A 72089-nucleotide genomic window follows, 5' to 3' on the forward strand; every position below is an offset into this window, starting at 1 on the left:
ATCGCGTTGTTTGGCGACCCCCGTAAAATGGTCGTTCGACCCCAAATGGGGTCACGACCCATAGGTTGAGAACCGCTGTATTAGACCATGGGATGCTGTGTATAAACTCATTGTATATGAAAATATCTTCTTAGTTTATCAAACAGTTTTCTTTTTTTTTTTTGAAAATTTTTATTTTTTTAAAACATACAATCATTTATAAAAATACAATAAAATTTTAAAATAGAGAACCCCCCCTTACCCTCCCTCCCACCCCCACCCCCCCTCCCTTCACTTCCCAGAGCAGAATACAGGGTTAAGAAAAAAAAAGAAAAAGAAAATTATAATAATTAAGAAAAAAGAAAAAAAAAAGAGAAAGAAAAAAAATATCATAATTAACCTTTAACTCCATAACTTATAAAACAATTCTCTATAATATTTGATATTCATTCATAAAATAAATAAAACTTTTTAATTCCATATTTTTTCTGAATATAATCTATCCACCTTCCCCATACAGTAATATATCTTTCTTGTGTATGATCCTTTAAATAAGCAGAAATTTTTGCCATTTCTGCAAAACTAGATACTTTAAATATCCATTCTTCTAAAGTAGGCAAAGAATCTTTCTTCCAATATAGACCTACTAGTAACCTTGCTGCAGTTAATAAATTCAACATCAAAGTAGTTTCTTTTTCATTTAAGTCAACAAAAATACCAAGTAAAAATAGTTGAGGAGTAAACTTTATCTTCTTTCTAAAAATCTTTTGAATGTTCCACCAAATCATAATCCAAAAAGCCTTTACTTTTTTACAATTCCACCAAATATGAAAGTATGTCGCATCATTATTGCCACATCTCCAACATTTGGGCTGTATGTTGGAATACATACAAGATAATTTTTTAGGATCTAAATGCCATCTATAAAACATTTTATAAAAATTTTCTCTCAAATTTTGAGCTTGTGTAAATTTAACATTTCTTATCCAAATTATCTCCCATAAATCCAATGAGATCGGCTCCTGTATATTCTGAGCCCATTTAATCATACAATCTTTAACCAATTCTGTTTCCGAATCTAACTCTAATAAAACATTATATATTCTTTTTATATGAGCCGGACCTTGGTTTTTAATCTGAATAACCAATTGTCTATCTTCTAGTGTTATTCCCTCTTTCTTGTCTACAGTCCATCTATCCATTATTTGTAAATATTGAAACCATGACTGTAGAATATTTTGCTGCCTTAATACATCTAGGGATTTCAAATGCCAATTCGAACCAGAACAAATTAACAATTCTTTATATGAAATTTTATCAAAATTTGTCCCCTTAGAGGTTCCCTCAATTGCATGTCTGGGAATCCCCCAGATAGGTATTTTATAATTTAATCTATAATAATACTTCTTCCAAACACGAAGTAAGGCATTCCTCAAAATATGTGATTTAAAAGTCCGATCAACTTTCTTATTAAAAATTAAATATGCATGCCAACCATATATTAAATCCCAACCTTCCAAAAAAAGAATATCCATATTTGTTAAATTAAGCCAATCACTCAACCAAGTTAGGGCGGCTGCGTCATAATATAATTTCAAATTGGGTGCCTTAAGTCCCCCTCTTTCTCGAGCATCCTGTAATATCTTAAATTTAACCCTTGGTTTCTTCCCGGCCCATATAAAATTATTGATACCCTTTTGCCATTCCTCCAAATTTGCCTCTTTTTTAAGAATAGGTATCATCTGAAACAAAAAAAGAAACTTTGGTAGAACATTCATTTTTACAGCTGAAATTCTCCCCAACAATGACAATTGCAATTTTTTCCAATCTATTAAATCCTTTTGGACTTTTGCCCATAGTGGTTCATAATTGTTCTTGTACAATTTTCCATTTGAAGCAGTTAGATATACTCCCAAGTATTTAACCTTTTTTACCATCTGAAAACCTGTGGCTTTAATCAAACTTTCCCTTTCTTTAACTGACATATTCTTAGATAATATCTTAGTCTTATAATTATTAACTTTAAAACCAGAAACATTCCCATACTGTGTTATAAGTTCTAATAAACCATCAATCGCCTGATTCGGCTGTTCCAAAATTAAAACCAAATCATCCGCAAATGCCCGCAATTTATACTCATTCTTCCTTATCTTTACACCCTTAATTAACTTCGATTCCCGAATCTGAATCAATAAAATTTCCAATGTTAAAACAAATAACAATGGGGATAATGGACATCCTTGTCTTGTCCCTTTTTGAATATTAAAATTCTCAGTCAATCCCCCATTTACAACAATTTGTGCAGATTGCTGCTGATATATAGCTTTAAGTGCATGTAAAAAATTATCCCCAAAATTCATTTTCTCTACCAAAGAAAATAAAAATTGCCAGTCCAATTGATCAAAAGCTTTTTCAGCGTCCAAAAAGATAAAAGCCACAGGAATCTGATTATTCTTATCCAAGTACTCAATTAAGTTAATAATTTGTCTAACATTATGTTTCATATATCTCCCTGTTATAAATCCTGCTTGATCACTATGAATCAAGTCTTTCATAACCTGCATTAATCTATTTGCCAAAATTTTTGTAAAGATCTTATAATCAACATTCAATAATGAAATTGGCCTATAATTCTTAGGCTCTGTAAGATCCTGATCTTCCTTCGGAATCAGTGATATAAAAGCTCTTTTCCAAGAAGGAGGAACTTGCATACCCAACAAAATACTATTAAAGAGTTCCTTTAGTGGCTCTATCATTTCTTCAGATAAAATCTTATAATACCTAGAAGTCAGTCCATCTGTTCCAGGAGACTTTCCAACCTTTAACTGCTTAATAGCTAAGCCAATTTCCTCCACAGTAATTAAACTATTCATCCCATTTTGTTGTTCCTCTGAAAGTCTAGGAAAATGTACTGATTGTAAATATTTATCTATATCCAAACCCCTTATATTATCACTTGAATATAATTTTGTGTAAAAGTCCAAAAAGCTTTTTTTAATCAAATCTTGTTGAAAAACCTCAGTACCTTTATATTTTACTTTCTCTATAATTCTAGCTTTCTGTTTCTTTCGTAACTGATAAGCCAACCACCTCCCAGACTTATTCGCATTGCAAAAAGTATTATGTCTCATATACGACAGATTGGTAGCCACCTGATCTGCCATCAACATGTTGAATTGTTCCTTAAGCATCTTTATAGATACCTTTAAATTATTATCAGTAGGGTTAAGAACCAACTCTTGTTCTTTTGATTTGATCTCTTCTTCTATTTCTCTACGTCTTTGTGACCCTTTTTCCCTAAAAACTTTATTCAATTGAATCAAAATTCCCCTCATATATGCTTTACTAGCGTCCCACACCATAGACATCGATGTTCCCTTATTCATATTTATAGTAAAAAAGTCCTTTAAATGTTCTTTACACTTTTGTACGAACTCCTCCCGATTAAATAAGTTCTCATTCAATCTCCAGGATCTTCTATTCCCGTCTTCCGAATATAACTCCATCCACACCGGACTATGATCTGACAATGTTCTAGGAAAAATTTTCACCTTCCTCACTCTAGGGAGGAAGTCACTAGTAATCAAAAAAAAATCAATCCTTGAAAATGACTGGTGTCTATCAGAATAAAAGGTAAAGTCTCTATCACTTGTATTCCTTTCTCGCCAAATATCAATAAGCTCCAATTCTTCCTTCAAATCAAAGAAAGTCATAGGTAATTTAGTTTGAATAAAAGTTTTAGAGGAACTTCTTTTGTCTATAGTTGGGTCTAAAACCCCATTCCAGTCACCCATCAAAATTACCGATTTATAATCCAACTGAGATATCTTGCCATGCAGCAACTTATAAAATTGTTTCTGTTGTTGATTGGGAGCATATAGTCCAACAATAAGAACCTTTCGGCCTTGTAATAATAATTCCACAAAAAGATATCTTCCTTCAGAATCAGCCTCAATTAGTTTAGCTGAAAAAGTTTTCTTCACATAAATTACCACTCCCCCTTTTTTCCCAGGGGCTGGAGCAGTAAAATGTGTGCCCAGACGGGAATTCATCAAGAATTTAGAATCCTTTAAAGTTATATGAGTCTCCTGCAAACATATCAAATCATTATTATGTTGTTTCAAATAATGGAAAATCTTTCTTCGTTTCTGGGGCACGTTTAAGCCATTAACATTCCAGGTCAGGAACCTGACCATCTCCACCGGCCTGGAGCCTCTGGAGCATGGCCTGCAGATCTGCTGTCGAAGATCTTTTTGGTCTTGCCCCTCCCACAGGCTCTGTAACAACCAAACTTTCACCACTCTTCTGCAACTGCTCTTTTTCTTTACGTTTATGGGCAGCTCGTGTCATCCTTTGCTCTTTTATGTCAGAATTCGGTGCAGCTTGTTCCATAACCATCATTGATGAGGCTCCTGCCATAAGAGACTCTTCCGTCATCCTTATTTGTGGAGGTGGTGACAATCTTGCTTTTAAGATAGACTGATAAAAATCTCTTGCTTTGGAAACAGTAGTTAATCTGTGACGTATCCCTTCATAATTTACTATTATTCCTCTTGGAATCTCCCATCTGAACTGAATTTGACGATGTTTCAACTCATCAGACAAGAAAGTAAAATCTTTTCTGGCTCTTAAAATTTTTGGAGGTATCTCTTTTAAAATTATCACGTCTTGATCAGCAATTTGAAACTTTTGTTTGTAAAAAGCCTGTATAATTTCATTACGGATAGATCTTCTAGAAAAATAAATAACCACATCTCTTGGTAGATTTCTCTGTCTAGCAACCCGTGAATTAACTCTAAAAATTTTTTCTATCTCATTCTCAATTATTTCAGGCCGCCAACCAATATTAGGAGCAATATCTTTCACAATAAGCATCTTTAAGTCTTCCTGAGGGTTCTCCCTCAGGCCTCTGATACGCAATGCGTGTTCCATCTCCCTATATTGTGAAATGATTTGTTCATCCTGTGTAATTTCTATCTTGTTCTCTACCTCCTGCATTCTAAATTCCATCCTTGATGCATTTTCAGTAATCTTTTCCATCTGGTCATCAATCCTTTCTATGTGCAGGGCTAGGCCCTGAAAGGCCAGAAGGATATGGTCTCTTACTTGTTTGTTCTTTTTCTCCAATAATTCTTCTGTATTAGCCCTCTCTGCAATTATAAGATCTTTTACCTCCTCCTTAATATCCAAGGCATGCTGTTTTAAAGCATCTTGTAAATCATTAAGAGAAATTGCAGGAGGAGGAGGAGAAGGTGGAGGTGATTTTGGTTTCTGAGATGCAGGCTGAGGCATTGGAGAAGAAATAGGAACCTTAGGGGCGGGAGGCAGACGTTTTGAAGCCATTTTCTTAAGTTCCAAGAAGAAAGATTCTTATTGAAAAAAAAAAAGGAGCACAGTTCTTTTAAGTGTTCTTAAAAAAAAGAGAAAAAAAAATAGAGAAAAAAAGAGGAAAGAATAAAAGCCAAATTCTTACTTCTGTATTTAAAGAGTTAATCTGTATCCAAGTTTTACTCTGTAATGCAAATCAGGCAAGAAAGACGATCATCGCCATTTTAGTTTTCACTTTCCCTTTCTTCTAAAGGGAAAGTGAACAAAAGAAAAGGAAGAGGAAACTTGCTGAAGTTAAAGGCACCATCAAACTTAAGCACAGTCTCTCCTGGTCTGCTCCGTCTGCTTTCAAATACTCACAAGCAGCTGGAAAAAAAAGCAGATGTGGAAGCGGCAACTTGCTTCATCCCAAAAACTTCGGAATGAAGTCTCCCTGGAACGCGGAGTTGCTCAGGCTCCGAGGGAGCTCTACCCTCCGATCCCCAAAATAACAGGAATCCAGGGGAGCTCTTACCTCTACCTGAGAGCTCTCCTCCTCCCTTTTTCCCAGGGAGGAGATTCAAGCTGCGGGACAGCTGATTGTCAAAGTCCCGCGGCTTTTACACGCACCAGGAACGGGCGGCTTTGTAAAACGCCGCCATTCGTCATCGCTGGAACCACCGGAAGTCTATCAAACAGTTTTCAAAGCTCCTTTACTTAGTTTCATACCGACATATTAACACAAGAGCTGAACATTATAATAAATATTTTTTACATGGCTACATTTATAAAAAGGTCAATATCCAAACTGTGCAAACATTTATTTGCTTATTTATTTTAAATATTGCCTTAAAAAAGAAAAAGAAACGTGGACCAAGTATACAACAACATTACACCTTTGATGGGTCGGCTTTCAGCCCTTCCTTCTTGCTGGCTCTTCATATGTTCTTGCATCCATACAGATGCCCAAAGAAAACAATTTGCAGTTGCTTTACTGATAAATAGATGAGAGCTGAAGAATATAAGCAGTGCCCTGCTGAACTGAACTTCTGGCTTATCTAGTCTAGTAGTCTGTTCTCATAGTGACCAATCAACTATAGCTAGTATTTGGTTGGCACCCAAATGATTAGTCAACCCACTAGTCTCCCGGCAGAATCTGAGAGGAAATAGTTCTTATAGGAGAAAAAAGGGTGGCAGATATAGAGAAGCAACATCCAGGTCAGGTTTCTGAGAAAAAACTTGAAGTGATGGCTGGCAGCTAAACTGGCTAACATTAGTTTAGACCAGGGCTAAGCAACCTTGGCTCTTTTATGACTCATGGACTTCAACTCCCAGAATTCCTGAGCCAGCATGGCTGGCTCAGGAATTCTGGAAGTTGAAGTCCATGAGTCATAAAAGAGCCAAGGTTGCCTATCCCTGGTTTAGACAGTTCTAGTGACTTGTAAAGAAGGATTGTTGGTTTCAATCCAGAGAAAGGTCAACTAATGACTTTAAAATGGATTTGACAGTGTTTATACTGTTCATGAGAGGTCTGAGGTCCATAAAACATTTGAGATGATCTGGGAAAATACTGCTAAAGATTATGAATATCTCCATGGGCAAATTATTAAAGCAGAGACCCTAGTGGGGTTTCAGAAGATAGCTAGAAGAATGAAAGTCGTCGTATTTTTCTAGCTATCTCAAAGGCAGTTGTCTTTTCCACTTACGCCTTTAAGACTTTTCTTAAAATAGGAAGGCATAGGTAGGGACAAAAGTACAGTAGATTATGGATATTTGAATCATAATATGCACATAGACATATTTAATTTTTACTAGAGCTTAATGTTTCACGGGTAAAATGCTCTCATTTATATGCTTTTTAAACACTACCATATTAGCGAGAGGGGAGAAGACCTATTGTTTTGATATATAGAGAAGTTAGAAATTGTAAATTGTAATTGCTAAGCTTAGCTGGAATAAAACAACTTACATTATGTGTTTCAGGGGTAGTTTAAATACAAAGGGAAGGGGAAAAAAATAGAATGCTTTTTGTACTGTCTCTTTCAATCAAATCTTTAAACCTTTAAATATATCCCATGACAAGATTAATAATTCTGGAGCTATTAAGTCAGGCAGAGTATAAGGGATGTGTAATAAATAAATAATCTAATTGCATGTTTAAAAGCAGTTCTACAAGCCTATAAAATTTTTATCTCTAAAGGACTTTGATAGGTTTTCTATTAAATTATACTAAAAATGAATTACATTTTGCTAAGTGACTGCCCTTCTTGAATTGCTTGGAACTATGAAATCATTCCCCTCTGTAGTCTATTTTTATCATTGGAGGAAGGGTAGCAAAAGGTTACTTACAAGACCCTTTTTGTTAATGATTCAATGAGAAATGACAGCTTTTATCATCGTCCATTTAGTTATTTGTGCTGAAATGCACAAGCAGTTGTTGAATGGCTGCCCTATTGCTTTAAAATATTGATGAATAAGTCAGTAGTTGCAAGCATAAGAATTTTAGAGTCTTCAACAAGTTAAACACAACATGGTCTCATGTATGAATCAACCACCTTTAGAAAAATCAATATTTTCTCATTTTTTCTTGAATTTTATGCTTTATCAGATCAAATCTAGGCTTCTTCAGCTTTGTTGGTCACCTTACCTCCTTCTAGCTCTTATGTTCTATACCATAGGTAGTCACTGCAAATTTCAAAAGGCCTCCGCAAACAATCTGACAATGGGAAAAGCAGGCAAGCAGTAGTAGGTAACTCTGTCTACTTTAAGGTCTAAACCCAGACATTTGCTTTAGCACTATCCACACTGTCCTTTGTCTCCCAAAACATGACCTTTGCGGAAGTTGTCCTTGTTTAATAACTCCAAAGGTTGTTTGCCCTACCCTTATTGAGTATTTTAATATTCCTCTTAATTTGCTTGTATGCTCAACTGTACTTTTATATATAGTGATCAGACAATACAGTATAATCTTGGGTTGTCCTTGATAGGAACAATATCTAAGGTAAGAGGCAACTTTAAAGGTATTGGGGAGTGCCAACCATGATAAAACAGGGGACTGTAGAGTGGCATCATCATTTCCCTCGCTATGTCAAACTATTAGTATACCTTTGTAATTACAGTGGGAGGAACTGAAAACATTCACGAGAAACCATCTTACCTTTTATTTGTCTTTTCTCTTTCTTTTCCTGGATTTTAAAACATGAAAGTGACTGAGTGCATAGGCTTTTCTCCATCTTTAATTCTTTTCCAGGAGACAATGCTTTGTTGATCAAAACTTCTTAGGGGGATGAATTGATTTCTTGGCAAAATAAACTGAGCAGGAGGAAATTCCCTGTACCACTGCAGTTGAGTATATGCAAGGAACTGTTTGCATTCAAGTAAGGAAAGAGAAGAAAATCAAAGGTCCAGGGTGAAGTGAATCTATTTTTATTCTTCCCCTAATGAAATTCTTTTCCGTGTGAGTCAGACAGAACTAAGATCTCTCTTTCTCTTTCCTGTAAAAGAATTCCTGAACACAGGTACCATAATTCAACCCAGTGTTATCTTCTGATGAATAGCTTGGAGGGAGCTCCTTTGGACTAGAGGGCATACAAATTACAGAAAAAAATAAATAAAACATGAATACTTAATACAACTCTAAGCAGATGCTGCTACTTCAACAGTCTATGAATAAACCCTTCAATGCCAGTATGCAACAGGATTTATCCTATTGATAAGCATAATCTGTTGGAAGTGGGATGATCATTTGTATAGAACTATGAAGTAGAATTTTTTTTAAAGGGCAACTTAGGCAGTTCTCACTATATAGATTGCAATTAATATTGTCATCCGTAACATATTTTTGTATGAATTACAATTATAGGTCTGAAGTGATTCAAATGCTAAGGAAATATCCCTTCAAAACATTATAATAGCCTTTATTAACCTTGTACTATTGTACAGTTGCAACAAGTTCACTCCGATGTATGATATACTTAGGTGTTGCTCTTTAGCAGAGGGCCCAGATATAATGGCATTGCTTTACAGTATGCATGGGAAATGAAGTGAAAATTATTGAGACAATCACATTAAGAGTAGGATAACACTGAAAGCATAAAAAAGACAACATGAATAATAAAACCAAGGCCATTTGATGGGAACAGAGAAATCTTAATAATGATATGATAGAATAACAAGATACACTGTAAGGCCTACACCAGGCAGTTAGTTCTTGAACCAGCTCAGGGCAAGAAAAAGACATCTCTGGTCCTACACAAATATCAGTACATGGAATGAGCAAAATATGAGAGATTAAAGAAGGAAAATAAAATACTTTGACAGTAAAAAAACACATAACACATAACAGTATTGATAATAAAAACTTGGAGAAGCAGAAGACAGGGCACGAGAAACTTCAATATTATATTTAGGTTAAGGAATATTTCATATTGAGACTCTATCCCTAAAAAAAACCCCTGTAATGACATGTGGGAAAGACAGAGTGGGGAAATGGTGGAGCGAAACCTTCAGTCAGGTTGCTTGTGACGTCCTCCACGCCTGAAGCACTGAAGAGGGGCCTTGTCTGGATGCCCCCTCGGCCTTCTTTCTGCTGGCTGGTGAGATCTGTCTACCTCTTCTTCAGGATCCACTTCGGATTCTTCTCGAACGTCCTTTTGATGGATGGTAGTGGTGGCTGGAGGGTTCCTGGTGAGCCGCAAAGCCTTCACAGCGCCGCCTGCTGTTTCTTCAGCTGCCACCTCTCTTAACGTGTCTTGGAAGGAGACATCTTCTTTTGCAAAGATCTTTTGTTGTAGGTATCTGCTTCTTAAGCCACACATGAAGCGATCGTGCAGCCTCTCTTCCAGATCCTTGAACTTACAAGGCCTGGCTGCTTGTCTTAAAGCAGCAATAAAGTCTGCAGCAGATTCACCCGGCCTCTGGTCTCTCTGCTCGAACGTGCACCTCCAAGCAATAACAGATAATTTTGGGTGGAAATGTTCCTTCAACATCTTCTTCAAGTCAGCATATGATACTGACTCCAGAAGTGCAGGGGCCACCAGATTTTCCATGATGTCAAAAGCTTCCTGTCCACAGGCACACAAAAGAGTTGCTGCCTTCAGGTCATCTTCTCTTATTTGATTTACTCTAAAGTAGTTCTCCACCTGTGCTACATATGAATTCCATCTCTATGGGTGGGAGACATCAAAATCAGTCAAACGGCCAATCTTCGACATTGTAAGCTTGACGGTCTTCACTAATTGCCTCCTCTGCAAGCTAAGATTTGGGAAAGGGTCCTTTTGCCGAACTCACCTCCAGCAACGCTGTACTGGCAGGCTGAGTCATGAATGCAGGATGCTGTCTGAAACCTTTTATAGTGCCTGAAACCCAGACAGTGTGAACCAATAGGAATTGATCATTTTCACACCTTGCGCATGCACACAAGGCTGGCACCACTATGTCTGGTCCCAGACAGCTTTTGGATTACCCGGGACCATTTGCAACAATTCTGAGCCTGCTTTCAGCTCTTGCAGACTCAGGACACAACAAGTTCCAATATGACATGGTCACTCTATCCCAAAGTTCCCACAACTTTATCCACATCTATCATTTTATCCCTATTAGTGAGACTTCAGTCCGTATAGCTGACTCTCTAATTCAGGGATGTCAAGCCCGATCACATCACGGGTCGTATTATGATGTATCAGGATGTTTTTTGCTCTTGTGGGGCCAGAGTGGATGTGGCCTGTGCGACCTGTATCTGGCCCATGGGCTGTGTGTTTGACATGCCTACTCGTTCCTTCCTCTACATTTGAATGACAAATTCATCAGCTAGCATGTCAGGAATCTGTTTGATCTCCCACTTGCTGCAGAGTTCATTTTCCAGTTAATGTCTGGATAGTTAAATTATTTAAATTAATCAATTAATGTAGCTTTACAATAAAAAAAATAGCTTATTTGGTTTTGTTTCTTGTCTGGTAAGGCTTATCAGCTGGTAAGGCTGATAAGTTCTCACAGATGACTTATTTTATGTTGAGAATTAAGATCAGTTAAATGAAGTAATAAATCTTTTCCCTGGACCACATCAATACCCTTAAGATAGACTAGTTTCTATAATTTCCAGCCATCATGGCCATTTCTTTACTCTTACATTTATCTCTTTCCCTTCTTCTAGAAGTTCAAGCTAGACATCTATGGCTGGAGTGCATGTGAACCCGATAAAGCTCATCATCAACTTATATACTCTGAATGTCCCAAACACATCTGGAAGCTTGGGTGCATTATTTTATAGCACCATCCCAGAAACATAAGAGAAAAAAATTATTAATTAATTGGAAATAATTATATTGTGTGCAAAATATTGCATTTGTATCTTGGTTTGTTTCACAACAATATGATTTTGGAGTCTTTGAAAGTTCTTTTGAATGTTGAATGTATGTTACACAATTTTTGTAGTGCTGATGAAGGCATCTGCACACCACACTTTCACGGTGCTGGTGACATTTATTGATTCTGACAAATAACTTGATGTTGTCCAGTAGCAGGTCATTCGGAATGTATGAAGCATATTGAAAACAAGATAAATGTCAGCATCATTAATGTCATCAGAGTCTTTCAAAATGAGAACTATACAGAGTATGTAATCTATACCAAAATGATATTTTATGAAGTCTGGCATCCAAAGGGATTTGTTCGTTTCTGCAGAAATGAACTTTGGCATCTTATTTAAAGATTCCTTCACCAATTGGTGATGGGTAACCTTTTTAAAAAATAGGAAGGATAAATTGCTAGCTGTTTTAGATTTGAGTTCATGATATCTATGTTCTTAAATATTAAAACAGACTATGTTGTCAGTATCAGATTGTGTGTGTGGGGGGGGATATCTGAAGACCTGTCATAAGACATGGAACTATACTAAATATTTGGGTTTAGGAGGAACTTGAAGTTTCAACATTACATTAAGGGAAATAAATAAAATAAGGTCATCTGCCTATATCATCAAATTTGGCTGCATGGTGTAGGCTGTTTGAAGACGGAAGGAAGCACTGGTAATTTTTATGAATAAGAAAATATTTCTGAAGTCTTCAAAATAAACTAGGAACAGCTTTTACACACTAACAAGATTTTTGTATACATTTAATTTAGGCTAAAATTAATGAAATTAATACATAAAGAGAGACAGACAAGTTCTGATAACTTAAAGGGAAGAACAGACAGGGAAAACTGGAAATTTGATAATGCTATCCACTACATATTCTTAGATCATTTTATTTATGTATGGATTTATTTAAAAACATAACCTACTTTTCAGAAGTAGAGTATAATAAGGTAATAAAGCTGAAAAAAATGAAGATATTAAGATATTAAAAACACTATTTAGCATGACAGAAACCTGCTAAATAGTGCAACATCAGAAGATTAGACAAAATCTGATAAACGGTGAACTCTTTCAAATAATTTGTGTCAATGATAATTGGTAGGGAGGGAACTCCATAACCCAGTTCTTGGTTTGTAATTTGTCTAATCTTTGCCAGTAATGCTTTCCTCTATCAGTGAGTCTACCTTCCCCACATCCTCAAATATGAGGAAAAGGGAGTTGTTAGCCTTTACTATCTTGATCCCCTACAAAGAGTACAGAGAAGAGCAACAAAGATGATTAGGGGACTGGAGGCTAAAACATATAAGGAACGGTTGCGAGAATTGGGTATGTCTAGTTTAACGAAGAGAAGGACAAGGGGGGACATGATAGCAGTATTCCAATATCTCAGGGGCTGCCATAAAGAAGAGGGAATTAAGCTATTTTGAAGGCAGGACAAGAAGCAACGGGTGGAAACTAATCAAGGAGAGAAGCAACCTAGAACTAAGGAGAAACTTCCTGACAGTGAGAACAATTAATCAGTGGAACAGCTTGCCTCCAGAAGCAGTAAATGCTCCAACACTGGAGGTTTTTAAGAAGAGACTGGACAGCCATTTGTCCGAAATGGTGTAGGGTTTCCTGCCCGAGCAGGGGGTTGGACTAGATGACCTCCAAGGTCCCTTCCAACTTTACTATTATTATTATTATATATACTTGCTGTCGATGCAGTTGGGGAATTCTAGGCCTATTCACAAATATGAGAGGTGTCTAGGACCAGGTAAACATTATTTTGATAGCTGTCTAAATACAGAAACTGTAGAATGATAATTCTAAATGAACCTGACTCTCTATGTATTAAAACATAGGATAATAGGGAGTTTTACTCCTGTGTTAGGGATCTTGGGCTTCATATTAAATAAACTTATTCCTTGATGATGTAGAACAATATGTTTCTATGATATCTAGTTTAGTTTCAGCTCACCAGTTCAGTTTCTGCTTTAACAGTAATTCAAACCTTGAGTGCTTTTAGACATAAGCTACCAAGGTTTTTGTAGAATCAAGCATTAATTTATCTCTGAATTATGTTGAAATGACTTTTTGGAAACTTTATTTCTCAAGGATGTAAAACTGAAAGGCAATCATCCTAACTACATTAGAATCACCAAATTACTTTTAGGTTGACATTTCCATTTCCATTACTTGTCTATCCAAAAGGAGTATACTTGGTGCATATCTGAATGAACGTATGATTGAAGTTAATTATTCTATTCACCTTTAAATGAATTATAGATTGTGCTGTTTTGCCCAAGAGAAAAGTCATTTTCACCCATTGAACACATCCAGGAATTGTTATTACCATTTGTGGTCTCTCTAATGCAACTTCATCTCCATGTTTCAACACTGCTGGATTTGTAATAATGTGTGGAAAATTCAAAGGTTACAGGAATTAAATACCATTTTTGCTGTTATAGTTTTCATTCAGAATAACTCATGGTAAGATATAAATTGACATCTAATAGTCTTCAAAGAAAAAGGCAGATGCCACATTTTCCATTTAAATGTCAAATAGTTCTACCAGTGGCGAAGTATTTGGAAAGTAATATTCAAGAATGTGTGTTCCACTATTTTTAATGCGAGAATCTCAGGAGACACTGGAAAATTTTCTAAATTACACATTATTTGTGTAATAGTATCAATTATTTTCCTCTGTATCTGGAATATATGAACATAAATATGGGAGAAATATATGTCTGAGGTTTTTCTGTCTTAATGTTTTATTCTAACTTTTTTAGTTATTCTCATTTCAGTATATAGAAAATGAAAACACTTTTGTTTTTCTCCAACCTGCAGGAATAGAGAATTTCAGTGAAATTCATGTACAGGGTATAGAGTTATAAGAGATATATATGCTTAGCAGTCAAAGAAGTTAAAAAATTCTAAAGAGAAAGGAAGGGAGGGGGGAAAAAAGCAAAACAAAACACCTCTGAGAAGGAGAAGGAAATTTCAGACCAGTGGAAAGATAGACTTTAAAGACAGAGATTTTCACCATTTCTTAAAGCAGGGAATGAATTCATTAAATACTACTGCAAATCCTATCATGAGCCCAAATAAAATGCTTTTATCATGTAAGATGTGGCTGCTACAGTATAACATTGAATTTAATAATTGATTTAGACACTGCTTAATTCCAAACAACTCTGAGAGGCTCACAATATAAAAAAGAAAATAAAACACAGCAAAATTTCAAAGCATAACTAGCACAAAAAGAAAAAAGAAGAAGAAGAAGAAGAAGAAGAAGAAGAAGAAGAAGAAGAAGAAGAAGAAGAAGAAGAAGAAGAAGAAGAAGAAGAAGAAGAAGAAGAAGTAAAGCACATGGCAAATCCAGCCAACAGAACTCGCAGGGGGCTCCAGCTACTTTAAATCAAAGTCTGGGAAAAGAGCAGAACATCAGCCTTCTAGAGTTACCTGGATATTAGAGGGAACTGCATTCCAAAGGGAAGATGCCATGATGGAGAAGGAATGCTTCCTTGGTCCCAAAAGACAGCACTCTTTTGAAGGGACCCAACATGTACCAGTCCTATTGGTACATATCAGCTGGGCATATATACAAACACTGTGGGAAATAGGTGGTCCTTCAAATAACCTTTATAGGTGACAACCAGCACCTTAAATGTCATCCTGAAGTAGAATGACATCCAGTACAGCTCACATAACAAAAGTGCCATATGGGCATACCCTCACTGCCTGCAGTGTTGTATTCTGGGTTAGAGGAAGCCTCTGAGTGATCTTCAAGGACAACTTAATGTACAGTTCCATTGAGAGCAATTAAGGTATGACCCTAATAAGCAGAGTCTCTTATTATCCAGGAATTGTACAATTGAAACACATGATGAAGGCATGCAAAGGCCTGCAGCTGCCAGTTTACAATTCAAGCCAAGAGAACTCTCACACTGTGGCTGGCTCCAAACAGGAGAGTGCAGCTCTTCCGGAGCCAAGGTTGGAAAACCTCCAGTTCTAAAAACATTTCAATAAAAGCTTTAACAGTTTTGGTTGGGATTCATTTCTATTTCATCCAATCTTCTCCTTTAGGGAAGTGTAATTTTTACTATCTTTGTATAACAGTGATATATGTTCCCAGAAATATATTACCAGAAAGTAAACAGAACAGAGGTCAGGAGGTATTACCATTGGGATTTTTTTTTATGTTTTCTTTTTATTTATTTATTTTTAAACCAACAAAACAAAACAAAGCAAAACCCAACACACATACACACACAGTATATTCTCCTCTCCCTTTTTTTACAGCAATTACGTAACGTAATCTTCTATTATTTACATTTCCCCCCTTATTCTTCTTTAGAATATTTGTCCTTATTGCCCCGTTGTTTCTTATTTACATTTTTCTTCCTTCATATTTTACTTCTTACTAAGAATAATTCATATTATTATTATTATGCATTATTATACACATATTTTCACTTTGACCTTTCCACATTTATTCTCCTCTATTATTTCTAGTCTCCAACCAGTCATACCACTTGTTCCATGTTATATAGTACTCTGTGTCTTCCTTTTCTTTTATCTCTTTTGTTAATTTGTCCATCTCAGCACAGTCCAGGATTTTCCTTATCACTTCTTCCTCTGATGGTATATTCTCATTTTTCCAGCACTGTGCATATGCTATTCTTGCCACCATTATTATATGTAAAATTAAGTACCGTATTTCTTTACTATATTTTCTGTTTAAAATACCCAACAAAAAGATCTCTGGTTTCCAGTCTACGGGTTGGTCTATTATTTCTTTGATCCATTTTCTTATTGTAGTCCAGTATTTTTTTGCAACTGGGCATGTCCACCATAAATGATAATATGTTCCATGTACTTTTTTACATTTCCAGCATGTTGGTGAATTGTTCTGGAACATCTTGGCAAGCTTTGCTGGTGGAAGATGCCATCTGTAAAACATTTTCAACTGGTTTTCCTTGAATGCCGCCGACACAGTCAATTTTATATTTATTTCCCATATTTTTCCCATTTCTCCAATTCTATATTATATCTGAATTTTTTTGCCCATCTAATCATTGTGTCTTTGACAACCTTGTCTTCCATTTTATATCTCAATAGGTATTTGTATAAATTGCTAATTAATTTTATTTCTGTTCCATGTATAATTTTATCCAATTCTTGCAGCTCTTTGGATTTCATATAATTTTTTGTCCTCTGTATATTTAGATTGAATTTGTGTAAATGTCCACCAGCCAATCTTTCTGCCAATATCTTGCTACCATTGGGATTTTTTGTGTGTGTTTGTTTTTTTGTATGTGTACACATTAGCATATTTAGGCCTATTTTATTATCATAACATCCAGACCAGTGGTTCTCAACCTGTGGGTTGGGACCCCATTTGGGATCGAACGATCATTTCACGGGGGTCGCCAAACAACGCAGTCCACTATTTTTTTTCCCCTTTTCCTTAGCTGTGCTACTCCCTTTTATTCTATTGGCTTTTGAAAGCCAATAGAATAGACTCTCTTGAATAGAGTCTAATTCTATTGGCTTTCAAAAGCCAATAGGAATTGTCCAGGCTGTCTCTGCCCTGCTGAGCCCGCCAAAAGTCCCATTCTGCAAACGGTGCTGCACCAGTTGAGTAGTCCTCGACTTACGACCGGTTGAGTAGTCCTCAACTTACGACCAGTTGGGGGTCGCGGCATTAAAAAAGGTTGAGAAACACTGATCCAGACAATTTGGTGATGTTTGTTTATTTATTAAATTTATAAGGCTGCCCATCCAGTGTAAACAATGTAACCCTCAGTGGTAAGCATACTATATAAAACATCAGGAATAAATCAAACAAACAAGGTGAAGATCCTCTCATTAAAACACCAATACCATACATCCATGCTGAGGCTGCCAAAGTTAACAGCCTAGCCCTAATACCAAAGGAAAAAGCCAGAGATTCATGGCATTCTGAGGGGAGGTTCTTCCATAGGACAGGTGCAGATATGGCCTGCTTCTTAGGCCCCACAAGGTAATAGTGCCTCATTTAAGGAATCCAGAGCATGGCCACTATATCAGTTCTTATGGAATGGAAAGAAATGATCAGGGAGAGGCATTGTAACCTATGTCATGCAGGGCTTTAAAGATGACAATCAGCACCTTGAATGGCATCCTGAAGCCTCTTTGGAGCCATGTAGTTCATGGAGAGTGGGGTTATGTTAGCATACATGGTGCATCCAACACTGCATTTGTTATCATACTGTTGACCAGCTGGGAAAACAGACTGCTTTTCAGAGTCAGCCCTTGATGCATTGCAGTAGTCCAGTCAGGAGGCAACCAAGGCATGAGTGACTGTGAATAGTGAAATAGAATAATTTAGTAAATGGACATTACTGGCTCACAAAACATATTTGTGCAAAGGCTAGTGGAACACAGATTCAAATACATATCTGCAGCATAGAGGCTTTTTCTATTTGTTTTTATTTTTGAGCTCTTTTTGACTATTTTAGTAGGGTCTCAACTGTGTAAGGGCACTATTTCCTTCAAATAAGGTAGTTTTACCTTCATTCAGAAAAGGGGAGTGTTAAAAAATATTTATTTCATGTTTCTAGACTGCTTATCTCCCTCAATTTAGCTGAACTCTTGCTTGAGGCTCTGACATAGTAAAAGCAAGTGTTGAATTAAAGTTAAATTTGAATCAATGGGGCTTTGTGAAGATATTTAGTTATTTTATTGTTTTCGTTGAGCAGATTTGACACTTGTTCCATCCCAAAGATTTACCCATGACATTAAGAAGAGTGTCTACCTTTCCATCTCCCCAGGTGGTAGTCTGGTGGTTATTTCAGAAATTAACTTGGAGAAAACAATTACTTCCACCGTATTTTACACCATATTTAATAGCTTTCCATTCCAAATGAAATTCATTTTCATTTGTTAAATATTTTCACTGTTTCATTAAATCTTCCGCTTAATCAGTCAGTTTCCAAGCACAGGATTGGCAAGATGATTTCTTCTGCTGAAACAGAAGTAGGTTTCTTAATCTCTGCTTAATTGGCTATTTAGAAGAAGAACAGATTTGCCTTCCTATTGATATAAATCATTCAAATTGCCTTTTGTGAATTGTTGAATGCAAAAGGCTTGATTCTCAGCAAGGGTGCTATTAATCTGAGAGACTAAAGTCAAAATATCTACCTACATGCTTAGATATAAAGATGGCCATGAGTTACAAGACAAAACCTTGACCTTTAGTGCCTCAGAAGTTCATACAAGTAGAGTTATACAAGAGCTGATGATACAGAATCTAAGCAGCCCCAAGGCACAAATACTATCCAGACTTCTACACAAATGTAAGTTGTCCTAACTATTTAATAGACTTCAAATTAGTATGCTGAACAAGTTGAACCATCTTCAAGACTGATCTATTTAATAGTCTATTCCTTTATGGAAACCCAGGGGCTGCACTTACACATGAAGAGAGAATAAATGGTTAGCTAGTTCATAAGCAAACTATTTTAACAGTCAGAAAGGAGGAGAAGCACCAGATGAATTTTCTGTCTTAGATATTAAAATAATTTGGTTGAATTTGGACACTGTGATAAAGAAAACATTTCTAGTGCTATGTCATTTAGCAGACATAGTAGGCATAGTTAATGGGATGTCATTCTAAATATTTGGTCATTTTCTGCCATATGGATTAATTTGGGTGGTTAATCTAGGGGTGCAGATTGTTAAATTTTAACTCCAATCAAGACCACCTTTCATGATCAAAGCAACTAGAGGTTAAGCTAACAACACCTGGAGCTCTGCAAACTACTTAACTGTAGTAATTTAATTCTTTAATTAAAGCTTTAATTCTTATTCTAAGCTGCTTGAAACTGAGATCAATTATGAAGCTTCTGGAGTTACATTCCTAGGTGCTTCCTTGACTTTGCTATGATTTCTTCTTTCTGAAAAGTGGATGAGAATATTATTTATGCAACTGAAGTACAAACCTCAACTTTCCATTTATTTGTTCATGTGCAACTTTTTAACATTTGTTTATTCTGGGATGTCAACTTTTCTATAGATAAATCAATAAATAAAATAGATAAGAATCTATGCATCAGAAAACCTTAAGATCTCTCTGGAACTCAAAGTAGCATATGTACCTATTTACTTGATATCATCTGCTCCAGGTAAATCTTTTTCCTAAAGTTATTAAAGTGGATTGTATATCCCTATCCTTCATGAAGCTAAAGGTGTTGTGAATGGAAATGTGACTTTTCGGTTGTTGCCCCAATCTTGTGGAATAATGTCAGAAATTTGACGTATGTAATATCATTATGTGTAAGCTAGATTGATTATCTGCATGTGTCCTGGTGCATTTCAAGGTGCTGGTTGTCTCCTTCAAAGCCCTTCATGATTTGAGATCAATTTTTGCACAGATTTATATTTATATGGATCATCGCACAGTCAGCCAGATGTTCAGACTGGATTTGGCATGTTGTCTACCTATCGAGTCCTTACCCAGGACCTGGGATAGGCAGATGTGGATGTTTGATGGTATTACAGGTATCGTCGCAGGATGGAAGCAGTTCCTATTAAGGCCGCCTTTAGCAATTGACTAATAGCGAATTTGTCAATGCCAATGGTGTTCAAGTGGTGCTCCAGTTGTTTTGGGATTGCACCCAAGGAGCCTATTACTATTGGTACTATCCTTGCTTGCTTTTGCCACAGTCTTTCTATTTCTATTTGTAGGTCTTTGTATTTTGTTATCTTCTCCAGTTCTTTCTCGTCTATTCTGCATACATATATGTGCTGCATAGTAAATAATAATAATAATAATAATAATAATAATAATAATAATAATAAAGTTGGAAGTGAATTTGAGGTCATCTAGTCCAACCCTCTGCTCAGGCAGGAAACCCTATACCATTTCAGATAATAGTACTTTCTCCCAAAACATAGTATAAGACATTGTAAGAGCATATGTTTTAAAGATGCATTCTTTATTTATTTGATTTGATTTCTATAGCTGCTTATCTCAACAAGAGACTCTGGGCAGTGTACATCATAAAATTAAGAATGTTGTGGCTTCCGTTATTCTAACTGCTATTAGAATAATTGTAACTATATAAATAATTGTATTGGAGAAATTCTTTCATTTCTAGAAATCTCTTGCCAAAGTTAGCATTTATAAACATATCAAAATCTAAACCTAGAAAATTTCTAGTTCAGAAGCTCAGACAGATGATTTGGGCAAAAAAATGGAAGTGATCTTCTCTGTTAAACAAGTAAATTCACTAGAGCTTTCATGATTTTAAGTGGTCATTTGATTAGTATATTATGGATTGATCATTCAGTGGGGACAAACTTTCACAACTATGCTGTTTTGTGCATTGTCTCAGGTCATGTGATTCCAGTAGTAATTTTGTAAGAGGAAAGCTATTGAAGAGTTAGGGAAAGGTTTATATTTAAGTAAACAACTAAGGCTGGAGGGAAAAAAACAACAACCAAGGCTTCTATGTCAAATTAAAGCAACATCTTGAAGGAAGCATTGCTCATAAATCAGATTCCCTTGTTGAAATAGAAACTATTAATTAATAATTACTGAGATTTCCTAGCTTCTTATTTCCCCACCTCTGGAAATGAAGTACATTGACAGGCAAATAGTACATTTTGCAACAACTTTTCGGTTACCAGAATTCCCTTGTAGCTAAACATGTCAGAAATTTATGCTTGGATTATCATTCTAGCAATGGAAGATAAATGGATGCTTAAGTGAATTCAAAGTTTCTTCTCCCCCTCTTTTTAACATGAACCAAGATGTGAAATTATCTGGAGGAAGACAGAAGCTCTTGCACATCAAAATAAAATCTTTGCTGGCAAATCCATTGGCCTAAGATGCCCCCATTAAATGCAAAGTAATTAGCTCTGGAGTAAGTGGCTTGCTATTACAGTACATTTGAAGACGCTATTTGTGCGTCTCCATTGCATTGATTTTATATACATTTTTGATATGCAGATGCTTTCTCTGTCATACCTACATAGCTTTCAAGAACAATTTTATGATACTTTCTAAAACTGATCATTCAGTCTTGTGACAAGATAGACTTATTTAGAAGCAGGCCCATTGAAATCAATAAAAAATTCTGTCAATAGGAATTATTCAGAACAAGTTACTATAACACACATACAGCTTTTTAGAGAGTCTTTTAATTGACTGATTGACACACATGTTTTGGGCCTTACTTTAAATAAACTTAAAAGACAAAAAGAAAAGCCACTGCTTCTTGGTCTTTGCTTGCACATTTGGGGGATACAGAGTTCTTTCATGAAAGCCATATAAGACACCCACATTTGCTATAGTAAGTATTTAATAAGTATCTTATGTCCTGTCTTGTGTCACAGGTAGCAACAGAAATTCGCTCTATGGACTTAATTATGAGGCCATAGTTGAAAAGTAATATTCTCGATGCTATTCAATGCTGAAATAATCTTTATGGAAGAAACATGAGCAAAGCAATGTGTAAAGGTGTAAAGGATCTTCTATCACTAAAATGATGTTGAGACTCAAGAAAGAGTGCAGAGAAGAGCAACCAAGATGATCAGGGGACTGGAGGCTAAAACACATAAGGAACGGTTGCTGGAATTGGGTATGTCTAGTCCAGGGGTCCCCTTTATGGATTACTGCCTTGTCGTGGTGAAGGGACTTGCATAACTCAATTAAGCTATAAGCTATGCCGTGCAGGGCCACCCAAGACGGATAGGTTATAGCAGAGAGTTCTGACAAAATGTGATCCACTGGAGAAGGAAATGACAAACCACTCCAGTATCTTTGCCATGAAAACCCCATGGACAGTACTAAAAGGAAAAAAGATATGACGCTGGAAGATGAGCCCCTCAGGTCGGAAGGTGTCCAATATGCTACTGGGGAAGAGCAGAGGGATAGTACTAGTAGCACCAGAAAGAATGAAGCGACTGGGCCAAAACTGAAAGGACGCTCAGCTGTGGATATATCTGGTGGTGAAAGGAAAGTCCGATGCTGTAAAGATTTTTTCTCCATAGGAACCAGGAATGTAAGATCCATGAATCAAAGCAAGCTAGACGTAGTCAAAAAAGAGATGACCAGACTGAACATCGACATCTTAGGAATCAGCAAACTAAAATGGATAGGAATGGGTGAATTTAACTCAGATGACCATCAGGTATACTACTGTGGGCAAGAATCCCTCAGAAGAAATGGAGTAGCCTTCATAGTCAATAAAAGAATAGGAAAAGCAATACTGGGATACAATCCCCAAAATGACAGAATGATCTCAATTCGAATCCAAGGCAAACCATTCAATATCACAATAGTCCAAATCTATGCCCCAACCACTGGTGCTGAAGAGGATGAAATTGACCGGTTCTATGAAGCCCTACAGCACCTTATAGAATTAACACCAAAAAATGATGTCTTATCATCATGGGGGATTGAAATTCTAAGGTAGGAAGCCAAAAGATAACCGGAATAACAGGCAAGTTTGGCCTTGGAGTACAAAATGAAGCAGGGCACAGGCTAATAGAATTTTGTCAAGAGAATACGATGGTCATAACAAACACTCTTTTCCAACAACCCAAGAGACGGCTCTACACATGGACATCACCAGACGGTCAACATAGAAATCAGATTGACTATGTGCTCTGCAGTCAAAGATGGAGAAGCTCTATACAGTCAGTAAAAACAAGACCAGGAGCTGACTGTGGCTCAGATCATGAGCTTCTCGTTGCAAAATTTAGGCTTAAATTGAAAAAAGTAGGGAAAAGCACTAGGCCACTCAGGTATGAACTAAATCATATTCCTGATGAATATACAGTAGAGGTGACAAATAGATTTAAGGAATTAGATCTGATAGACAGAGTGCCTGAAGAACTATGGATGGAAGTTCGCAACATTGTACAAGAGGTAGCAACTAAAACCATCCCAAAGAAAAAGAAATGCAAGAAAGCAAAATGGCTGTCTGAGGAAGCTTTGCAAATAGCTGAGGAAAGAAGGGAAGCGAAAGGCAAAGGAGAAAGAGAAAGATACACCCAATTGAATACAGAATTCCAGAGAATAGCTAGAAGAGATAAGAATACCTTCTTAAATGAACAGTGCAAAGAAATAGAAGAAAACAACAGAATAGGGAGGACCAGAGATCTCTTCAAGAAAATTGGAGATATGAAGGGAACGTTTCATGCAAAGATGGGCATGATAAAGGACCAAAATGGCAGAGACCTAACAGAGGCAGAAGAGATTAAGAAGAGATGGCAAAACTACACAGAAGAACTATACAAGAATGAGCTTAACATCCCAGATAACCACAATGAGATGGTCACTGACCTCGAACCAGACATCCTAGAATGTGAAGTGAAATGGGCCTTAGAAAATCTGAGCAACAACAAAGCTAGTGGAGGTGACAGTATTCCAGCTGAGCTATTCAAAATCTTAAAAGACGATGCAGTAAAAGTGCTACACTCAATTTGCCAGCAAATTTGGAAAACTCAACAGTGGCCACAGGATTGGAAAAGGTCAGTTTACATTCCAATTCCAAAGAAAGGCAATGCCAAAGAATATTCAAACTATCGCACCATTGCACTCATTTCACATGCTAGTAAAGTTATGCTTAAAATCCTACAAGCTAGACTCCAGCAGTATGTGGATCGAGAACTACCAGAAGTACAGGCAGGATTTCGAAGAGGCAGAGGAACTAGAGATCAAATTGCCAACATACGCTGGATCATGGAGAAAGCTAGGGAGTTCCAGAAAAACATCTACTTCTGCTTCATTGACTATGCAAAAGCCTTTGATTGTGTGGATCACAACAAATTGTGGCAAGTTCTTAAAGAGATGGGAGTACCAGACCATCTCATTTGTCTCTTGAGAAACCTATATGCGGGTCAAGAAGCAACAGTGAGAACCGAACACGGAACCACTGATTGGTTCAAAATTGGAAAAGGAGTCCGGCAAGGCTGTATACTGTCGCCCTGCCTATTTAACTTATATGCAGAGCACATCATGAGAAAGGCAGGGCTAGATGAATCAAAAGTTGGAATTAAGATTGCCGGGAGAAATATCAACAACCTAAGATATGCAGATGATACCACTCTAATGGCAGAAAGTGAAGAGGAACTAAAGAGCCTCTTGATGCGGGTGAAGAAGGAGAGTGCAAAAGTTGGCTTGAAACTCAACATTAAGAAAACCAAAATCATGGCATCCGGCCCTCTCAATTCCTGGCAAATAGATGGGGAAGAAATGGAGGTAGTGACAGATTTTATTTTTCTGGGCTCAAAGATCACCTCAGATGGGGACTGCAGCCAAGAAATTAAAAGACGCTTGCTCCTGGGGAGGAAAGCTATGGCAAATCTAACAGCATCTAAAAAGCAGAGACATCACCCTGCCAACAAAAGTGCGTATAGTCCAGGCCATGGTTTTCCCAGTTGCAATGTATGGCTGTGAAAGTTGGACCATAAGAAAGGCTGAGTGCAAAAGAATTGAGGCCTTTGAACTATGGTGCTGGAGAAGACTCCTGCGAGTCCCTTGGACTGCAAGGCGTTCAAACCGGTCAGTCCTAGAAGAGATCAACCCCGACTGCTCTTTAGAAGGCCAGATCCTGAAGTTGAAACTCAAGTACTTTGGCCACCTAATGAGAAGGAAGGATTCACTGGAGAAGAGCCTAATGCTGGGAAAGATTGAGGGCAATAGAAGAAGGGGACGACAGAGAATGAGATGGCTGGATGGAGTCACTGAAGCAGTAGGTGTGAATTTAAATGGACTCCAGAAGATGGTAGAGGACAGGAAGACCTGGAGGAACATTGTCCATGGGGTCGCGACGGGTCGGACACGACTTCGCAATTAACAACAACAACAGTCCAGGGGTAGGCAACCTTGGCTCTTTTATGACTCGTGGACTTCAACTCCCAGAATTCCTGAGCCAGCTATGCTGGCTCAGGAATTCTGGGAGTTGAAGTCCATGAGTCATAAAAAAGCCAAGGTTGCCTACCTCTGGTCTAGTCAAATGAAGAGAAGGATGAGGGGGGACATGATAGCTGTTGCGTCCTTCGCGAAATGGCAAGACACGAGAAGCAGTTGTAGTTCTCAGGAAACTTCTTTATTTCAGTTCAGCATACTAGGTACAAGACGCCGACAACGCCCAGAACTCCCGGCCTCTTTTATAGGCCATTCCCGGGTCAATCTGCAACTTTTGGCGCGTCAGCCCTTGCGCATGCGCACAAGTACTGGCGACAGCCTGTCTGGTCCCGGGCAGCTTGCACCTGCCTGGGACCGCTTGCAATGCCCCGAGCCTGCTTGCACAGGCTCAGGACATAACACCCCTTCCCCCTGGGTTAAGACTATTGATCATGTCATACTAATACAGAACCCATTGCGAGTGTAGTGCCATACTACCTTAAACCATACATTTCTTTTGTTTCCATCAGTCTCAGTGTTCTATTTCCTCTGTATACAGGAATGTTCTCTGTTAACTCTGTTATGCCAATAGAGTTACAAAATCCTCTAAATACTTAGGGGATCTTCTGGCTCTCTGTGACCTCCTAACCTCTGGGTACCTGCCAAGTACCCCTTGACTGAGGGGTGATGCGTATCTGTCCCCCTTATTACACCCTGGTGGTTCCCAAGGACTGTGCTCCAATGCCTGGCCTGCTTGCTTGCCCACCGGGCTCGTCAGGTCAGGGCTTCTTTCCTTGTTTGACCTGGTTGTCCTGCCTAGCTGCAGGCTCTCTGGCCCCTCTAAGTGACTGTCACTGTTGGGCGATTCTGTAGAACCTCCAAGGTCCGTCCAAGACCTGTCAGGAGGTTGTCTGTCCCCTGAGTGAAGTCAGAGGTGTTGTAGTCGGGATTTGGTTCCTCGACCACCTCCCTGTGTGTTTGCCCCCTTCCAGGGACAGGGGTAGTGTCAGGCCAACTAGAAGGAGTGTGTGCCAGCTCTCTTGTGGGGAATGGTTTATTGGGATGCTCCCGGGTATCCTCCCTGACTGGAGTACTGAGTGATGCGGGTGAGTAGTGATTATGCCCCTGGGGTGACTCCCTGGCTGGAGTAGGCGTTGATGCCTGATATCTAGTTGAGCTCCTTGAATTCCTGTATGGAGCACTCGCGGAATCTTGGGATAAGCTGTCTGTAGCTTCCTCATTAATGATGGGCAGCAGCCCATACTCTTCCCTTTGCCCAAAGGGGTCCCCCTCCCCCCTGGAGAAGACCCAGGAGTCTCAGCGGGAAGGTCCCATCTAGTGCGGTGCTGGTCGATGTGTCGACGCAGGACACGACCGTTGTCCAGGGACACCTCGTAAGACAGAGGACCTGTGACCCTGGATATAGCAGCGGGGACCCATGAATGACCAGGCCCGTAATTACAAGTCCAAACCAGGGCACCCACAAGTAGTTTTCCAGGTGCCCTGGGGTGTGTGAAAGAAGAAGGCAGTATGTCCGGATGCAACCGGTCAAGCTTGGTAGTCAGTTTGCGCCCCCAACGAAGTTCAGCTGGGCTCCTCCCCATAGAAGTGGACGGTGTAGTGTGATAAGAAAGGAGGAAGTCAGCCAACCTGTGATGCCAGTCTCCGTAGGTAATTTTCTTCAAGGCGTCCTTGGTGATGCGAACCATGCATTCAGCCATACCGTTGGTGGACGGGTGGAAAGGTGCAGAGGTGGCGTGACGAATCATATTAGCCAATAAGAAAGCTTGGAATTCGGAAGAAGTGAATTGAGGGCCGTTGTCAGACACGAGGACGTCTGGAAGCCCGTGTGCAGCAAAAATCCCCCTCAGTACTTGAATAGTCTTTGCAGCGGTGGTGGAAGAGACAGGTACAACATCAAGCCATTTTGAATGGCTGTCAACTAGGACCAAGAAGAATTGACCCTGAAAGGGCCCAGCGTAGTCAACGTGCACCCTAGACCATGGAGACTGTGTTTCCTCCCATCTATGTACAGGAGCTTGGGGCATTTCGGGGCGCGAGCGTTGGCAAAGGTGGCATGCGTGCACCTTAGCTTCAATGTCTCTATCTAACCCAGGCCACCACAAATGGCTGCGCGCAAGCGCCTTCATGCGTACAATGCCAGGATGACCCTCGTGGAGGGAACCTAAGACCCTAGTCCTCCTTGAGGTAGGGATGACAACTCTGCTTCCCCAAAGCAGTCAACCCTGGAAGGTGGACAACTCGTTCCTTTTAGACCAGAAACTCTGAAACTCAGTGCCAGGACAGCTCTCTGGCCATCCAGATAAAACCCAAGAAAGGACACGTGAAAGTGTGTGGTCTGTGCCTGATTCAGCGGCTACATTCCTGGCATTTAATGGAGACTCGGGCAAGGCCTGAATGGAGAGGAGATTGATAGCTGGTGCAGGGTCTATTACCGGCAGGGGTAACCTACTGAGGCCATCAGCATGGCCCATTTCCTTCCCAGGTTTGTGAATTAGGGAGAAATCATAGGCAGAAAGAAAGATAGACCATCTTAGCATTCTGGGGGAGATGATTTGGGGAGTTTGCTTACGTGTGGTAAACAGTCCCAATAAAGGCTTATGGTCAGTGAAGACCGTAAAATGCCTGCCATATAAAAAATCATGGAATTTTTTAATTCCAGCTAAAGCCTCCCTGTCTATTTGAGCATAATTACGCTCGGCAGAAGACAAGGTTCTGGAGTAATATGCAACAGGAACCTGAGTTCCATCTGACCTGAAGTGGCTTAGTACAGCTCCTAACCCATAAGGAGAAGCATCACAAGCGATGCACACAGGAAGGGATTCATTGAAATGTGCAAGTACACTGTTAGAAGTGAGTAAGGCCTTGACCTCATTGAAACTTGCTTCATGTTTTTGTGACCACTGCCACACTGCCTGTTTGTCCAATAGCCTGTGAAGAGGCTCAGCTATACTAGCCTTATGTGGAAGAAAGGAATTGTAGAAATTCAGAAGGCCCAGAAAAGCCTGTAGTTCGGCCTTAGACTTTGGCCTAGGAGCATGCATAATAGCTTTCAGTTTGGATTCAGCAGGGTGAATCCCAGTAGCATCAATTTTGAATCCCAGAAAATCAGTAGAAGGCACCCAATTTTACATTTGTCCTTCTTAAGCTTGAGGCCCGTTTTCCTGAACCTTAACAGGACAGCCCTTAATCTTTCAGCTAGATTGTGTGTAGAGTCTCCTGCAATTAAGACATCATCAAAATAGGGGCAAACCCCTGGTATACCTTGCAGTGTGTTTTCCATTATGCTTTGGCAAATTCCAGGAGCGACATTTACTCCAAATTGTAGCCTCTTCTCCTTGAATGCTCCTCTATGGGTCACAATGGTCTGAGCTACAGCAGCATCATCATCAACAGGCAGCTGTTGATACGCCTGAGCTAGGTCAAGCTTTGCAAAAACACGCCCCCCTTGAGGGAGGCCAGAATATGACTGACCACAGGAACAGGATAGGCATGTTGCTGCAATGCCTTATTCAGAGTGCATTTGTAATCAGCACAGATGCGAATGTCCCCATTTGCCTTGAGAGGCATGACAATGGGGGTTTCCCAGGGACTGGAGTCAACAGGTTCTAGAACTCCTTGCTGAATCAGTTTGTCCAACTCAGTGTCAATTTTACCTTTTAAAGCAAAAGGGACCCTTCTTGCTTTAATTCTAATGGGAGTGACTGTGGGGTCTAGCTTTAATGACACAGGGGGTCTTTTGTATGTGCCCAGCTGGGGACTGAAAACATCTGCAAACTCTTTGCAGACATCTTGTAGGTCAAATGTTTGCAGACTATTGAGCCCTGTGACGTGTATCCCCAAGGCCTCAAACCAATTGAGTCCTATGAGACTCGTTCGTTCACCCCCTACTACTATTAGATCTAGTGGACCTTCAAAATCCTTATACTGTACGTTAAGGGTGGCCTCCCACTTAACACACACTCTGGAGTTTTGAAAGTCTGTTAGCACAATGTCAGAAGGCCTCAGCTTGGCCTGAGTTCCACTACCAGAACAAATCTTCCTAAACGTTTGCATGGAAATGATCGAAAGTGCAGACCCCGTATCCAGTTCCATAGCCAATGGAACCCCTTGTAGCTTCACCTTAAGTGACAGCTTTTTCTTAATGGGCTTGTGTGTGCCTGTCCTATAGATGCTTCTTCGCGAAGCACAAAACCCCACTCTGTTTTGGCTGGGAACCCTGGTACCTTTCAGGCGCAATTTTTCCTGAGGTTGTACCTTCTGACGGCCCAGGCACACAGCTGCAATGTGTCCTTGTTTTCCGCATGCTCTGCAGATAGCGGAGTGGAACTTGCAGTCGGTTCTCTTGTGGCGACCTCCACAACCGAGGCACTTGGGGAGAGCTGAAGAGCTTCCTTTCTGTTTCCCTTCCTTCGTGGGGTAGAGACGGTCCACTTCATCGTCAGGATCTTCCTCAGAGTTCCTTTGGACTCCTTCCTGGTGCACGGACGCAGTATCTGGAGTGCTTCTGATCGGCCGCATGTTCTTGATGGCGCCACCTGCTGCTTCTTCTGCAGTGACCTCTCTCAAGGCATCTTGGAATGATAAGTCTTCTTTGGCAAAAAGTCTCTGCTGTAACTCTCTATGCCTTAGTCCGCATACAAATCTGTCTCTCAGTCGTTCTTCGAGGTCCTTGAACTCGCAGTGTTTAGCGGCTTTTCTCAGCGCGGCAATGTATTCTTTGGCGGATTCTCTGGGTCGTTGATCCCTCTGTTCGAAGGTGTGGCGCCACGCGATGACGGACAACTTGGGCTGGAAGTGCTCCTTTAGTAGCTTCTTTAGATCTGCGTAGCTGACAGAGTCTAGAGGAACAGGTGCTGCAATGTTCTCAGCGATTTCGAATGCATCTTGACTGCAAATGCACAGCAGGGTGGCAGCCTTTAAACTATCTTCCCTTACTTGATTTGCCTTGAGATAGTTTTCCACCCTGGCTGTGTAGGACTCCCACCTCTCCGGATGTGAGACGTCGAATTCCGAAAGCCTTCCAATTTTTGCCATTTTGTAGAAAGGAAGGGTCTATCAGCCAGCCTACCCCTGATGCTTGCTGGATTGGCGGGTAGCTGCCGAGTCAACGCAGTTCCTGCCATTCAGGACTCACTCGGGTAAGCTTACACCTTTCTTCTGTTGATGTAAGGCAATCCCACCTTCGTCGCCAGTGTTGTGTCCTTCGCGAAATGGCAAGACACGAGAAGCAGTTGTAGTTCTCAGGAAACTTCTTTATTTCAGTTCAGCATACTAGGTACAAGACGCCGACAACGCCCAGAACTCCCGGCCTCTTATATAGGCCATTCCCGGGTCAATCTGCAACTTTTGGCGCACCAGCACTTGCGCATGCGCACAAGTACTGGCGACAGCCTGTCTGGTCCCGGGCAGCTTGCACCTGCCCGGGACCACTTGCAATGCCCCGAGCCTGCTTGCACAGGCTCAGGACATAACAATAGCAGTGTTGCAATATCTCAGGGGCTGCCACCGAGAAGAGGGAGTCAAGCTATTCTCCAAAGTGCCTGAAGGCAGGACAAGAAGCAATGGGTGGAAACTAACTAAAGAGACAAGCAACCTAGAACTAAGGAGAAATTTTCTGACAGAACAATTAAACAGTGGAACAACCTGCCTCCAGAAGCTGTAAATGCTCCAACACTAGAAGTTTTTAAGAAGAGACTGGACAGTTATTTGTCTGAAATGGTATAGGGTTTCCTGCCTGAGCAGGGGGTTGGACTAGATGACCTCCAAGATCCCTTCCAACTTTATTATTATTACTATATGGGCATTTTGTTTTTATTACACATATGTTTTTTTATGCATAAGATATATATATGTTGTCCTTTTACTTGGGTTTCACACATTTGTTTCTAGCCAGTTTTTCCTTCTATATAGTGGCATTATTATTGCCTATACAGTATTTCACCAATCCTTAATTTAAACTTATTGTAACATATAAGGGAAATATTCCAACAAAGCCTAGTGATTTACCATCTTATATTTTCTAAATTGGCATATTGATTGCAATATATAAATAACAATAAAAATACAGATGCAACTGTCAAGAATTTGGGCATTTTTTATTGCAGAGTAATTTTATATAATTCAAATGTTCATTAACAGAAAAGTAGAAGCAGCTTTATAAATATGGATTAGCCTGGTTCTCAAGGCAGTTTCCTAGTTATTACTGTGGTGCATATATTATCATTTTAATAGGGTGATCTTCATTCAGAAACAAGGTACTAATTTCCATGTTCTTGACTCCTCTTTACTTTGTGACATGGCTCCATCTTCGATCATGAATAAATCACATTTCATTCAGATTGGAAAGTGCTGTTTAGTGCAGAAATGGTTCTTTACTCTGATGTAATAAATAATTAAATTGAGAAAAAGAGGAAAAGATACTTCAAAATGACAACTCTTTTGATATCATTATTTGCTTAGTGGAAAGTGTCATTTTTTAAAATCCTTTTTTCCCTTCTAAGTCCAAACTATGAGATATGAAAAGTCATTCAGAAAACTGGATATTATACTTATCCCAACAATAGAATTTGGTCTTTTATTTTAAATTACTTTGGCCAGTCACAATTATTGGTTCCAAGCTCTTAATGTCAGAAAGATTTATATGCACAAATATACATAGGAGAGATCATTAATGAGACCATGGAAGTATGGGATATTATTAAGAAAATTTGTGAATAGAGATAATTTGAATATATATGAGACAGTCTCATTAAGAGTTTTTGAAATCAATTTGTATTTTGAAGCAGCATTTGCAAATAAGACAAAACAAAACACTAAGCTACTTTGAAACAACAGAATAACAGTGTAAGAGAGTTGGAAGGGGACTTGCAGGTTTTCTAGTTCAACCTCCTGCTCAAATAAAATCATCTGATTATAAGAACAAACTCGCCATATGCTGCTATTGGCATTAAGTGTAAAGCAAATGGTTTTCCGGGTTTTATTTTCCTCAGATAGCATCGTGATTGTTTTCATTTTTAAGGTACTGGAAAGGGGGGGGGTGTTTTTGCAAAGCTGGATTTAGCACAGGCTTATCAACAGTTACCTGTTGATGAAGCTGCTGCTGAAGCACAGACTATTGTAACTCATAGGGGGGCATTCAAAGTCAAAAGACTACAATTTGGAGTAAATGTAACTCCTGGAATTTTCCAAAGTGTAATGGAAAACACCCTGAGAGGTATACCAGGGGTTTGCCCCTATTTTGATGATGTCCAAATAGCGGGAGAATCCACTCAAAATTTAGCTGAGAGATTGAGGGCTGTTCTGCTGTGCTTCAGGAAAACAGGCCTCAAACTTAAAAAAGACAAATGCAAAATTGGAGTGTCTTCTATAGATTTCCTGGGATTCAGAATAGATGCCAGGGTATTCATCCTGCTGAGTCTAAATTAAAGGCTATACTGCAAGCTCCTAGGCCTAAGTCTAAATCTGAGTTACAAGCTTTTCTGGGCTTCTTGAATTTTTACAATGCATTCATACCTAACAAAACTAATGTAGCAGAGCCACTTCATAGACTCTTAGACAAACAGGCAGTATGGCAGTGGTCACAAGCACATGAAGAAAGCTTCAATGGGGTCAAGGCCTTACTTACATCAAATGATGTGATTGCACATTTTAATGAAACTCTTCCTGTGTACATTGCTTGTGATGCGTCCCCTTATGGGGTGGGAACTGTACTTAGCCATTTAAGAACTGATGGAACTCAGGTTCCTGCAGCATATTACTCCAGAACTTTGTCCTCTGTTGAGCGAAACTACGCTCAGATAGACAGAGAAGCCTTGGCCATTGTTGCTGGAATTAAAAAATTCCATGATTTGCTATATGGCAGACACTTCACGGTCTATACTGACCTTAGCCTCTGTTGGAGTTGTTTACTGCAAACAAACAAACTCCCCATATCATTTCCCCTAGAATGCTGAGATGGTCCATCTTTCTGTCAGCCTATGACTTTTCATTGGTTCACAAACCTGGCAAGGAAATGGGCCATGCTGATGGCCTTAGTAGATTACCTTTACAAATGGTAGAGGCTGCCCCTGCCCCTGCCATCAACATTCTTTCCATTCAAGTGTTGCCTGAGACTCCCTTAAATGCCAGGGATGTGGCTGCTGAATCAGCCACGGATTTCACACTCACTCGTGTATTGTCCTGGGTTTTGTCTGGATGGCCTGAGAGTTGTCCAGGTACTGAGTTTCAGAGTTTCTGGCTCAAGAAGCATGAGTTATCCACTTTTCAGGGTTGTCTGCTATGGGGCAGCAGAGTTGTTATTCCTACCTCAATGAGACCTAGGGTCTTGGCTTCCCTTCATGAGGGTCATCTTGGCATTGTCAGGATGAAGGCGCTTGTGCGTAGTCATTTATGGTGGCTAGGGTTAGACAGGGAAATAGAGGCTCAAGTGCATGGATGCCACTTGTGTCAGCGCTCATGCCCTGAAATGCCTCAGGCTCCTGTGCATAGATGGGAGGAGACACAGTCACCTTGGTCTAGGTTGCATGTAGATTACGCTGGGCCCTTTCAGGGTCAATTCTTCTTGGTTCTTGTTGACAGCCATTCAAAGTGGCTTGAGATTGTTCCTGTCTCTTCCACCACTACTGCCAAGACCATTCAAGTATTGAGAGGGATTTTTGCTGCACATGGGCTCCCAGATGTCCTGGTTTCTGACAATGGTCCTCAATTCACTTCTTTCGAGTTTCAGGCTTTCTTGCAGGCCAACATGATTCGTCATGCCACCCTTCCACCAATGGTATGGCTGAGCGGATGGTCCGCATCACCAAGGATGCTTTAAAGAAACTGACCTACGGGGAGTGGCACCACAGGTTGGCAGACTTTCTTCTTGCTTACCGCACCACACCTTCAACTTCCATTGGGAAGAGCCCAGCTGAACTCCATTGGGGGTGCAAACTGATCACCAAACTTGACAGGTTGCACCCGGACAGACTGTCTCCTAGGGTCACCCAACCAAGGGCACCACGGTGTCTGCAAGTGGGTGCCCCAGTATGGACCCGGAACTATGGGCCTAGTTACTTGTGGGTTCCTGCCATAGTATGCAAGGTCACTGGTCCATTGTCCTACAAGTTCTCCTTGGACGACGGTCGTGTCCTTCGGCAGCATATCGATCAGCTGTGTACGAGACTGGACTTACCCTCTGCAACTCCTGGGCTTTCTCCAGGGGGGGAGGAGGACCGCTATGGGCAAAGGGAAGGATGTTGGCAGCAGCTGGGGACAAATGGAGAGGCCAAAGAAGGCCTGTTCCAGGGTTCCGCAAGTGTTCCTAACAGGAATTCAGGGGAACAAGAAATAATACAGGCACCAGTGCCTACTCCAGCCAGGGAGTCACCCAGGGGGCATACTCATCATTCACAACTACCATTCAGCACTCCAGTCAGGGAGAATAACCGGGAGCATCCAAATAACCCAAACAATGCAAGAGAACTGGCACACGAACAGTTAAGCTGGCCCAGTACTGCTACTGCTTCCAAAAGGAAGTCTTCACACAGGGAGGTAGTCAGAGAAGCAAATCCTGATTCTGGCACCTCCGGCATAGAATGGGGGGCAACAGAGTATTGTGGCACTGCAGAAACCCCAGACAATCCCGTTATGGGGCTTGGGAGTGTTCCCTTGATAGGTCCATTGTGGACTTGGAGAGTTCTCCTGAAATGCTAAACACTGGCGGGCACATAGAGGGGCCCGAGAGCCTACAGTTAGGCAGGTCAACCAGGTTCAGTGGGGAGCAAAGTCCTGGTCTGATGAGCCCGGTGGGCAAGCAAGCAGACCAGGCAACAGGACACAGTTCACGGGACCACCAGGGTTTAAAAGAGGGGGCAACTCCACTCCATCCTCTGCACAAGAGGAAGTAGGGGATTCTCAGAACCTGAAGAGGTCACAGAGAGTAAAAAGATCTCCCAAGTACCTTGATGACTTTGTAACCCTGCTGTCAAAGCAAGGAAAGTGAGAGGGTGCCTGCTGTTGTTGGAAAACTGGGAGTGTGAGTATTGGGCAATTAATTCCAAAACAATAGCCTGGTACCATTCTGTGGTGTGACTAGTGAACAGTTGCAACAGATGTGCAGGTCCTTGGGTTGGCACACCACGCTCGTGTTGAGGTCGCGTATAACTACCTATATAGTTAATAAGTCTCATCCGGGGGGGGAGGGGTGTTGTGTCCTGAGCCTGCAAAGGCAGGCTGGGGACGTTGCAATGGTCCTGGGCAGTTGCAAGCTGCCTGGGACCAGACTGAGTGGCGCCGGCTTCACGCGCATGTGCAAGGCGCGGAAGCGTGCCAGAATGTTACCTTTTTGCCAGGGGATTCTATTAAAGGAGTCAGAGAGGTCTGCGAGCCTCAGAGCTATGACGGAGAGAGAACTACTGAAATAAAAGGCTGTTGGAATTACAGAATGTGCTCTATTCATTCGCCGTTTACTTGAGGACTCAACAGAGGGAACTGTCCATTTTCAACAATCATAGTCAAAGGAGACTCCAAGATTGTAAATTTTGGAAATGCAGGCCATATATTTGATTATATATATATCCATGTAAACCATGTTATATATTATTGGGCAAGACTAACCAGGGCCTTAAAAAAACCCTCTTACATTATTTTAAACTGGTCCTTGTAAGCAGAGATTGAACATGAAGTTATAGGCCTGAAGAACACATTTCTACCACCATCTGTTCTACCTCATCTGTCATTTATTGCTTTCTGCCCTGACCGTTTCCTCTGAATTTTAAGATTTCCTAAGTTCTCTGGTCTTCCTCTCAGTAGTATTCTTACTGAATAAATCTATTACTGGTTAATTTAGGAAGAAAAGATATACCTGATCTCCCTAATTCACTTTTGTTTTAGTTGGAAGCTGCCACATAGCTCCTATATAGAACAAGCAGATGAGGTATTGAATTTCTGGCTGTCACAAAACTTAACACCTCTGGAGATTTTATTCTATCAACTGATGCTTAGTCAATTAACTATTTACATACATCCAAAGATGAAATACTATTCAAACATTTCACTTTGTGTGCTTTTTTTTTCCAGCCAATACACATATCATTCTTCATCTTCAATTCTAGGGATATTAACTTTTGTTCTGAGGCTGTCAAATGAAAAAGAGAAGGGCAAACAACCAGATTTTGCTAATTTTGTTTACTTTTTTTTATCATGCCCCTCTCCCATTTCTAAGAACCATTAATCTTTTTGACAACATAGAGACTTTGGTGACAAAACAGTGGCTAAATGAAACTTCAGCAAACAAAATAGCAATTGGATGCTCCTTAGACACCTCCGTCAAGTGATTGGGTCAGGGGCCAAAACAGATTTGATGATATTCTGTTTTGAACAAATTCATGACTTGATTATTTAATGTAAGTTCACTAAACAGTTCTGGACACTGGAATTGAAAATGGGAAAGGAAATTAGTGTACAGATAATTCCATTCCATTTTCAGTCTAAATTTAATTCAGTTAAGCAGAAATACAGCTTTGTTACACTTCCATCCAATATAACTGAAGAAATAAATGCCAATTTATTCATTTTTTATTCATTTTTGATAACTACCTATCTCAATCCAATTGACTCTTTTACTATTTGTAAATCCAAGGCTCGTTTGTCTTTCTTGGTGGTTTTATCATTACAGAGCATGGATATCTTCAGAGAAGAAAAAGAAAATCAGATTAATGTGGCCTATCAAGTGTTGAAAATATACCTCATCTCAAAGGTCAAATAGAGTTTGCAATGAAATATATGAATCAGAAAATTTTCTGATTTGGAATATTTGTAGAACTTGTAGAAATGCACAACACGATCATCAGGGTGCTGCTAAAGCACAATCTGAGCATCTCATTTGGTACTAAATGTCCAACACGGAGGTTTGTTCCAGTACAGATAGCAATTCAGAAACATAAATGCATCCAAACTGTACACAGATGACTTCTCTATGCAATCTACATAATTTATTGTGATATTTAAGTTCTGGCCAAATTTTGTTATCTGCACATTGAGAACAATGCTGGCAGACCATATCAGTGGAAACTCACAATGGACTTTTATTTCTCACCATAGCCATTATTTTTCACAAAGTTAATTTGGGCTACTGCATTTGGAATAAAAAAAGAGAGGAATAGATTCTTTTTTAATCTGTTCTCTCTTTATTAATATACTAGCTGTACCCAGCCACGTGTTGCTGTGGCTCAAGAAAGAAAAGAGAAAGCGCACGTTTGTAATATGTTTAATTTCACAATGCTTGTGGGTATACAATATTTTTTGTTGTTCCATTGTGTGTGCAGATATAGAGATTACGTCCAACAGATGGCGCTGTTTTTCAAAAAAAGCATGTTTCACCTGTTTTTCAAAAAACATGTTTTTATATTTTTTCAAAAAAGCATGTTTTTATCTGTCACAGGTGTGACATCTATATAATATGGGTATATAAAAATATGCACATATTCGAATGCAACATTGTGTCAAAATTTCAAAGCAATCTGTGAAGAACTTTCGGAGATTTAAGATTTTGAACAAACTAACAGTTACATTTTTATTTATATAGATTTGGTTTGTGGTTCAGTCCCCATTCATTTTGTTTAGTTGGCTAAACTACTTCTTTCATACCGATCATTCATTTTTGTATTCAATGCACATTCATTTGATATGCATTCACTGTTGATCCCATCTTTTCTTGTTTTACCACACATACATGTTAAAAAGCCTATTCCCATTGCTTTCAGCATGTTTCTCTTGACATACCCAATATTCACTTCTATATAACAAACTGAGCAGAATTTTTGTTGTGCCATTTTCATTTCTTTTAAGAAAATTTTGTTTTTTTGCAACCGACTACAGAGTATCCAGTACTTAGCTTCCTGTTCTGAGCCATGTAGCACCGCCAGCTTTATGAAACCAAGATGCACTAGTGCAGGGGTAGGCAACCTTGGCTCTTTTACGACTTGTGGGCTTCAACTCCCAGAATTCTTGAGCCAGCATAGCTGGCTCAGGAATTCTGGGAGTTGAAGTCCACAAGTCGTAAAAGAGCCAAGGTTGCCTACCCCTGCACTAGTGACAGAAGAGAGAAAAATTATGGACAACTCATTCCTATTGGTGCATGCCTACCTTCCTCAGGTCAAGTAGGTTGTTGACTGCCCAGACACAGGTAGATATATAAATGATCCTATACAAAAGGATTTGAACTACCATACAAGAAATGGATAACTTTGAATAGGATTCGTATCTCACATGGGGTCTGCCAGGATTCACTGTAGAAATGGGATATAGTATAACAACAACAACAACAACAACAATAATAATGTTGGAAGGTACCTTGGAGGTCATCTAGTCCAACCCCCTGCTCAGGCAGGAAACCCTATACCATTTCAGACAAATGGCTGTCCAGTCTCTTCTTAAAAACTTCCAGTGTTGGAACATTCACGGCTTCTGGAGGCAGGTTGTTCCACTGATTAATTGTTCTAACTGTCAGGAAATTTCTCCTTAGTTCTAGATTGCTTCTCTCCTTGATTAGTTTCCACCTGTTGCTTCTTGGCCTGCCTTCAGGCGCTTTGGAGAATAGCTTGACTCCCTATTCTTTGTGTCAACCTCTGAGATATTGGAATAGTGCTATCATGTCACCCCTTCGTCCTTCTCTTCATTAGAGTAGACATAGCCAATTCCAGCAACCGTTCCTTATATATTTTAGCCTCCAGTCCCCTAATCATCTTTGTTGCTTTTCTCTGAACTCTTTCTACCTTGTTTTATTTCAATTTTACATTCTCAATTTGAACTCTTTGCTAAGCAATCTATTTTCATATATGCTTACTTTCTTATATCTTATTGATTCAGCATAACAACTTTCAATTGCTATTCATGCAAAATACGTCATAATTCAAACCTATGTTATTTTACTACATGCATTTATCATATGCTTGCTTTAAATTAACAAATGTGCAGTAAAGTCTCTCACATTCATACAGTTCTCAGTAATCCACTGAGGAGCAAAAATATGGTCCATACACATTTGCCTTTCATAAAGTTGCATTGCACTTCCTAAATTTTGCTCATTGCTAGTTTGCAGTCTTCCTATCGTCAGACAAACATGAAGCCTTCACACAAATGTTGAACAAACTATACAGTTATTCTTTAAACTGACCATATTCATATTTACAAGTTTTTTGCAGTGAAGCCATCCAAATTTGCAGCTTTACCATTTTCTAGTTTCTTCAAAGCATTTATGCCTTCCTTTTCTTCATTTTTTACATACTCTTTGATACATCATTATAATTTCAATAAAAATCTTTAATATACTTCTTCCAGCTTTCCCTCATCTCTGTTCCTTTTTATTACTTCTATCTGAAATTCTAGAGGCTTTTTGTTTTCCCCTCTTCATCTAATTTCAAAACAAAATCTATATATTAGTAAAACTCTTAATGGGGGAAACAGTGCATCACAGGGCAACCATTTTTGATTCAAGGTAACTCAGATGGGCTAACGTAAAGAATGCATCCAAAATCCAGGACCCATGATTCTCAAGCGAATGGAATTTGAGTAAGTTGTAGTTGCTTTAGGTAGTTGTTGCAGTCGGGCTGCTGCTGCTATCATATAATCTTCATTTTCAACATTCTGTGACAGTTTGCCAGCCACTCACACAATGCCTGGTCCTTCCCTCACCCAGCAGCAGTCACCTACCAATGCACCCTGCAAGCTTCCAACAGGAAAACTCAATGGGAAAACTGGCAGAAAGTCAGAAGTCACTCTTTTTAACCCACTCTTGGCTATTCTGTTTCTCTTTTAGGTATTTATTTATTTATTTATTTATGAGACTTATATACCGCTTTAAGTGCAAGCACTCTCTAAGCGGTGTACACCAGTAAGCAATGTATATATATATTTACATTGCCCCCAGCAATCTGGGTCCTCATTTTACCTACCCCGAAAGGATGGAAGGCTGAGTCAACCTTGAGCCGGTGAGATTTGAACCGCTGACCTGCTGAACACAGTCAGCTAAAATGGCCTGCAGTACTGCACAGGTAAAGAATATCTTTTTTTTTTTGTGAATTTTTATTGAAAATTTTTATAAATTTTTACAGAAAAACAAAAAAATGACAATACAACAACAGCATAAAAGAGAAAAAAACAAAACAAAACAACCCTTCCCCAAAACACCCACTCCCTCCCCCCGCCGGAGCTTCCCAGAGCAGAATATAGACTTAATTAAAAAAAGTTAAACAGATTATATATAAAAAAAGAATATAACACTATATATATATATATATATATATATATATATATATATATATATATAAAATAAGAGTTATAAAAAGGCTAAATGATATTTTTTTATATCCAATTTAAATTGTATAAACTTTATCCATTTATCCCAAACAGCAAGAAATTTCTCTTGCGATTGTTCTTTTAGGAAAGTCGAAATCTTTGCCATTTCCGCCAGATAAGATACTTTAAGAAACCATTCCTGCAAAGTAGGCAAAGATTCCTTCTTCCAATATTGTCCTACTAACAGCCTTGCGGCTGTAATCAAATTCAACATCAATATAACCTCCTTTGCATCACAATCAGTAACTATACCTAACAAAAATAATTGTGGAGTAAATTTTACCCTCTTTCTGAAAATTCTCTGAATATTCCACCATATCTTAATCCAAAAAGCTTTTATATTTCTGCACGACCACCAAATATGATAGTAGGTGGCATCCAAACAACCACATCTCCAACATTTAGGCTGTAGGTCAGGGTACATAAGAGACATTTTTTGTGGATCAAGGTTCCATCTATAAAACATTTTATAAAAATTCTCCCTTAGATTCTGTGCTTGTGTAAATTTAACATTTCTCACCCAAATAATTTCCCAGGTATCCAGTAGAACTGGTTCACCAAAATTCTGCGCCCATTTAATCATACAATCTTTAATTAATTCTGTTTCTGAATCCAATTCCACTAGAACCCCATAAATTCTCTTAATATGACTTTGTCTTTGGTCCTTTACTTGCTTAATAAGATTTTCATCTTCTCTGAGAAAACCCACCTTACGATCCATCTTCCATCTATCTGCTAATTGTCTATATTGAAACCAAGAATAAGTAATATTTTCATATACTAACTCTTCCAATAGTTTTAACTGCCAGTTTTGTCCATCCCATCTGAGTAACTGTGTATAAGACACCGTATCCATTCTGACACCTCTTTTTATCCCCTCTATCGCATGCCAAGGTATAGCCCATAATGGTATTTTAAAGTCACTCTTATAATATTTTCTCCAAACCCTAAGTAAAGAGATTCTTATAATATGAGATTTAAAAACCCGATCCACCCTCTTATTGAATATTAAATAGGCATGCCAACCAAAAAGTAAATCCCATCCCTCCAGATGGAGTATCTCCAGATTTGTTAAATTTACCCAATCGCTAATTAATGTTAAAACCACCGCATCATAGTATAATTTCAAATTCGGTACCTTGAGTCCACCTCTCTCACGGGAGTCTTGCATGATTTTAAACTTTACCCTTGGTTTTTTCCCTGCCCAAATAAATTTATTAATACCTTTCTGCCATTCCCTTAAATTAATCTCATTCTTCAAAATCAGTAACATTTGAAACAGAAAAAGGAACTTGGGTAGAACATTCATTTTAATCACTGCAATTCTTCCCATGAGAGATAATTGCAACTTCTCCCAATTCCTCAAGTCTTTCTGTACTCTAACCCACAACCTTTCATAGTTATTCTTAAACAATTTTGCATTAGAAACAGATAAAAACAGATATATATATAAAAAGAATATCTTTGAAATGATGACCCAACATGTAAGGTTCAAGATGCTCAAATGAGAGTCCACTCTCAGCCACAAAAGCTTGCTAGAGGCTGGTGCTTCATTTCTACCAAGATATCATATAGGGCAGAAATCTAGTGGTCACTGAAGAAATGCTTGAGGGCACAATGGTGCCTCTACACAAGTCCTACTTATGCAGGTGAATGCATATACACCCACACTGCATATTATAATATTAATAACAATAATGCAATAACACTTCTCATAAGATGTTAAAACAGTCATCTAAGTTGTTGTTGCACCCTAGGAATTTATTTATTTATAGGCCACTCCAATCTGGACTGACTTTCATCTTTACAAACCTCTAGGCTCCCAATGCATCTCTCGCTTGTATGAGCTAAGAACAATTATTCATGCAACAGTCTATTACAAATTCATAAACTAGCACTCTTGTTTATTTTATTACTCAACTGCTTTTCTTCAGCTTGCTACTTTTCTCCCTGTCTTTTCTGGCTTAAAAAAATGATACTCCCAATCATGCAGAGTTATTTTAACTAAGAGATAATGATGAGATAAGAAATTGAAACTGAGAAGCAATACATATAAATATTGAAAACAAACACTGCAAGGAATTTTAATCTTATTATACTGCAGAATTAATGAAGGGAATGTGGAACTTTCAAACATTCTTCTTCAATGAAATCCAATGTTTATTGTATATGTGGGGGAATTCCTAGAACATTCTATAGTTAAATCCTCTGGCTGTGCTCAACAAAGCATTAATTTGATTATATACTTAGCCATGCATGGACACTTTTCAGAACCTATCATAGGTGATTTTTTTTTTTTTTGCCTAGTGTTTGCCACCAGGGTAATTATTAACATTCACAGTTAATGTGCATCACCTTACTTAGTTTATAAATTTGTCTGTGGGAGGGAATTTTATAAATAAATGTTATTTTAATGTGTTGAAGAGAGACAGGTTTGCTGCTATTTATTAGCTTACCTAACTGACACTCTTGTTATTAAAGTTGTATCCTCCCTGTGACATTTCTTTTAGCTTCTTGAGTGGGTTGTTTGAAAATTTGAATATGGAAAAAAGAGACTGAACCATCCACTTCTCAATATTGCTAGAGTCCAGAGGCTAATAGAAGGCTACGTATTGCATGGTAACTTGGAACTATATTACTTTGATGACTCTATTAACCCACAACTAAGAACACTGTGTCAAATAAATGAAGAAGAGTCCTATCAAACAGTTTTACTGAACTGAATTTCCATTAAATTTAAAGGTGAAATTCAATTTAGTTTTTATCAAGATCCCCAATCAGTTTTTTGCAGGCTCCATAAGCCACAGCAGGACCATAGGGAAGAAGATGTTAAGCAAATGTTGCAAAAGTTACACCTTCATCACAGGTAAGGGCTGCCACAGAGAAGGAAAAGACCTAAGCTAGACCAGCTCATGTATTGTTACTGAGTAACTGTTTTCTTCTTTCTCAACTAACTTGGTTCAAGATGAACAGAAGGAAAAAGGAAGCAAGAGAAACTGGAGGTCTTTCTTTTCTCAGACTAATGTAGATTGTTGTTATTTCATCTCTCACACTGTAGCTTATAACTGAAGAGTCAACAAATTGGCCATGAAGTTTTTGACAGGCTGGGTAAAGATTATATTGTTGTCTGAGAAGGAGGATTGTCTATTGCCAGGAAGCACTCTTCTCTCCTCTCTGTTTGGCTAGCTTGTTTTATTGTTGAGTTGTGGGAGAACAAAACAAAGGAATATGTGAGGGGAGAGAGTCACCGGGAATATATGAAGAGTTTTTTTTTCCCTCAGTATATCAATGAAGGCTGTCATGAACAGTGACAGTCCAGTGGGAATGAGGTTCTGGGTTGTTTTTTTCCTATTCTTAAAACCCACAAACAGCTCCTTATTAACAAATTGGTGAAATGTCCCTAGTAGGAGCATAGAAACATCTGGTGTGCTGCAGTTGTGCATCACAAGATGGAGAAAAATATAGCATTCTGTACCCTGCCTCTAAATTTCCCAAAGATTTGCAGTTGGCCTGTCTTAAAGAGAATGTTCCTTATTCCATGGGATTTCCTGTTTCATCAGTAGGAAATTCTTAAAAAAATATATGTACCTATTTCATTAAATAACCTGTCTAAAACTGAGCCAGGAGCCTTGCAGAAATGATTTAGGAATTCATTGTATGCATTTTTTCTGCTTTTTAAATCTACAGTTAATATTAATGCTTTTTAGGAGTGGGAGTAAGGAAAACTAATACCTCTGCATAAATAAATAAATTGATGGGTTTGAGAGAAGCAAAGAAAACTGTTTTTTCTATATGCAGTTTTTTTCCTTACATTCTATACACAGGTCTTTCATTATTTCAGGAATAATAATGGGACCAAAAATATTTATGGGACCTACAACAGTTCAACCATAATTCTAATATACTGAAGGATTTAAGCTGCAAATGTATTTCTTCATAAAAAAAATTGGACATTTAGTCAGCGTGATAGATGTTGTTAGCTTTGTGTCTATAATGTAAAAGTTTTATCTCATGAGATAAAAGATAAAGCAATGTTCAAAGGAGATTGGACTGGAAGTTAAAAAGAAACTGCCCTAGGCTGCAGCCAAAACTCTGTGAAATTTGACAAACACAAATGCTATTTATAGAGAGGTTGTACAAATCTATAATGGACGTTCAAGGAAAAAAAGACTAGCACAGCTCTTAGAATTCTTGAAAAAACTCACGAAAATACCCACTAGGCTTTACATGATATATTTCAACATTGTCTGCAATGTTGTTACTCAGAGGCCTTAACTGAAAAATAACATCTGTTAAACATAAGACAAAATGCTAACAGTTAAAACCTTATGTCATGAAAATAATATTCACCTGTAGTCCAGTTCACTAAACTTTTAACATTAAGGAGATACTTTAAAAACAATAATATACTTGGGGCAATATGCTGACTGTAAATCGCTTGGCGGGGGCTGTAAAGCACTATGAAGTGGTATATAAGTAAGTCTATTGCTATTGCTATACTGTATATGAAGCAAGAAGAAATTGAAGGACATTTTGGCAAGTCTAGATTTTACAGTACAAAACTCAACCAAATCCTCTTCTCCTTTTTGCTTTCACTACTTCCTATGGCTGACTGCCCTACTCTGAATTACCATCAAATGTGAAAAAACAAACATCTCTTAAATTGCTTTCATACTCCTCCTAAACAGGCAGATGTGCACATACAGGTATATAGCTGTAGTTAGAATGTAGTATTGCAGGCTAACTCTGCCCATAGCCTGGAGTTCAATCCTGATGGGGCTCAAGGTTGACTCAGCCTTCCATCCTTCAAGATCAGTAAAATGAGGACCCAGATTTTTGGAGGCAATATGCAAATAATGAAATAATAACAACAACAACAACAATAATAATAATAGTAAAGTTGAAAGGGAAATTGGAGGTCATCTAATCCAACCCCCTGCTCAGGCAGGAAACCCTATACCATTTCGGACAAATGGCTGTCCAGTCTCTTCTTAAAAACCTCCAGTGTTGGAGCATTCACCGCTTCTGGAGGCAGGTTGTTCCACTGGTTAATTGTTTTAACTGTCAGTATAATGCTTATATTGTAAACTGTCCAGAGAATGCTGTAAAGTGCTATGGGACTGGTATATAAGTCTAAATGCTATCACTATTACTACAGATGTATAGATGATTTTGTATATTTGTCTAGTGGATCACCAAGAAAAACAACAGCCACAAAATCCAACAATTTCTATGAAAGGTAGTTGCTATGGAAGAACAGCTGAAGAAATGTAATGCAAAGTTTGTAATGCAAATGTAAAGCTATCCTTTTGCTCACAGGATAGCTGACCTCCATGTATTGTTTGGTGGCATCCGCAAGAAAGTGCTATGTTGGGAATTTTGTATCCAGGGTCTATTTTTCAATCACTGAGATCTGAATGACATTTTGCTATGATGGGTAGGTATTGATGTGAAAGTGAAAGAAGAATAAAGCCTAATAACAGAGATTTTAAGATGGATGGTTAACAGAGTCAAACCAGGAAATCTCTCCAGAAAGAAAGCAGACTGCTTCGTAGGCTGCTGAAGTGCAACAAGACATTCCTGGCAAAAGTGGAAATATCATGATTTAAACTGAACTGAAGAAACTTCTTGGATGAGAAGTGAAACATTCTCAAAGAAAAACAAAACAAGAAAGTCCAGTTGCCTTTTGAACAGCACCTTTGGGACAACCATGGCCTGGATGATTGAGAATCTCCATAGACATCATGATTTAAAAGGATTTTTTTTTTCCCCATTTGTTAAAGAGGAAGCCTAAGCAACAGTTTGCAACTGATATGGGACCCCTGAGGTTATGAGAAAGGCCAGGAAGGGACACATTCTTGGTTCAATTAATGTGGGCAAATGGATATCCCCAAAGGTGTCCAATGGTTTTCTTGTGTGTGTGTGTGTGTGTGTGTGTGTGTGTGTGCAGATAGTCCAGATGTACAGACATTCCTGGTTATACTTATTGAAAGTTGTAGATCAGATTGGGTGGAGCTATTAACATAGAAAAGTTGAATAGCCCAAATAAAAATCAATCTTATAATATGTATTTTTTATTTATTTGGATGGGGGCAAGCAGCTCATTTGTAACCATTATTTATCATCTCTTGTCCCTAATATTCCAAGAGCTCTTGCTTGCCATAATATATAAAATACAAAGTGGATCAATGTATAATATAGACGCATTATGATGCAGAGTTATATGTTCATGTAAGAACTGTGAATAGTTGTGTTAATTTCTTTTTTGAACAAGCATCTGTGATTTGTTGCTTATAGCTGGCACTAGGAAATCAATTGCCAACAAACAATTAAATTAAAGCAGGTTAACACTTTGGCTAATGCATTCAATCCATGACATACAATTTCAGCTTGCTAACTAGTGTGATGCTAAAGGCTATTTGACATCTGTTCAGTGAAATTTGGCTGCTTATTCTACTGCCAATTTATTACATTTTTTTAAAAAAAATCACTAATTGAGTTCCTGAATTGGAAAGTAAAGACATAACAATAACACAATTTGACATTTTTCTCAAAGGTTCTGGTTTGTTTTTTTTTACAAAAGAAGCAGCAACCTTTACAGAAGAATATTGAAAATCTTGACATCTGCAGTGTAAATATTCTGAGGACTTAATCAGCAAATTTGGCACTCAGCATCTTTATGCTTTTGTCTCCAAAATAGAATGTAATTTCTAGAGACAGCTTTGCTTTTTGGAAATGACAACTAAATTTAAATAATAAATACCAATAGAAGAGAATATACATAGCTAAGGATTGAACTATGGAATCCTTGTTGTTCTCTGAGCTTTTTTCCCCCAGACATTTTATTACCTGACTACATAGCATCATCAGTGTTAACTAACTGGGTAATGAAACATTTACAAGCAAACAAGCAAGCTCAGAGAACCCAGGGACACCACAAATATATAGTAGCACAAAATGAATTCCACCTAAAAAATTAACCTCCAACTTATCACATTCAGAAAGTAAATCAAACCATTTCCAGAATAAAATATCTACATGTTGAGGAATCTCATTTCCATAAATGGATGCAGTGCTGGGCTGTATTAACAGTGAAATAGGATCAAGATCACATGAAGTATTAAAATCACTTTATAATGCCTTGATAAGGCCACCCTTAGAATACTGCATCTAGTTCTGGTTGCCACAATGTTAAAAAAAGATGTTGAGACTCTAGAAAGTGCAGAGAAGAGCAACCAAGATGATTAGGGGACTGCAGGCTAAAACATATAAGGAACGGTTGCTGGAATTGGGTATGTCTAGTTTAATGAAGAAAAGGACGAGGGGAGACATGATAGCAGTATTCCAATATCTCAAAAGCTGCCACAAAGAAGAGGGAAACAAGCTATTCTCCAAAGTGCCTGAAGGCAGGACAAAAAACAATGGGTGGAAACTAATCAAAGAGAGAAGCAACCTAGAACTAAGGAGAAATTTTCTGACAGAACAATTAATCAGTGGAACAACCTGCCTCCAGAAGCTGTAAATGCTCCAACACTGGAAGTTTTTAAGAAGAGACTGGGCAGATATTTGTCTGAAATGGTATAGGGTTTCCTTCCTGAGCAGGGGGTTGGACAAGATGACCTCCAAGGTCCCTTCCAACTTTATTATTATTATTATATGGGCATTTTGTTTTTATTACACATATATTACAGATATATGTCATCCTTTTACTTGGGTTTTACACATTTCTTTCTAGCCAGTTTTTCCTTCTATATAGTGGCATTATTATTGCCTATACAGTATTTGATCAATCCTTAATTTAAACTTATTGCAACATATAAGGAAAATATTCCAACAAAGCCTAGTGATTTACCATCTTATATTTTCTAAATTGGCATATTGATTGCAATGTATAAATAACAATAAAAATACAGATGCAACTGTGAAGAACTGTCAATGGAACAACCTGTCTCCAGAAGTTGTGAATGCTCCAACACTGGAAGTTTTTAAGAAGAGATTGGACAACCATTTGCCTGAAATGGTATAGGGTTTCCTGCCTGAGCAGGGGATTGGCCTAGATAGAAGACCTCCATTGTCCCTTCCTACTCTGTTATTCTGTTCTGTTGTGTTCTTACTTGGAGACTGAAAGTAGAAGTCCATTAGCCATGTGGAGACTGTGTTGGAATGACAAAGCAGTGGACGAGTGATTATGGCTGGTGCTAAAGGTGTTTCAGTCTTTCAAAAGAACTCTGAGGTAATTCTTTTGCATTTTACTATGCAAAATACAACTGGAATCAATTATAAGGAGAGAGAGCATAACACATTCTGAATGAGTTAAAACCATTTAAATAGCAAAGCTATTCCAATGAAGGAAACTGTCAAGCAAAATGAAACAGGTTTCATAGCTGGTCCCCAAATCCTAAATTTGCTTTCTATAAACAGAAGACACTAGTCATGCATGTTTTTTATTCTCTACACATACAGGGAGAACTATGTATGTGGACAACTTCTTTCACATATGCGGAGCAGTGGGGTCTATACGTTATGGTCAAAAAAGTCAAAAAGGTGGCAACAACACAGTGTAATCAAAGCTCTTCCTTTTTTTGTTATGTTGCATATTATATGTGATACACATAAAAACAAGCAGAGTTTCTGTCTTACAGATGTCACCACCATCTTGATACCCTCACACAAATATATACTCTTAAAAATGATTTTGCTGTTGTCATAGCAACTTATAGAGGAAGCATAAACATTTAGTCTTTGTCTCCTTGCACTTTCCATCCTCTTTCCCTCATTCTGCTCCCCCCCCTCACATATGTGGTAATCCAGCAACACATACACCTAAATGGATAGGAAGGCAGAAATCCAAGCTTTCTTGTACATATGGATGCTCATCCTGGTTCACATTGTCCAGCTAAGCTTTCTTTGCTAGGGCTGGATTCTTCTTTGGTCTTGTACCATGATGGCTGCTAGATCAGCAGATATGCAGTTGAGTGGGCCAGCGATATTGGCATTGACAAAAAAACTAGTTTGGTGACCTTTACATTTAAAACATCTGAGTAGGCAGAGATTTTGCAAACATGATCAAATTATCTTGATGAGCAGGTTATTTCATTTACTGCTATTTGCCATTTCCTTATTAGGCAATTCCCTGCATGACTTGCAAAGACCAGCTATCCCTGTCCTTCTGCTTACCCCCTTTAATTTACAAGGGAAAAAAATTGAGGACAAGGACGATGATAAAAATCACCCCAAGTACAAGTCATTAAAGTCCTTATAATGGCCAACTAGATAGAGGTAGAGCCAATTCTGACTAATGGAAAGGTTGCTATTAGATGACAATTGAAGGACAGTCTTTTAGCAAAAGTAATAAAATTATCTTAGTGCTTCAGTCTTCCTTGAGCTATGCAGGGCGATTGACTAGCTTTTAGTTCTTAGCAATTATGACACAAGGAGAGCACAATACACACACATCCCCATGGATTCATCTATATTATTCTCTTTTGGGGACATTACACAACACTTGCAACATTATGGAAAGCACAGTGAAACAGGAAGAAAAGAAAAGAAATTTAGGAGAAAGAAAAAAAGAAATGTAGCTAGAATATCAACATTCACTATGCTTCTCTGTATTTTTCTATTCTATTTTTATTTATTAAACTTACATGGCTGCTCATCTTATGTATAAATACTGGGCAGCTAACAATTAAAATAAGAACAAATTAAAAACACGAGCAGTGATTAAAACATGAAGAAAGTAGCAGCTGAGAAGAATGAACAATCAATATAAGCAGAGAATGATCACCCCCATTATCAGGGCCCTAGGAAAACCAAGTTGTTTTTATGCCTTGTGGAAGGCCAGCATTATCAGGGGAGTTGGGAAACTCTGATTTCTTTGCAAACGAGCCTTGCTCCCATCATGTACTTCACATGGTGTCTTTTTTTGTTTGAATCTTACCTGTTAACATTTTTTAGCATATCCACTCCATTCAATCATGACTTGTTTGCTCTTCCCCTTCCCCTCAACCCTTTCACTCTTCCTTTGTATATTTGCTGCAAGTTATTAGGAGTCTGAACCAACAACAGGTGTCAGTTGTATTGAAAAATACATATACACATCCCTGACTGTTACTCCCTTTTATGTGAGTACAAAAATTCCTTATGCATTTATTAATAAAATCATTACGCAACCAATATAAATCTGATGGCAACCAACAGCCAAACATCCACTGCTTTCTCTAAACAAACAAACATACAATTCACTTTCCTTATCACATTCATACATTTCTAATCTACAGAAGAGGAAAAATCTGGCCTATATAACTCCCACCTGGCATAGAGCTACCTCATATTGACCTAAACTCTGACAGACCTTTGGAAGCCCTTCAAGACTTGGTTCTGTCATCAGGCCTGGGATCAGGACGTAGAGTTGAGCCCATACAATGATTTCTTAGTTATTGCTTATGGACCTGCTTTTTCAAGGGTGTTGTTTTTTGTTTGCTTGTTTGTTTGTCTTTCTGATCATATATTTTTAACATTGTTAGGTACCCAGAACCATTAATTTTAGATTGGAAGTCATATAAATTTAAACAAATTAATTAATTAATTAAATAAACTACACTTTCCAAATTTTGCTTGCTTCTTCTTTCAGTATTAAGAAACAAATTTGTAGATTTAAAAAAAAAAACTATCCACAAGTGCAGAGGTGGACCAATTATTTCCTTATTTATTCTCTGGAGTAGCCCTAAAATCACTATTTTTATTTATGAGTAGGTATTTTTTTCCCTAAACTTAACAGCAAATATCTTTCTTTTTCTTATAATGGAGAAAAAAAATTACTTATTAAATGGCAGGGAGGGTTAGCTTTGGTCTTCTTATTTTCTTTTAATATTGGCTTGATTTAGTTATTGTTTGTGAACAAATTACAAAGCCAATGATTCCATGGTCATAACAAGTAAATAAGAAGTATGTCATATCAAGTAAATAAGAAGTATGTATTTATAATTTGGTAATGAGCAGAAGTCAGTTTTCAGGATAATTCTATTTATCTTGTAAGGGAATGCGAAAGGACATGTGGGGAAAAGCCAGTCTCAGGAATACATCTTGAACTGAAATTCAAGTAGACATTTAGGTTCATTTAGCAGCATCTAAACAGTTGATATTTTTATTATCTAAGGAGTTGATTCTCAAACATGTTTCTGTACCTTTTTCAGATATAGTATTTACTCACTTATGAGTCTTTAGGATTTCATGTGTCTGCAATTAGAAGCCAAGAAAATTTCTAAAGAAAATTGAGTGTGGTAAACTTCAAGAGTGAACACAGAGTACATTCAGGTTAGTGTGAGAGGAGAAATTTTATGCTAGAGTCCCTCTATGCAAGATTTAGGCCTAGGTGAGCCAAATCAGGCCTCATGGTAAAGTGCTGACACCAAAGTTTGGGCTGTAGCCAATTTCACAATTCAAAGAAAATATTTTCATTCTAAGCTGTAACTTTTCTTGTGCTCAATATGCTTTTGCAGTGTTGCCTGTTTAATGTGTATATTTAGAACATACGGGTTGAATCTGTGGGAAATGGGAAAGTGATACTAGCAGATGTGCATTTCAGATGTACACAGGTATGTGGAAAGTTGGTATGTGGAAAGCAGTGGTAAGCAGAAAAGTACAAGGAACTGATTCCTTGATATTGTAATATTTCCAGCCATCTGTTTGTGGTTTTAAGGAGAATTACAGTATAAAAGATTGAGCCTGGACCTGGTTAGGGGCCATTTGGCCTCTAGCCGTCACTTCCATCTGCTAGTCCAAGTTGGTCTTCATTGCAATGAGTTATTGAATGTAAGTATTTTATGTATGTTCTACATTTAATAAAATAAACCTCTGAATTCTAAAGTGAGACTTTTGTGATGTGCTGTCTTTGTTTTTACTGGATTTCCCCCCTGACATTAGAATCTCAAACTTCAGAAAGGATAAGTATCCCTTTATGTCCAGGGTCAAAACAAGCAAGGATGACACTAAGAACCTTCTAGCTCTTCAAGATTCTTAAGGCCTTCATAGAGCACAAATGCACACTGGAACAGCCATTCCTACACAAGGATTTAATTTAGGCTATAGCTATCTGCAAAGACTTCATCCTTAGCTTTCTTCTTTGAAGTCCCCCAAGAAACCAAGAAGAAAGTATCCTTCCAGAATGAGATGCTGCATGATTTACCAGGTTAATGTGAAAAAGAAGAAGCCTGGCCCTCTTTGCTATGCTCCAGAGTTGTCCAACTAGGACTTTTCTCTGGATTCTGGGAAGTGGTCTTTTGGGAGTGTGATATTCCCCAGGAGTGAATGCATTGGTAGATAAGAGCTGTAGATGATGTTGTAGTATTAGCCAGATAATGTTGAAGACATTCCAAATGTAATCCTGGTATCTTAAATTGATCTTTTTCCCCATTGACTAACTTCCACTATTAGCTTATCTCTTGACTGCCATTTAATTTCAAAACACAGTTTCAGACTCAATTTCTAGCACTTTGGTTAAAAGAATTAGATAGCAGCTGCTGGGAAAGACTGATTTCCAAGGAGCTGCTTTTGGTTAGAGCACAGAAATGGGACAGATGGATAACCTGGAGGGGTTTTCATGTATAACTCCATATGTTGTATGTTCTTAGATTTGCAAGAGCTGATCTATTCCCGCACTTGCAAACCTACCAGTACTTAAAAAAATCAATATACAAATTGTCCTTAATATTCATTCTGTCTTGTATTTGCTATCTGATGGAGTTTGGCATCTTTATGTATGCATAAGTTATGCAGGCACTTATAAAAACTATATTAGATTAGGCTACAGGGTGATCTAGTCAAGTATTTCCTGCTTTTAGCCACTATCCAGTTATTTAATAGACACTCAGAATAGCATTCTCTCAGTCTTGTAATTATGTAACATTAACTACATGTGGCCATTAAGAATCATATACACTATAAATTTCTCTAATCCTTCAGTTTAATAGTTTGGTTATAACCTGTTTTAAGAAATATTTTTATCTTCCTGAATCTCCCACCATTTAATGTAACCACTTGTTACAATAAATATGCCTTTTCATTGTCATTTTCCACCAAGAGTTGTAATTTTATATACTGTACTTTTATCTGCTTCCCTTTCTCTTACCTTTTCTGGAACCTCTAAACATTTATAATTTTTCCTTATAGGAGGTTTCTGTAGGCCTTTAATTATTTCGATTGTCCTTTCAAAAATCTTTTTCCATATTAAGTTCTATTTTTTGAGATGCGAGGCCTGAAAGCATACAGAATATTCCCACTGGGACTATGCCTTATTTTCGAACACACAAATGTACACCAATTTATTTATAGTTGATATAGCTTCCCAACTGTGACTCTGGGTGGCAAAAATAATAGGATTTTTTTTTCTTAAGGTAAACATTTATATTAGTTCTGAGGATCAACCCAAGTAAAACAATGGACAGAAACAAAAATTCTCAAGGGTCCATTTGGCTTCCCACACTGGAAGCACATTTGTATCTTTAATGCTTTGGGAAAAACTTGGTGAGTTGGTCTTTAATTCCTTTGCTCTTTTCACAGCAGCTACATTGACATTTTTACTGATTATATTCCCCATGTGTATTATAATTGTTAACTAACAAAAGTGGGAAAAATGTGGTGATAAATATTAAATGTATTTAATAGAAATTTAACTTTAGGCTATATTTAATTTGCACCTTTTTATTATTTTTGATTTGTTTTTTAATTCTTCCTGGCTCTCATTTTTTTTTTTTGTAAAGCAAAATGTTTTTTATAGGTCTGAAAAAGGTTATGCTTCCCTAAGAATATAGAGTCAGATGACATATGGGATCAATTGTGTGAAATCTGCCCTATTGTATATGGGTTATAATGTCACACACATGTATGAAAAAGACAGAGCTTGAAATACAATAATAGTCTTCTTCTTCTTCTTCTTCTTCTTCTTCTTCTTCTTCTTCTTCTTCTTCTTCTTCTTCTTCTTCTTCTTCTTCTCCTTCTCCTCCTCCTCCTCCTCCTCCTCCTCCTCCTCCTCCTCCTCAAACATTTTACTAAAGTTTGAATAAAGTCGTTTTATCCATTTTTTCCTTTTTTTCTGTAAAATTTGCAAACCATATAGTTGTGTTCATGCAACACAGGACTGCCAGATATGGGCTGCAAATATTTGGAAGCCTACTAGATGGCAGCAAAGAAAGGCATCAAATCCTAACCCTTTGGTGTCATGAGGTAATTTTGGATCAGTAGAAAAAGGCATGGAAGGTAATTTAAAAAATGTTAAAACAAACTTTGTAGAAATAGGCCTTGCCTTTAAATTAATCAATGGAGAAAGGATTGAGGATTCAGTGGAAAAAGGATTGAGGATTCAGTCCCACCGATATTTACTAAACATCATCATAGATCCAGAAAGAATTCAGATTCAGGTAATAAGATTTGTTGGTTAAAATATCTCTGTTCAACAATCCGTTATTTTATTTTATTTTATTTTAATTTTATTTTATTTTATTTTATTATTTTATTCTATTTTATTTATTTTATTATTTTATTTTATTATTTTATTTATTTTATTATTTTGTTTTTTTATTATTTTATTATTATTTATATTTTATTTTATTATTTTATTTTATTTTATTATTTTATTTGCTCTTTCTAAACCTAAAATGATTTCCATCTCAAGTTCATAGCAAGAAATCTGATTTCATAGAGATAACCAGAGAGATTGTAATGCACCCTGAAAAAAATGGAGGGTAAAAGATCAAGCAGAAAATAACAATGTTTCATATTGCATATAATAGTACTTTTGTTGCCTCCCAACAATGTCTTACAAGTTCTTTGTCTCCTTAGATATTTTCCAATTGATTTGATTTCCTCAATAATAGTAAGTTTATGGAGGAAATTAATATAATTTCAAAGTATTTGTTTTTGTGATAGGCTGGTATGAGAGTGACAACAAAAATGGAAGTAATAGAATACAATTGTTTTCTGGGAGATATCCATTTAAAAGAACCTGCAGTTCCTTGGCTCTTAACTCATCTATGATATGACAGGTAGAAAACTATTCTGTAGTTTTTTTTTAAAAAAAGAAGAGCTGAAATGGAAAAGGTGTGTTTCCTTGCAAGTCTTTAATTGCATAAGAAAAATGGTAAAATGCTGAGAAGCCCAGTCAAATATTATTCGGTTGATTCGGTATGTGAATTCCAACCATCTTCCAGATGCCTCTAGCATTTGCATTTTTTACTTTTTAAGTCATAAATGAATGAATGGATGGATGAATGTATTGCAACAATCACAGTGATACATATTTGCATTTTTTCTGTGAACAAATAAGACTGATAAAATAGAATAGAAAATAACATCTTATAGTGATAAAGAGATGACCTCACTTCTTTGCCTCCTGATCCACTTCCTCACTCCCAGCCTGAAAGTCCTGCTGTGCTGCTTTATCATGGCTGTGTGCAGAAGGGATGAGCAAACAAAATTGGGAATATATGGCAAGGGTATATATTCCTAGAAGGGTTATCCAAGGCCTTGAAGATCATCACAGTTGTCCAGCTAAGGCATGCAGGTGCCTATATTGGGCAGTATCAATATAGGAAGATTTCAGAGGCAGATGATCACTTTAGTGACAATGGCAAAGGCCTGAATTCATTTGGCACAGAAGAAAGCAGTGGGCCACCATTCCTGTATTTGAACCAAGAAAACCACAAGGATAGAAAATACAAACTGATTGAGGATACACTGCCATATGATATGGCCCTCAGGTTAGATGGCACTCAACATGCTGCTGAGGAAGAGCTGTGGATCTTTCAAGGATGTTATGGTGTTTATGACTCGGCTAGATTAAAGCCTTCAGGATATTAGTTGCTGATGTTTCCATACAGGAAAACATCAAAGGTAGAATTGCAATAGGAAAATAGAAGGTGGGAAACAAGAAACAAGATTGAAAAAGGAAGTTCAATACAGTGAAAGATAAAATGAAATCATTAGAAATTGGCGTCGGCAAATTGAGATGGACCAGAACGGGACACTTTTCAGTTAGAAGATCACACTGTTTATTACTATTCAGAACATGAAAAAACAAAGAAAGTACATTGTTCCTTTTATATTTAGGAAGGACATAATGAGACTAGCACTTGGCTACAATATACCGTAATTAATAACTGAATGATCTTGATTAGAGTTTGCAAACAAACCTTTAACACAATGAGCGTTCAAATTTATGCTCCAATGAATGCAGAAGAAGACGAGTTTTATGATCAAGTATAATTTGAAATTGAGAGAACATGGAGGCAAAATTTGCTGCTTGTGATTGAAGACTGCAGTGTCAAAGTTGGAAACGTGAAAGAAAAAAAAATGTAGTTAGATTGCATGCCTTTGGAAACCAAAATGAAACAGGAGACTGACTTACAAATTTCTGCCACTTTCTTCATAGCTAATACTGCCTTTAAATAACCAGATTGACAACTCTGTACCTGGACATCACCAGATGGAGTATGCATAAATAAAATTGACTGTATTATGATTGAAAGGAGGTGGAGGAGCTCAGTTATAGCATGAAAGACATGGCCAGGTTCTGTCTAAGGAACAGATTATGAACTGTTCATGTGCAAGATCCAAGTTAACTTAAATAATAATAAGAAAGCAAGACAGTTTCCATGAAATGAGCTTTAACAATGATATAACCACCATTTTCAAGGAGAACATCAAGAAGTGCTTTGAAATCCTGAAAGCAATTGATAGAGAACCAGAAGAATTATGGATTTAACTTTAAAGAAATAATTAAAGATGAATGTGAAAAGAGACAGCCAAAAATGAAAAAAAAAGGGTAAAGTTGCCAAGGTTGGAGACCCCTATTGTAGATGATTCCTATTTTCTGACAGTTAGAACAATTAATCAGTGGAACAACCTGCCTCCAGAAGCTGTGAATGCTCCAACCCTGGAAGTTTTTAAGAAGAGATTGCACAGCCATTTGTCTGAAATGGTATAGTGTTTCCTGCCTGAGCAGGGGGTTGGACTAGATGATCTTCAAGATCCCTTCCAACATTATTATTATTATTATTATTATTATTAATCGCACAGTCAGCCAGATGTTCAGAATGGATTTGACATTTTTGTCTACATATCGAGTCCTTACCGAGGACCTGGGATAGGCAGATGTGGATGTTTGATGGTATTACAGATATCGTCGCAGGATGGAAGCAGTTCTCAGCAAGGCCGCCTTTTGCAATTGACTAATGGTGAGTTTGTCAATGCCAATGGTGTTCAAGTGGTGCTCCAGTTATTTTGGGATATTACTATTATTATTATTATTATTATTATTATCATCATCATTATTTTTATTTTCCCTTGCTGTACTGGGCCTTTTGGTATAATCTGAAGAGCTTCAGTTGGTTTATGTGCTACAGTGATATGATGTGGTTGTAGTAGTCTGAGATGTTTTTGATATATGTCAATGTTGTCTTTTTCATACTTTGTGTTGATTGTACTGTAGTGGGTGGGGCGGTCAGGCATTTTTTGATAAAGTTGTGTATCTATTTTATTTGAAGCTGTTGCTGTTTATGTGGTCTTTTCCTTTTTTCTGGTATCCTGGATTGCTGCAGTGTATTTGTGCTTGTCTGAATAATGTTCTCACATAGCTCCTCTTGTGGGAGGTTGGGTTGTTACTGGGGTAGTGGTGCACTGGGTTATTGTGAGTGGGGTTTTTTTTGTTTGTTTTGGGGGCGGGGGGGTAGACATAGATTTCTAATTTGCTTCCTTTTCTTCTGCTGATAAGGATATTCCAGAAAGGGAGTGCATTGTTTTCTTCTTTCCTTTTCAATTTTATTCCTTTGAAGATGTTGATTGCTGCAGGTTCTTCTCTTGTTTCTTTTTTATTATGTAATGTATATATCAGATCCATACTTTTGGTTGCATGCATGCGAGTACTATAGTTTTGAGATGCTGTCTTACAGTCTCTGCTATGAGTCTTGAGAGTGGTGATTCCATGGGTAATTCCTCTGATTTCTTGCTTTTATGGATGCTTTTATGGGTACCCCAAAATATACAGGCCTGACATACCTCTTCATCTAATTCAGTGTTTCTCAACCTTGGCCATTTTAAGATATGTGGACTTCAACTCCCAGAATTCCCTAGCCAGCTATGCTGGCTGGGGAATTTTGGGAGTTGAAGTCCACACATCTTAAAATGGCCAAGGTTGGGAAACACTGATCTAATTATATTGTTACTAGGGACATCTCATGGAGGGAATCAAATATTCTATCTAGATGTCAAGTTTGGACATCTCATGGATGGAAGCAAATATTCTATCTAATATTCTACAGTGCCTCCAAAAAAATCAAAGACCTAATAATAGAGATAGATGAAATTATGATTTCATTCAGTGTCACAGCATTTTTTACACCCATTGACCCAGAACTAACAAAAGAATTCATGGCAGCAGCTCTATACAACAAACCCTATTTAGCAAAATACATTAAGATCAAAATACTCAGAATCATAGACCTCATCAATTTTTGCCTTACTACCTACTTTCAGTTTGATGGACAAATATACCAACAAATTAGAGGAACACCCATGAGATTGATGTAATTATTACATCAATTATGTAACATAATTACACCAATTATGTAACATAGCCTGTGATAATTGCAGATCCCTGAACAGGATCTTTTCCACTAGTATATTTTTATAATATTATATTCCAAAAACCATAAAAGTAAAGTTAAGAAAATGTTTTTACAGCAGAAAACCTGAAAGTTGGCACATCCACTATTCCTTAAAGTATGCTTTTAGGAAGACTTGTAGTTTAAAAGCCAAACATAAAGGGAAAAAAACAATAGAACTTTGATTCATATATGCAACAATCCTTTTAATCATTTTCTAAAGCAAACAACACACAAACACCACTAATGTGCTGTACTTTAAGTGGCATTTTTCAATGAGAAGGCCCACACAAAAGACATTTACAGCTGGGGAAGAGAGCAACAGCACACTTCAACAAGTTATTCTCTTGATAAATCTGATCCAGCCTCCAAAATGACAAGTGAACATCATGAGCTACATTGCATCTACTAATCAAAATGCAAAGCATGAAAGAGTTTGCCAGGTTCATTTGATTAACTGCAGCAGCAAATCTCTCTCTTGACAAGAGCTGGAACTACACAAGCAATCCTTAATCCTCTATTCAGAATAACAAAATCCATTTATTTTATGCAAGGTGAAATCTTGGAGGTAAACCCACTTCCTTTCTTATGCAAGATCTCCCATCAGGTTGAAGGTGCTCAGTAGAATTTCTGTGTTTTGTCAAGATTGTTATTATTAGTACTACTGACAATTTGCCAGCTGAGCATAGAAGCTTGGGTGAGAAATCAGAAAGTTGGCACAAAAGCTCTTTGGAGGATTACAGGAGAATTAAACATGCACTGCAAAGCAAGATCAAACAAACAGCATAGCTCAGTGGGAATCTGAGAGAGAGAGAAAAAAAAGACATGTTCAAATGAGCACTAAGGGGAAAAAAAGAGCTCAAGCAAAATGGGAAAAGGGAACAGATCACCCAAAAATGTACAGACAAGTAGCTCAGAACTGTAGAGGGCAGCTAACATTTGAAAGGAAGTGAGGTTGATGAAGGATGAACAAGACAAATGACTCACTATATTGACTATATGATGGAAACAACACAATACTACCAGGTGGCCAAAGAAAAAAAAGAAGACAAAACTATTCCATTCTTTTTTTTTTTTTTTATTAAAAGTTTTATAAATTTTACAAAAAAACAAAAACAATACAAAACAAAAAGCAACATATACAAAAAAGAAACTAAACATTACATATATATAAACCCCCCCCCATCCCCCACCCCTCACAAAAACCCTCCCTTCCCCCCCCTGAGCTTCCCAGAGCAGAATATAGGCTTAATTAAAAATTAAGAAATAAAAATAAAAAATTAAATTAAAAAAATTATATTTATATATATATATATATAAAAAAAATCTATATATATATATATAAATAAAACTTATAAAAAAGCTATGTGATATTTTTGTATACCCAATCTAAATTGTATAAATTTTATCCATTTGTCCCAAACAGCAAGAAACTTCTCTTGCGTTTGTTGCTTTAAGAAAGCCGAAATCTTTGCCATTTCCGCCAGATAAGCTACTTTAAGAAACCATTCCTGCAATGTAGGCAAAGATTCCTTCTTCCAATATTGTCCTACTAACAGCCTGGCGGCTGTGATCAAATTTAACATCAATACAACCTCCTTTGTATCACAATCTGTAACAATGCCTAACAAAAATAATTGCGGAGTAAATTTTACCCTCCTTCTAAAAATTCTCTGGATATTCCACCATATTTTGATCCAAAATGCTTTTATCTCTCTGCATGACCACCAAATATGATAATAGGAAGCATCCTTATAACCACATCTCCAACATTTGGGTTGCACGTCAGGGTACATAAGAGACATTTTTTGTGGATCAAGGTGCCATCTATAAAACATTTTATAAAAATTCTCCCTAAGGTTCTGTGCTTGTGTAAATTTGAAATTTCTCACCCAAATGGTTTCCCAAATGTCCAATGAGACTGGGACACCAAAATTCTGCGCCCATCTAATCATACAATCTTTAATTAATTCCGTTTCTGAGTCCATTTCAACTAATACCCCATAAATTCTCTTGATATGGGTTTGTCTTTGATCCTTGACTTGCTTAATAAGATTTCCATCTTCTCTAAGAAAACCCAATTTACAATCCACCTTCCATTTATCTACTAGTTGCCTATATTGAAACCAAGAATAAATAATATTTTCTTGCGCTAAATCTTCCCGTAATCTTAACTGCCAGTTTTGCCCATCCCATCTAAGTAACTGACTATAAGACACCATGTCCATTTTTACTCCTCTTTTTATTCCTTCTATTGCATGCCAAGGTATAGCCCATAATGGAACTTTAAAATCACTTTTATAATATTTTCTCCAAATCCTAAGTAAAGAAATTCTTAAAATATGAGATTTAAAGACCCAGTCCATTTTTTATTAAATATTAAATAGGCATGCCACCCATAAAGTAAATCCCATCCCTCTAAATGAAGTATCTCAGGATTTGTCAAATTTACCCAATCACTGATTAGTGTTAAGACCACCGCATCGTAATATAATTTCAAATTTGGTACCTTAAGTCCACCCCTCTCACGGAAGTCTTGCATAATTTTAAACTTAACCCTTGGCTTTTTCCCTGCCCAAATAAATTTATTAAGACCCTTCTGCCACTCACTTAAATTAATCTCATTTTTCAAAATCGGTAACATTTGAAACAAAAAAAGAAACTTGGGTAGAATATTCATTTTTATCACTGCAATTCTTCCCATGAGGGATAATTGCAACTTCTCCCAATTCTTCAAGTCCTTCTGTAACCTGACCCACAACCTTTCATAATTATTTTTAAATAATTTTACATTAGAAACAGACAACATCACCCCCAAATATTTTACCTTATTAACAATCTCAAAACCCGTCAAGTTAGCCAAAATCTGCTTCTCCTGACTAGACATATTTTTAGGTAAGATTTTAGTCTTATTTACATTAATCTTGAAACCCGAAACCAAACCATAATGATGAATCAACTGTAATAAATTTACTGCAGAATAATCAGGTTGCGACAAAGTAACAACCAAGTCATCCGCAAAAGCTCTCAACTTATATTCTTTTTTGTTAACTTCTATTCCTTTAATTTCCTGAGACTCTCGAATTTTGATCAATAATATTTCCAGTGTTAAAACAAACAACAATGGCGATAAAGGACACCCCTGTCTAGTACCTTTCTCTATTAAAACTATTCCATTCTTAAGCTGAGCTCCAGGGAAAGCCATGTGCTCAAGCACACAATTGTGAAAAGATGTATGAAATGGCAGGATTGAACCTTGGGACTGATAAAGGCAGCAGCAAGGGGATACTTTTTATTTGGAATAAATTGATATTTATGAATTGTCTTTGAGAAATCCTGGATGATTAGAAGAGTGGAAGAGGGAACATAGAGTCCATGTTGGGAAAAAAGGAAACAAAAGGAGGATTTAAGGAAGTAGAGACCTGTCAATCTGACATCAATACTTAGGTAGATTCTGTAACAGATATTAATTAATTAATGAAATTATTCATTTATTGATGACTTTAAACTAGCTCAGTCACCCAGTAAGCCATTTGTTGAGATGATCAGAGTCAGTATGTACTTATCAACAACAAACTGGCTGCCAAGTAACTTTGTAGATTGTGGGAAACTTGTAGATCAGGGGTGTCAAACTGCCAGCCCACAGGCCAGATGCATCATCCAGAAGCCACACCCACCCCATTGCCGGCAATGGCAAAACCATCTGGATACATTGAGTGACGTCACGTGACCTCAGGAGTTTGACATGACTGTTGTAGATGCATATGAACATGGTATCTAACAACAGTATCTAACAAAGTCTCTCATGATGTTCTGCTTAGTAAGTTAATTAAGTGTGAACTTTTAGGGTAGTAAATAGATGGGCTCATGTGCCCAGAGACAGGGATTATGAGTAGTTCCTTATTAAAATGAGGTATTGAAAGATCCTGTCCATGTATTTTTCAACATTTGTATAAGCTACTTGGATGAAAAGGATTCAAAAATAAATTGAGAAATAGAATGGTGGGATAAGTGTGCTTGTGAAAATAATTGGTATAGGTACTAATTACAGACTGAAAATTGAATAAAAGCAGCGTGCTAAAGCTGCAAAAAGGCAAATGTAATTTTAGGCTGTATGAACTGAAGTATATTTTCCAGACCACAAAATGTTATCTTTCTACTTTGACCGATTGCCTTGAAACCAGTGGTTAAGCATAATGTTGTTGTTGTTTTTTAAATCAGCTAAACTAGAATAGGTTCCGGGGAAAAAAACAAGGCAGATGATCAGGAAACCAGAGTAGAAGAGAGAATAAAGAAAAAAAGGAATGCTTTACTTGGAGATAAGAAGGTGTCAAACTATTCTCCAAGGCACCAGAGAGCAAGACAAGAAGCAATGGGTTGGAAACTGACCAAAGAGAGAAGCAACCTGGAATTAAGGAGAAACTTCCTAACAGTGAGGATAATTAACAAGTGGAACAGCTTGCCTCCAGAAATGATGGGCGCTCCATCACTGGAGGTTTTTGAGAAGAGACTAGACAGTCACTTGTCTGAAATGGTATAAGACAGGTTCTCCTGCTTGAGCAGGGAGCTGAACTAGAAGACCTCCAAGGTCCCTTCCAGCTCTATTCTCTATATTCTATTCTATTTTTTCTAATATAATTTTATTAAAGAAATGTTTAAAAGAATAAAAACAATGCAAAAGAGAAAAGTAAAGAAAAGTAATAAGTAAATGAAAAAATGTGCAAAGAAAGAAAGAAAAGGAAAAATTATAAAGAAACAGCTTCTGATTTTTTTTCTACAGCATTTACAAGTACATTTATGTTTTACTCTCTTTTTCAAAGGTTACAAAGTAATATCCTTGTTTGAAAATGACCACATTCTTGTCATGAAGAGATGAAAAGCTAAAGATTTTCCATTGTTTCCTAATTGTAAGAGGAGTTCAACAGACAGCAGGAGGAGGGAAGAAGGAGAAGGAGATTGCCTTAAATCTTTTTTTGCTGGTTTTCAGGCTAAAGCAAAACATCCATGATTAAAACAGAGGATTTTGCACCTTGGAGGTGATATGGTTCTCTTCTTTGAGGTAGTGTGATTTGCTTGATGGAGCACTTTGCATTCATTGAAAGCTTTCCAATTTGTCTCTTTTCTCCTAGAGAAAGATTTCTTTTGAGGCATTGCAGATATGCAGAAGCATCTTCTGACTTTTTCAGATACAAGGGGATTGTAAAATAGGCACATAACACTGCAGCATCCTCCACTTCTGTCCTCCAGTGTCCTTCTTCAGAGGAGGAGCTGCAGAGCAGAGAGAGTTGATTCATTCTTTGCTTTGCAAAAATTCTTCAGTCAAATCTTTGTGGAATCAAAGCTCTGTGTCAAAAGCTGTCTACAACCCTATTCAAGAGAATTCCAGAACAGAATACTGCTTATAAAATAAGGGAACTATATGAATTATGGGACATTTTTTTGAGATGGGAAAGTGAACTTTTCACTGGACACTGAATCTGGTTTTGTTATTTGATTTGATATTACTTATGCAGTTTTGGGAGGTCTGTCTTTGTTACAGAAGATGTAGAACAAATATCTGAGTCAATGTTGACTTCCTCAAGGAGCATTTTCTGTCACTTGTAAAAGAAAGATACATAGGACGGGGAACTCAAAGTTATGGCCCAGTGTCTGCATGCAATCCTCCAACTCATTTCTTCTCTCCCAGAAGGCAGGAAACAGCTAGAAACCAGGAAGCAATTTGATGACTTCTCAGTCACAAAAGATCCTCCTTCAAGCTGAGAAAAAAACTCAGCTCCATGCAAAGGTTGGGTAAAAAGAAGGGTGTCTATATTACTAGCTCACATCAAATCACCATCACAATCTGCACTGGGGTCTATCAAGGATGCTGTTGTAATGGCAGGGAGAGTGGCCATGGCTTAAATCTTCAGTTTAGGATCAAACATATTTATTCAAAGTCCACCATATTTCCTCATCAGTCATAATTAGGAAAAACTTTGATTATGCACAGATTGTTTTTTTTTCTTTTTTCCATTAAAGTAATTTGAAATTGAGCTATATCTGCAGAAATTATAGTCTCTTATGAGAAGGTGGCACATACCAAATTGAAAATATTTCCTTTAAAGAGAACTGTCAATATTTTATAATTTTGGGGGGCAAAATTGGAAATAGTTGTCAGGCATATTTGCCTCTTCTGGGGAAATAAGTTCTGCCAAGTTTCAGATGATTAGATTCAAGGGTTTGTATGGTGTTATTTGATAACAACAGTATTGATTCTCTGATTAATGGAAAACATTGCCAGGTAAGTGTCAAAATGAAAAGGTTAAAAAGCAGCTCTGTTTCATGGTAACTTTTTTTTTTAAAAAAAAATTAATCAATAGTCTACTTGGATACATTTCATTATCTCCATTTTTTACTCAGTTTATCAACTAATGAAAAGTCTTCATTGTTGTTGACCTTGGGCTAATTAACTCATCCTCATAATAATTTGAATTTGAGAGCTTTATACTAGATATCTTGAGAGAGTTTTGATCGATTATATGCCATCAGGTCATTTTTGATTCCTAACAAAGCTCAGATGAGAAATTGCTGACCTCTTAACAAAAAAAAAAAAGAGGAAAGAAAGAAAGAAAGAAAGAAAGAAAGAAAGAAAGAAAGAAAGAAAGAAAGAAAGAAAGAAAGAAAGAAAATGAAACTTGTTCCTCCAATGGGGCTCAGTGCCAGCATTCTTCATATAATGCACAATTAGCACAGAGAAATAATTAGAAGGTGTGATAATGTGAGGACTATGAAAGGAGATTGGAAACATTTGCACAGGACCAGTCTATTAAAGGCTATTGGTCTTGAAGATTCAGTGGTATCCTTGGATTGGGGGTAACATGCTTCAAAAATTCTAGGGGAACACTGATGGAAGAGAAATATGTTTCTATTTTTGCTTGCAAATACCCCCCAAATAATTTGGTTGGCTACTGGGATAAACAAAATTCTAGACAAATGGATCTTGGCCTGACTGAGCAGGTCTATTTTTGTTTTATAACTATCATTAATTATTATGTTTTATCTAATGGTAATTCAAAATGTGAGTAGAAACCATCTTGCTACAGTGATCTTTCAAATAATTGTGCTATTATATTTTAAACCTGAAGTGATTTCCATTTTTACCTGAATTACACTTAATTTTTAAAAGAAAGTTAGATCCCAAAGAAGAGATTTTCAGTGTCTAATTTTTGTTTAATTTTTGAATGACAATCTTCATGTACATACATGAAGATAAAAGAAGCTCAAGTCTCATTGCATCTGGTTACCCAACAATAGGTTGGGAGGACCTGTGTTTCTTCAGATGTGGCTGAACTGCAATTTCAGCAGGAATTGTCTACAGAGATTATTCTGCAAAATAATGGAAAGAAAATTACAAGTATTGCCATTTAAATCACAGAAGTCCAAGAGTATTCGGCTTGCTGTGGATTGACTCAGAAAGAAACTAAGATTTTTTTTTCAGAGCAACTGGAATCATTATGGTGCTATTTCAAGATCCAAAAAATGACCCTCTGACATTTTTTTCTGATCTTCAAAGACATTATTTCCCCAAGATCTGCAAACAGCTTAGCTCTGTTTGTGCAATTTCCACTGTGTTGAGAACTTAAAGTGAGTGTAATTAGGGACTATAAAGTGTAAACAATGTCCTTGTCCCTGCTTCATTTCACACTATAGCAGTGCTTCCCAATGATGGCAGTTTAAGAAAGCTGGATTTCAACACCCAGAATTCCCCAGTCAGCCATGTTGGGAGTTGAAGTCCAGCCTTCTTAAACTTGCCAACATCGAGAAACACTACATTATAGTCATTCTGGTGGTAATTCTGAAGCGGAGAGGGAAGGTTTACTGATGTACTACCTGCACAGAGGATAAAGAGGAGTAGAATTGTCTATATGGCTCTTTTCTGTCTAAATTTTGAACTCTCCATGAATGAAGTTCCTCCGTTTAGTTATCTGGCATTGCAAGACTTTTGTCTTCTCTCTCTTTTTCTACCCCCTCTTTTGAGACGCATGGAAAAGAAAACCTTCAAAGATTTGAAGATGAAAAGGGGGTCAAGCAACAATATATGTGTCCTCGATCACAATGAAAACATTGCAGTTTATGCTCTTGCATTTGACACCGGAACACAAGGATGAAAGGATTTCTCACCATGTGTGTTTTATCATTTTTTTTTCATCATCCTGGTTTGTAGTGGATACTTATGGATCTTGGGATACTAAGGAAGGCTATATGGGATACTAAGGTTTTGGAAGGAGAGGAAGAATGGACAATCACAGCTTCTGATTGTGCCAGAAGACCTATGTGTGCATAATTATAGGATATTGAGTTCTTTCAAATGGATGTTACATGACTATCAAGGATCATAGTGTGCTGTGTGTTTGGCAAGTAGGCATACCAATCAAACTATTTCATCACATATTCATGGGGGGAATTTCTGAAGAGATCTTAAATATATAGCTCTAGATTGGTGCATTGTAATTGAAAATTCCTGGGAAGCTGCAGTGGCCAGTCTGCTAATGAGAACACAGCAGGTTCTTACTTTCCCAGGGTGATTCTATTCCAGGCTGAATACAAGATATGAAATGTTTATCTCAGACTGTTATATTACCTTTTCTTCATAGTCGTTCTGGTTTGTTTTATTTGTAATGTATTTAGACAAAATTCTAGTATTTCTCTTTAATCCACCCTTACTGTTTTAATTGCTTCTAAGATAAGAGAAAAAAAATACATTCTTTTTCAATAATAAATCCCATGCAGCAAAATGGATTGATCAAGAGACAGAAAAATGAACTTAATATATGTTTCTTACCTCAAATTTGATAAATTTAGAGCTAAGCAGATGAATCTAGGAACTGAAAGGAATAGGGTTGAGCATAATCTCCCATCTACTGTTTATGTATATTTGTATTTAGTGACACAATCTGCTTCCTGGATCTAGTAGTTCTTAACATGGCCATCTGGGTGGAGACTAGGGCTGAAAGTAACAAATGAGGCATCACAACATATCAACAAAAAGCCTACCTGAGACATCTCAACAAATATACAAAAGAGCAAAATGAGATGCATTAAAAAAAAGTCTTATGGACTCTACTTTTTCAGGAGGTCCATTTCCCTCATTGTCCAATTTTTTTTAGCAAGCTTTTAATTGTTAGTAGAGCTGAGTTTTTATTTTAATAATATTGCTTTTAAATGTGCTTTGCTTTAATGGCTTTGTTTTTACCCTTGTGTTTTATCATTTGCATTTTTAATTCCTCTCAGTTGGCTCGAGTGTCAAATCAACAAAAAAAGCATCCAATATTTATAAATGGATAGATTCCATATAACATTTACATAATTTTAGCATTTTTTTATTGGTTTGAGTGTTGAAAATCCATTTGTCACAAAGATGCTTTGAAGGCAAAGTTAGTAGATGCCTTTGAAGGTGTTCATGGAATACCATCACAATATTGATGGATTAATACAAACATTTGTATGTCCATTTCTTCTAGGAATTTATTTGCTCATAGCAAAATTAAAATAAAAACCAAAAGTAACTATAAAAATACTGTAAATCATCATCAAATGAGTGCAAACACAGTGTAGCATAACCAGTTAAATTTATAATCATCCACTATAGAATGGGCATTTCAATTAAACATAACATAGATGTGTTGATACTGATCATGCCATTAGTTTCTTTTAAAATCTCTTTTGTGAGAGGATCCTAAGCTTCATATCAATTTGTTTTCAATGTTTTGTCTTTAAATATGTTTTAATTTTGATCTCATGATAATACTAGCTATATTGCAGAATATTTTTCAAGTGCAACTATAGAAAGTAATAACTTTGGACATCTTCGGGAAAAGTACACACTAAATCACTACATGTCAGCTTAGTTGAGCCTTAGCTGTTTTAACTTAGGACCTAACCAACTAACTACAACATGTGTATGGACCACTGATGCTTTCTTAAGGGTAGTGTCATCCTCCAAACCCTGGTCAGATTTTATTTTTAAGTGGGTAGAATAATGAACTCTGGACCTTTTATTTAATTTATGAATCCAACTACGTCCTTGGAATTCAGGGCAGGATGCTTCAGAATGGGATGGAATTAGATTTACAGTATAAATGTAAGAACCAATTATTTGGGAGTGGAGCTATTCTTACATTGCTTTCTAATTACATGAAAGAAACTGATCTTTCTTATCTCTAAAATTCTGTACCTAACTTTTCTCTTATCAGTGGCTTTTCTTAGCCCACAACATATTCACAGTCATAGTCTAAATAAATAAAATGAATGTATGTCAAGTAATTGTAAAAGAATGAACACTAGCTGTATTTTTAATCCTATTAGTCTCTTGTCCCAAAGCACCCATATTCAATGACAGAAACAAGAATGATGGACTGCATTTGCAGCATTTTCATGATAGATATTCACCACAGTCAGCTAAGGGCATAACCATCTAATTTCTGCTTCTCTTTCTTTCATTGATTGATTAATGAAAAATAAGGTGATAACAATCACCACTAAATATTCAATCTCATTCTATGCATTGCATGTCTTTAATAGTTCAACACGTGCTGTAATATGATAAATAGTGGGCACTTAATGCTAAACTAATGTTAGGTCCACTGCTTTCAAAGCTTCCATTGCCTGGATAATTAATGTTATTCTAAATAGAAGTAAATGTACTTGACTTGTGTAAACATATAATATAGCCTGTGCAGATAGATCATCATTTATTCTAATTTAGAAGAAGCAGAAAAAGCGAAGATTACAAATCAATTTTAGAAACTGTCACATATATTTAGTCTTGGAGGCAAATATTAGGTACTATCAGTTATGAAAATGTAGCTCCTTACTTTTAATTAGAATGATTAAATACCACTTGAATTATTATTCTGAACAAAGTTGAATTCCAGCTTTGTGCAGTTTTAAGCTTTAGCCTAGAAGATTGCTTTATATAGCAATACATTTCTGTGTTTTTTTTTTCTTTTTGAGACTTGGGGTTGTAGGTACATTCATTTCTACCTCATGTGGCTGTTGCCATGTGTTGTCTGAATATCATGCATTCCCTAATTAAGCATAATAAAATTTGAACCTGCATATTCCTGAAAAAAGACATATTTAATTGGTAATAGTTACTTTGTTTTATTTCAAAGATTAGACAAAATTCACTTCTAAACTTGGTCCTATTTTCATTTCTTAAGGTGGTTAAGCTATTCCTTAAGGTTGTTATACAGGTAGTCCTTACAACTGAGCCCAAAATTTATAATTGTTAAGTGAGACAGTTGTTAAGTGAATTCCCCTCCACTCATTTTACAGCCTTTCTTGCCACTGTTGTTAAGTGAATCACTGCAGTTGTTAAGATAGTGATAGGATAAACTGTAGGTCCACTAAAGAGAGAAGATGATAAGGAAATTGCAGGCAACAGGGAGAAAGCAGAGCTGCTTAACTCATACTTTGCATCAGTCTTCTCACAAAAAGAAACTACAGCCCAACACACCAAAAGAACCACTGCAAAAGATAAACTAGAAACAAAAATTAAAATAAGCAAGAAAATGTAAGAGAACACCTATCTGACCTTGACGAATATAAATCACCGGGACCCAACAGATTACATCCCAGAGTTCTGAAGGAGCTGGCAGATGTTATCTCAGAACCATTGTACCATATCTTTCAAAAATCCTGGAGCACCAGGGAAGTACCTGAGGATTGGAAAAGGGATGATGTGGTTCCCATCTTCAAGGAAGGGGGGAAAAACAACAGACCCAGGAAACTACAGACCAATCAGTCTAACATCAATACCTAGGAAGATCCTGGAAAAGATAACCAAAAAACAGATCTATGAAAAACTAGAAGCAAACAAAGCTATAACTAGTAGCCAGCACGGGTTCGTCAAAAACAGATCATGCCAAACCAATCTTATTTCATTTTTTGATAAAGTGACTAAACTAATAGACCAGCAAAACACTGTGGACAAAGTATACTTAGACTTCAGTAAAGCATTTGATAAGGTAGACCACAAACTACTCCTTGGTAAGCTAGAAAAGAGTGGAATAGACAATATCACCACCAGATGGATCTGTAGCTGGCTGGCAAACCATACCCAGCGAGTAGTCCTCAATGGCACTACATCCACATGGAAAGCATGTGGGGTACCACAAGGTTTTGTCTTAGGCCCAGTACTCTTCAATATCTTCATAAATGACTCAGATAAGGGAATAGAAGGGGAACTCATCAAATTTGCAGAAGACAAACTGGCAGGAATAGCGAACACCCCAGAAGACAAACTCAGGATCCAAAAAGATCTTGACAAACTTGAACAATGGGCCCTATCCAACAAAATGACCTTCAATGTGGAGAAAAGCAAAGTTTTACATTTAGGCAGGAAAAATCAAAGGAACAAATACAGACTGAGTGAAACCTGGCTTAAAAATAGTAACTGTGAGAGGGATCTTGGAGTCCTAGTGGATGATCACTTGACCATGAGCCAGCAGTGGGCAGCAGTAGCAAAAAAAGCTAATACAATCCTGGGTTGTATAAACAGAGGCAT

Source organism: Crotalus tigris, unplaced genomic scaffold, assembly GCF_016545835.1.
Source record: "Crotalus tigris isolate CLP2741 ecotype Arizona unplaced genomic scaffold, ASM1654583v1 scf7180000018202.2534663867:1097284, whole genome shotgun sequence".
In the NCBI taxonomy this organism is placed as follows: Eukaryota; Metazoa; Chordata; class Lepidosauria; order Squamata; family Viperidae; genus Crotalus; species Crotalus tigris.